This window comes from Pimephales promelas, chromosome 15, assembly GCF_988280905.1.
Source record: "Pimephales promelas chromosome 15, fPimPro1.hap1.1, whole genome shotgun sequence".
NCBI lineage: Eukaryota > Metazoa > Chordata > Actinopteri > Cypriniformes > Leuciscidae > Pimephales > Pimephales promelas.
In genome coordinates, this window is record NC_142783.1 from 9647306 (window position 1) to 9719394 (window position 72089).

The 72089-nt window shown below is 38.6% G+C and overlaps 1 protein-coding gene and 2 long non-coding RNA genes across 3 annotated transcripts; 1 reads left to right on the top strand and 2 right to left on the bottom strand.

Annotated features, from left to right (window-relative positions):
• Positions 1-15804: 15804 nt before the first annotated feature.
• LOC120485572 (uncharacterized) lies at positions 15805-18576 on the bottom strand. Its single transcript, XR_016146648.1, has 4 exons — positions 18002-18576; positions 17631-17748; positions 17162-17258; positions 15805-15889 (listed from the first exon to the last, which is right to left on the bottom strand). It is a non-coding gene; the product is annotated as an uncharacterized LOC120485572 (long non-coding RNA).
• Positions 18577-27897: 9321 nt separating this feature from the next.
• LOC120492946 (uncharacterized) lies at positions 27898-32902 on the top strand. The gene is made up of 4 exons (XR_016146593.1): positions 27898-27994; positions 29156-29225; positions 29363-29427; positions 32707-32902. It is a non-coding gene; the product is annotated as an uncharacterized LOC120492946 (long non-coding RNA).
• Positions 32903-38261: 5359 nt separating this feature from the next.
• Positions 38262-44692, bottom strand: LOC120488610 (uncharacterized). Its single transcript, XM_039685235.2, has 2 exons — positions 40896-44692; positions 38262-40730 (listed from the first exon to the last, which is right to left on the bottom strand). The coding sequence occupies exons 1-2, from the start codon at positions 42366-42368 to the stop codon at positions 40224-40226; spliced, it is 1980 nt and encodes a 659-aa protein (XP_039541169.2). The 5' UTR covers positions 42369-44692; the 3' UTR covers positions 38262-40223.
• Between the last annotated feature and the right edge of the window lie 27397 nt (positions 44693-72089).

The following is a 72089-nucleotide window of genomic DNA, read 5'->3' on the forward strand; positions in this document are numbered from 1 at the left end:
TGAGCGCACATAGCGACTGGCTACCCCCAGTGGGGGCAACTCTACTGGCTCGCAGTATCAATGAGCGAACACAACAGGAAAAGAAAGTTATAATCAACTATCTGCAGCTCTACTCCCCGGCGTTCTCACTAGAGGCTGACATTTTTTCGGGAATCCCACGGGTCCCGGGATTCCCGTGGGATTCCCGCAGGATGGGAGTCATCTTTGCAATTAATCACGGGATTTGGACGGTACAGGATAAATAGTTAACGGGAGCAGACGGGAGCGGGAATCAACGACCAAAAAACAAAGAAAAAAGTAAATGCACCATTTTTTAGTTTCGTTTTAATACGCCTAGAATGTAACGCAATTAAAAAATAACTACACGACCCAGCCGTTCCAGAAGCCATCAGTGCTTTTTGTCACGGCTTACCGCCGGAATTCAAAGAGCAGTGATGGAGGGAGCTAACAGCCGCGGAGAAGTCGATGTGGCAAAAAAAAAAAAAAAAAAGATTTAAAGCGCAAAGTCAGAAGTAATGACATGTCTATTAAGTTCACAGAACTGGTTGGAAAGTCTGAAATATTAATTAAGTTTATGAGAGAATGTGACGGTGATCGCACGATGTACGTCTTGTGTAAATGGAATCGTTTTGATAAATTAGATAGATATCCGATCTGAGAAAACGCATGAAGTGGCCAGGTGTAAACAGCCCCTTAGTCAAGTAAGCAAGCGATTCAGGGACGAGCGGTCTGAAGAGGCACACTTGCAAGGCAAATTTAGGAAAGAATTATGTTGCAGCCTACACAGCAACATATAACTAACATGGACTCATTATACAAGAGCATAATTGATGAAAATCGTTAACATGTAATAAAAAAAAACTATAAATGTAAACTATAAATGTATTGTTTACTCAACAATAAATTAGTAAAATGCAGCTTTATGTGCTGTTTGGGTTTATTAAACTATTGTAGACATGTGAACTATAGACTACTGTTTTTCTTTTATTTGCTGTCTTCCATTTCCTGGAAAATCTAGAAACAGGAGCTCAGCAGCTGGTCTAAAACAGGATGGCTTGGAGAGGATGCAGATTTAATCAAATTATATGTGTTAATTAAACACTAATTGAAGAAAAAAATATATAGGAGCGGTACAAGAGCGGAGTCAGTTTAAACAGGAGCGGGATGGGAGTGGGAGTCAATTTACCAGGAGTGGGATGGGATGGGAATATTTTTTAAACTTGGTCTGGGAGTGGGACGGGACAAGATTTCTTTCTATGGGAGTGGGACGGGACAGGAGTGAAAATCCACTCCCGTGTCATCCTCTAGTTCTCACCGCACTTTTCAACGAATCGCGCTGCCTTCACCGGATCATCAAATACTGTAGGCGGCCTCTCTCCGTGCTGGTGGATTTGCAGCCTTGCCGGGTACCGCAACGTAAACTTAATTCCTTTTTTGCGCAGGACTTGCATTACGTCTCGAAAGGCATTCCGTTGAGACATCACCTCGGCTGTGTAATCGGGAAAGATCAGCACCCTCCTACCCTTGTATTCCAGTGATTGCATCCTCCCACGGCGCAGAATCAGCTCCTTCTCTTGGAAATGGTGGATGCGCGCCAATATAGTACGCGGCTTCTCACCAGCTGCAGGTTTAGGTTGAAGAGAACGATGCGCACGATCCACTTTAACCGGGCAAGGGAAATGCTCTTCCCCGAGCAATCGAGGAATCAGCCTGGAGACAAATTCAGTGGGTTTACCCTCTTCCTCGCCCTCTTGTATCCCCACGATCTTGATATTATGCCTCCGAGACCGAGCCTCAAGATCCAAGACTTTAGCGCGGAGCTGACTGTTTTGTTTAGACAGCTCTGAATACTTAGTTTCCAACTCGGTTATTCGCGCCTCAAAGTCACTAGTAGCTAGTTCTTGATTAGCTATCCGGGCCTGCAGTTCAGCCTGAGACGTCACAATCTTCTGGAAATTGAGCTCAAAAGCGTCAAAGCGGGCATTTACTCCCTGCAAAATGGACTCGGACATCTCTTTACAGATCTCCTTACACATAGCATAAGCAGTGTCCGGTACTTTCTCCGATTTACAGGGCGAGTTGTTAGCTTTAGCAGTAGCTGCGGTGACTTGATCGTCAGAGTTTCTAGCTTTACTAGAGGCACTCGGTTTCGGCATTTTCGAGCCGTGACGCAGGTTAACTCTGAGAAAAATAAGTAGACGCACTGTAATAGCTCACAACAAAATAAACACGGCAAAATAATAGTTTTATCGAAGCCCTGGAGAGGAGCCCCGACTAAACGCGTCTATACCTCGAGCATGCGCACTAGCGCCCCCCCTCATTTGCATTATTAAAATGACCGTCCACAACATCCATAATATCGCATCAGATCTCGCGAGACAATAATGCATTCAGAAATAAGGGACAGAGGAGCTCTGTGTTTATTTTTTTTTTCCACTTTTCTTTTTTAGAAGGGCCTGATAAGACTATATAAGAGAGCGTGGGTATCCAAGGTAATACTAGGTTATGACTCCTTTAATAAAACATCAAGTAGTAGACTACCATGTCCAAAAAACATGTTGTTATGACTTTTTACATTTTTATTTTCATTTTCATTGATGATACCATGACCAATAAATTCCAGCTGTGTGCTTGACTAGTTTAAGGTTTAGTTTAAGTGCATGGGGGAAAGTGTCAATTCTGTACCTCTAACAAGTCCAGACAGGCATGTAGCCTATAACATCTCAAAACCAGTGGATGTCACAGAATATACAAGTTTTGACAGTTATTGTGTATTTTTGTGAAAAGCTTCATGAAAGACAGCAGTTTTCGGGTTTGTCCCTGAAGTGGTATAAGATGGGCAAAACTTTGCCTGAAGGTTGAGAAAAAATAAACAGCCTCTCACGGGCCATGTTTAACATGCTACCCAGAATTCCTCTGCTACCGCTCTGAGCCCGAATCTTCCATTCTGCTGGGTCGAGACAGCTTGGACTGTGATCCTGGTAAACGCTGGAATGATTTAGGGTGAGTGGCAGCTGTCACCCATGTCTGATGGGTGTTTGCCAGAGGCTGAGTCTCCATGGAAGGGTTGTCAGTGGTCTATGAAGTGTAACACATCTTCATGAAGTCTGGAGAAATTGGATGACCATGCATGTCACAAACTGATCCGACTCTGCAGATCTGCTTCTGGCCAACATGAACCTTGTGATCTCAAAAAAAAAAAAAAAAAAAAAAAAACAGAACAAAAACGCCTGGAGAACTTTCCAAACTTTTAGAATAATTAGTTGTTTAACAGACATTGTTTCAGAGGCATTGAATTATACTTTAATAATGCAGCCGCCTCTCAGAGCAGACAAATTGGGGTTTGGCTGGCTGTAAACAGATTCTGTTGTTTCACAGAGGATAATAATTAGCATCAATGTGCTTTCATTTAGGAGGCCTGTTACACTGTCCCTGCTTATCAGGAAAGCAATCATTTCAAAGCATCCTAAAGTTTTAATTTTTAATTCCCCGGCATATGAATAAAACAGGCTGCCTGGCTAGTTGTGATTAGTTTTGGCATTTCTGCATACATTTGCTTTTTTCCATCTCACTCTGATTGAATTACACAGTTTGACTGCAGAACCCCTACATGAATCACACTGAAGTTAAGAGAGTTGAGAATAAATAGCAGTAGAAATTAAGAAATAACAGTACTGACAAGGCAGTGTTTTAGGTTAGTTTAAATTCTAGGTTTTAGCTCTGTGTAAATGTTGCGTGAGTGCCGCTTGGCCATTGTCATGACATTCTCTGCATCTTGTTTCCTGTCAGCTGCACAGATGGATCAACACATTCCAGTTCACAGAGGCCATATGTTACATTTACACTCGCTGAAGTGAAGATGAAGGGTCTATAATTTTTATGGTATTTTTATTTTAACGGAAAGAGACAGAATATCAACCAAAAAATCCAGTTTTGTTGGAACATTATATTAACATGGTGAAGTCGTCCTGTACTCTTAGCAGAGAAACAGCCCCAGAGCATAATGTTTCCACCTTGACTGTAGGGATAGTGTTCTTGGTGTTCCTTAGTTTCCTTGGCAATATGTTTTCAGTCATTGTCATGCTAGAAGACCCATCCATAACCCATCTTCAGTGTTCTGGCTGAAGGAAGGAGGTCAGGGTTAGGGTTAGCCAGCTAGCCTGGTTAAAACCAGACCATTCTCAGTTGTAAACTGAGTTATGGTCTGGCAAAGTGTCATAGAAAAATCATTTCCAGAGGGGCGTCACCAACAGACGTAGCGGATAGACCTTAAACCAATCAGACCGATTAAGGAGATGATGAATGCAGAGCGGCGGAGAAACATCTCCGAGTGTTGTTCTTTGCTCGGTTTTTAACAAAAAGGAAACATTCAAATCGCTTAAATGAGATGCGATAGCTGATTCGAATATATCGACGGCGACATCCATTGTAATGTAGGCTACAAAATCTGCTTCAAAAGGCCAGCGCTGTCGTCATCATCGTGTAAAGCCCGCCCCAAAGTTTCTGATTGGTACCTCGATTTCGGCGGGTTGGAAATTGTCTTGAATGAGCTCTTTGCCAGACTAACTTTCAGAGCAAATTTAAATTTGCCGGAAGTTGTCTGGGTTTTCCCAAGCTATTAGCCAGCATTTCTCTTCCTACAAACACGATGAGTGAGTTGATGCATAAGAGATCAATTTTGGTCTCATCTGAACACAGCACTTTCTCCCAAGCCTTATCTGAATCTTTAGATGTTCATTGGCAAACTTCAGACTGGGCTGACTAGACTGGCTTCTATATATTCCATCTTGAGCGGGGGAACCTTGCAGGCACTGCAGGAATTCAATCATTGTGGCGTAGTGTTCCCTGTGGTCCCAACTGCCTTGAGACCATTAACAACTCCTTCTGTGTTTTTTCTGGGCTGATCCCTCACCTTTCTCATGCACCCTTACCCCATGAAGCAAGATCTTGTATGGATCTCCAGATTCAGATATACAGATTCAGAATACAGATTCTGTGGACAGGTTTCTTTTATACACATTATGAGCTTTACTTTCTTAAAGTGACAGGACTAATCTGTGTTCCACATGGACACATAACCAATCTGTGGGAGGCAGAATTCTTGCTGGTTGGTAGAGGATCAAATACTTATTTTACTCGACCAATTGCTAGTCAATTTACAACCTTTATTTGATGTGTTTTCTGGATTTTTTGGTTGATATTCTGTCTCTATCAGTTAAAATAAACCTACGATAAATATTATAGACCCTTCATTTATTTGTAAGTGGGCGAACTTACAAAATCCGCAGGGAATCAAATAATTATTTCCCCCACTGTAAAGGCCACTATACTCCATCACTAAATATAAAGGTTTTGTACATTATAAATAACAGGATTTATATTAATTTAATAGTAATATTAATTCAGTATGTTGCCAGTCAGTATGCAAATATCATGAAGATGCCATCACTGTTGGTTACATTTTGAATGCTAAACATTAAAACATTGTGAGTCACTGGGAGATTTTCTAACTTTATCACAGAATACATTTTTTTAGTTTGCTTGGAGTCTGCATTTTATGTTATTTAGAACATACCTTCACCAGAATGCTTGAGTAGTATCAATACAGCGCTCCCTTGAAAACACTAATGAGCTGTTTTTATATATTTACTAGTGTGCATGGAACTTACATAGATCTGATGTTAAACTGTGCTGAGGAAGGAGTCGAGACAGTGTCTCAGATCTTAATGAATCAATCAGTCTAGTTGCTGGTTTGGGTCAGGCAGATGATTCCCATGACGGCAGATGACTGTGACACTCCAGAACCTTTTTTTCCCTTTTTTGCTAAAGTGAACAAGTCAAAGCAAGTATTTCCACTTGGATGATAATGAGGGAGAACAGGTGCTTGAGCTGAATAATAGAGCTGAAATGAGCTCTGAATATTAAGTTTAAAGTTTCACCTTGACAGTCTCAGAGCACAATGCAATATAATCACTGCTGTCTTTCTCAAGATATTTACGGTCAAACACTTCGCAAAAAAAAAAATAAAAAAAAAATGGTGAGGCATTTCTTTTCAGACCAAAACAAAAGCTCAACTCACAAAAAATAAATGTGTTTCTCCTCATTCGTCCACTGTTTTGTCTGCAAGGTTTTTCAAACAAAAACTGACATGAATTATTTTTACATAATAATTTTCCATCATAAATATATATGTAGCCTATGTGAAAGGAGAATGTAAATGTGTGAGAGTAGAAATATATGTATGTGAAAGGAGAATGTAAGTGTGTAGGAGCTCCAGAATGATTTTTGGCTTGATTGGCCCCTCATAGATTTGAGAACCCCAATATATAATGTTCACTACATAGTGACTGTCACATAATTTATGAGGACCCATGTTTGTTAATAATATAATATTTATGTTTATAATATTGTGCACTTTGAATTAGACCTACACCATATTTAAAAAACAAAACAAAACATGTAATATTTGATCTGATGTATTCCTAAAAGTCAGATAATAGGATTTGATATATACTGGTTGTGGTTTATGTATACATAACATAACATGACATAACATATAAAATAACATAAAGCAATTGCTAGTTTTGGTGTATAACAACTGAAATAAAAATCCAAGACAACAAGGTAGAGTACCAAGAATGTAGGTCTGAAGAAAACATGTGTACGTGAGAAGAATGTATGTATGTTTGAGAGAGCGAATAGTGGAAACAGAAGGTGTATAATAGAAACGGAAGTCAGGTCCAGAGCGATCATGCTCAGCTTCTTAGCACCGCCGACTTGGTATATTTTTTCAGTGAAAATACAGGTTTGTGTGTCAGTCACAGAAAAATAATAGTCAAGTCACATTTATTTATATAGAACTTTTTACAATACGGGGGGGGGGGGGGGGGGTGATTGCGATTTCACTTTTTTTATTTTAAATAGTGTGTAATTTTGCTGTTGGTGCATGAACAGTATCTGCAAAGTTGCAGCGCGGAAAGTTCAGTGTAAGCAGATATATCGTCTTTTAAAAATCAGGAAGTATATTGCCTACAAAAACGACTCGAATGGGACTACAGCTGGATTTTAGACTCCAAAAAGGGCATGGCCATATTTCTGCGGCTCGTCGAGTGTGTTGTGTTAACTAGCTTGTCAGGTTTTCTATGTTCGGGCTTCCCACGGATGTTGTAGTTCGTCAACAATGTATACAATTTATGTTTGATTATGTTCCTGAAAATTACAATCATAATTTAGCTCTCTGTGCTGCACATTTTATGGAAGACAGCTTCCAGAATCTCCACGAATTCAATTCAACAAGAAACCAGAATCATCAAGATAACAAAATCATGATTTTGTTACCAAATCATGAAGCAGTTCCAACTTTAAAACCAGAGGCAGCAGTTGTTGGGCCACAACCTGTAAGTAGGCTAAGACAAAATGCAGTGTTGTAGTCGAGACCACCTCACTCGAGTCCGAGTCAACACCGAGACCAGAGAGAGTCGAGTCCGAGTCAAGACCGAGTCCATAGAGAGTCGAGTCCGAATCGAGTCCGAGACCACAGACGGTCGAGTCCGAGTCGAGACTGAGACCAGTGAGGGTTGAATACCTAATTTACTTTTATTTACTTAGAGAAATCCTTTTTTTTTTTAACTGAATTTACTTTTTTAGTAAAGTTTAAAAAATATGATCAGTTTAGGGTAAAAAGGCCACATAGTAGGTGGTGTTAAAAGTAATTTTATTACAATTTGTCATGCGCAGTTGCGCACTAGAAAATCACTAATCACTGGGCGTGTCAATCAATTTAAAGAAATATTTTATTAACATACATTAATAATCATGAAAAATATTTTTAATTGAACTCGAGTGGACTCGGGAATAATTCCGAGTCCTAAAAAAAAATGTTCGAGTACGAGTCAATTCCGAGTCCAAATGGACACGAGTCCATGACAAGACCAAGACCATTAAAATATGGTCTCGAGACCGAGTCCGAGACGAGTCCGAGTCTCGAGTACTACAACACTGACAAAATGACAAAACAAACGCGTACAAACATTTTGGAACTGAATTTGTATATGTACTAATTTTGTAAATGTATTTTTCATGTATATATACTTTATGACGTTATTTTACGATTTGGTCAAGAACGTAAACCAATGCCAAAGCTGTTTATGTATATAGTAGCCAGTTAGTTCGATGCTAAACAAACGTGTATAAAGCTAAAAAAAATTAGGCAAATTACCATTCAAAAACGTTTTGTAAGAGCCGTGTGTGGTGAGATTCTGCTTGCCTCTCTTCATCGCTGCTTTCTGGGTCTGATTCTGGCTCATACCAGAGACTGATACTGCAGTATTTATACCATTATGTAAATTTGACAGGAACACACATGCAACTTTCACCTGTAAAGGTAATGGGCGTTAAGTATCCAGATAATGTGCACTATTCGGTTTAGCCAATCACAACACACTGGCCCAAACTAACCAATTTGAGCCCACTGCCTGTTTCTGAGGGAGTGGTTTCATAGACTCAGGAAGTCAACCGGTCTTTCAAATGACAGAGGAGAACACGGCTTACAATAAAGGTGAAATTTATGAAAAATAAGACTTTAAAAAAACCACGGATACATGTTATATTGCACCCCATAAACACAATCATTCAAAAAAAAAAAAAAAGCAGTAAACCACCCCTTTAAAAGCTATTCACAATGCCTTTCAGACCTCTTAGTAAGGAAAAATGACAACTCCTAAACTAAGAGTGAGTCTTCGATGCTATGGATGAAGTCAATTGTCATTCACAAGCTTCCTTGCAATGATGATCACGTGATTGGTTGTTAGATGACAGGGCCATCATGCGGAACATAAATCATAACAAATCATGGAATGTCATCGAAATGCATACCATGTTTGTGCAGGCCCCAGTGAAGTAATTCTTAAAAAGGCAGAGAGAGAGAGAGAGAGAGAGAGAGAGAGAGAGAGAGAGAGAGAGAGAGAGAGAGAGAGAGAGAAATGTTGAATTCAATTAAATTAAATCACGGTAGCCTAATACCCCAATGAAAACTGGCACTTGCCTAATAATGAAAAATGACACTTGCATTAACACTTTGCATTAACACATTAATTGACATCCTATTAGCCTAAACAAGACTACTTAAAGCAAAGAAATGTTGGTCCTATTGAAGTAATGCAATAGTTGAATGATGGTGGATTATGAACTCGCCAAAACGGAAAAGAAAGCTCACCTGGACGCAGGATCAGTTACTGCCGCTGGCCCAGTTGGTGCTGAAAAAAAAATGATAAAAGGGAGATTCGGCACTGGGATATCAAGCAAAACTGAGTGAGACATGCGGATTTCTTTGCAGATCAATAAAGCATTCCCACTTTTGTCGCGAACCCTGGTGTGTGTGTGTGTGTGTGTGTGTGTGTGTGTGTGTGTGTGTGTATGTGTATGTATGTATTCATGTGCATTTTGAAAAGTATGCATTGAAAGCATCCATCCCTGAAGCATCAGACCTGTTATTGAGATGGTTTGTTCATCACCAGTGAAGGTGTGAGGTGAGGGTCTGTTGTGGGTTGTTCCAGGCTGCCGTATGCTAATGACTCAGCACCTGTGTGTGTAAATGATGGGCCGCTGGCAGCGTCTCTCAGGTTTGTTTCCTGTCTGATCAATGAGCCACCTCCAGCCAGCTGACCTCTTCCAGGCGGAGCAGCTCTGTAAAAAGCAGAAGAGTTATTGATCACGCTCCAAGACTGTAAACACATGCTGGCAGCTCTGCATGCCTATTAGACAGACTCTTGTTGTGGTCTATGTTGAGGGATTTTCCAATTCTGGTTTTAATCAACCGAAAGATGAAGGTTAGTGAACGCACAACAATACCAACCTGAATGAAGGGGAACAGAGAAGATTTTAAGAGGAGAAAAATAATCTGCTTTGCAAAAGTTGTGTTTCTACAAATGTATGCAGATGCATTTTTTTGTATTTAAAAAAACCAACAACATTTATTATTAATTATTATTAATTATTTATTATTATTAATTTGTAAGCAATTTCTGAGAAACACTGTTCAAAGTTTATTTTAACTTATTTAAACAACACCTAAACCAATATTTGCTAGATGTCTGTTTTGTGTGTGCTGACAAATATGTGTTTGTAAATATTTCTGGCTGTGTAAATAGGAGAAAATAATGTGGATCTCACCAATCCATAGAACACCCAGGCTTATAGACTGGTGATGTGGGAGGAGAGCGAGTGAACAAATAGAACATTTGCAGAAAGACTAGAAAATTAGATAGCTGAGATATTTCCAAATAGAAAATGGTCAGAGCGGAATATAATTGGAAAAAAGTTTACGATCGGACTCCTAGACCTAGACCTCTAAACTTTATTATAAACCTCTAGCTTTATTAGAAAAGCTTTAAGGGGTCATGAACTGGCTTTTAAAATTTTATTATATTGTTGTCTGAGGTCAACTTATGACATTCGCTTCATTTTTGCATTTAAAAACATCAAAATGAATAAATAATAGGCTATTTTGTACCCAAGTTTTGAGACTATCTGATAACACTCGGTTTTTTATGGGCGTCTCGCACTGAAGACTTGGAAGTAAACGCCCACTGCTGTGAGTGGAGAACAGTTTTGCACATTATAATGAGTTTCAACCAACTCACCTCGTTGGTGTAAAATGGCAACTGGAATGATTCGCCCATACATGTTCAAACCAGAGTCTGTGTGTTGCACCATTCCTGTCAGATCCAATATAGATGGCACAGCACCGTTCTTTACTCTTAATCGGTCTGCAAATCCAGTCTTGTTTGCAATCCTCAGTGAAATGAAGCGAACAGATAAGGATGTTTTACCTCATCAGCTGGAACGTCATTAAAAATAAAGTTTATCCATGCAGTATTGGAATCCAGAGGAAGCATATGCAGTGACTGTCTTTTTCCACAACCAGGCACTACACAATATTCTGTGTTGCTCAGTAGCTGGATCCGGTTTGTCATCACGAGGTAGGCTTATGTTATTTAGCTATGCGCAAGGGCGTAGATTACGCGGGGGACGCGGGGGACGTGTCCCCCCCACATTTTATAAAATGTAATTTGTCCCCCGCACTTTTTCATAGGGGAAGTGTTCACGAAATGTTGAGGTTTTCGCGAGCCAATGTGTATTTATAGATACAGATTTAAAATTCAAAGAGAAAAGATCGCCTATCTACTGTATCTACACGTGACTTTCACGTTGCCATGGTAATCAGTCACTCGCGCTCGTGCATCACCACACGCCCGTGCTCGCACCCGCACTGAATCCATCGTAGAAGGTCGAAAGGAATTCAAAACGGCAAAAAACACTTCACACTTTTTTCGCAAAAAAGTCAAGAACTGTAAGTTGTAATGTGGTATCCGAATTTTGTTGCTCATTTGTCATTGATGAATAACTTTGCCTAATTTTCTGCCATTATCAACTTATTTAAACGCGCAATATACCACCTTTTAACACATATGGAGCAAACACGCCATTTATGCGTCTGTTTTAAAACAGGGACGCACAGTTGTGCCTTCTTTGATCAGCTCCCGCTTTGATAAACGCCGACGAGGATCAGCTGTTTCAACCATGCTATGCATTTTACTTTTACTGTGTGGGGATATACATCTAAACCCCGGTCCTGTCGAAGAGGGTGGAGAAATACCGGGTGTAAATGGCTCCTTACTCATGTGTGGATCTGTTGTCAAGAGCACAGTAGGTGGGGATTTATATCCAAACCCCGGGCCTGGCGGCGTGGAAGAACCAGTGGGAGTAAATGGCGTTTTTCCCATGTGTGGACCGGAAGTCACGATCGCAGTGAGTTACTCTTACGAGCACACACAAATAAATGGGCAAAACTATATTCCGACAACATTGTCCCCAGATGGTATTGAGACATTGTGTAAAATAACTTGTCAGGTGCTTAGCACGGACACCGTGCACAGAAAAATCTTGTCTGGATTCTGGGGTAAACAAACAAAATGCCGCTGAGGAGAAAACTGTAGCGGCATGTGATTTGGGGTGTTCATCTCAACTATCCATGCAGTGTCACTCAAACTCTGACGCTAAACAACATAGATACAGACTATTTCAGACTGTTAATCACGCCAAAGTACTCAGGGACCCAAAGGTCAAACCCAAAGGTGTATTTGGGGGACACCTCAATATTTCGAAAGTCAAACAACTGGAACAATTGCTAATGCAGTCCAACCTTGACTTTTTGTGTCTTTCGGAGACTTGGCTGAAACCCACCACTTCAAATACTGTTGTTCATATTCCAGGCTATAACATTTACAGGCGTGATCATGGTCATGGCAAAGGGGGTGGAGTAATGATTTATGTCAAGGACAGTTATCAATGTGTACACTTGGAATCAGTGGGAGATGTTTTGGAATGTGGGGATAAAAATCAAGCTGTCTCCAGAAATGTCATTTGCTGTTCTTGCCTTGTAGGCCTCTTGCATCAAAATATTTATTTTTTAATCACCTAACAGACATTCTTAAAAAGTGCGATGTGAAAGAAATACTTCTTATGGGAGATTTTAACATTAATTGGCTCGATAAAAAGGGGAAAAAAATTAAGAGATTACTCAAATTTAATTTCACACAAATAATAAAAAAAGCAACTCGGATTACTAAAACATAAGACGCTTATTGATCTAGTTTTTACTAATAAAGCTGACCGTATTGGAAAAGTTTATAATTTAATAACAGGTCTTTCTGATCATAATTTAACATTAGTTGCAAGGAAATTGGCGTTACCGAAATTTAAATAAGGTTGATTCCATATTCCTCTCTAAAGAACTTTGGCAAGCTATGGATAAATTAACTGGATAGGCGCAAACTAAGAGCGGAATAATAGAGCTGAAAATAAATGATGAATTCCACAAGGATGGACAAACAGTTTCAAACCATTTTAATGATTATTTTATTGAATCAGTGAATGAAATTTTTCAGCATGCCTCTGGACTGCATCATCCTTGTTTACCTCAGCCACCTGTCAGCGATCATGAAGCTTTATGTTTTAAAAGCATTGATGGTTTTAAAACAGATAAAATACAATCCCTATCAAATTCAAAAGCTAAAGACTTTGGGGAATTGATAGCTCTTTCATTAAAAAACATAGGGAGATTTTAACACCAGTTTTTACACACAGTATATCGTGAATAAATCTATTGAAGAGAGAATCTTTCCCAGTGTATTTAAAACAGCAGTTATAACCCCAATATACAAATCTGGAGGTAAAAATTAAGCAACTACAGGAATGCCTGTAGTATCTAAAATACTCGAGAAAGCCATCTATAGAGCAGCTAACTGATCACCTCGACTGTAATAATTTGTTGCACCCCATGCAGTTCGGCTTTAGACGCAACCATTCCACCGATGCAGCCTGTTGCTATCTAACAAGGAATATAAAGGCCAGCTTGGACGGAGGGGGCACAGTGGGGGCTGTGTTTTTGGACTTACGAAAAGCATTTGACACGGTGAACCACAGTGTCCTCCTGTCTAAGCTTTCTAAGTATAATCTGTCTAGAGACATTAAACTGGATACAATCATATCTTACAAACAGGGGCCCGTTCTTCGAATGTCGCTAACTCAGTTAGCTGAATTTGATTGTTGGCGATTTGGCATGATCTTGTATTGTTTGGTTCTTCGACGCCTGGACTTGCTGTCATAGCAACAGGTGTGCTAGCTTGAACCTGCTCGCGAGGATTAGATCAGGATCAACAGGATTAGATCGCGGCTTTATGAGCGGAGGTGTAACGGAAGTCTTTTAGCGCAGTGCAATAGTGTACTTTTTGAGACATATAATTTTTCTCATGACTCGTGTGGATGGCGTTTACATCATTAATTTGTTGGAAACGCATAAATGTTCTACTCGGAGTCGGTCTTTAATAACAGTGCAGGTAAGTGATTATTGCGATTCTTATCCAGATTAATAAGATTATATCAAAAGGCAGTTGACTGACTAAAATCTCTTAGATGGCATGTGACTATGTTCCACAGACCTTATTCAGAGCAGTGCCATGACAGGTATGAAAGTGAGGCTATGAGGGATAAGCTTACCGTGTTTCCAATGGCATCCGCTGTAAAAAGCTGAATAAAAGCTCCTAGATAACTTACAATTTTCCACAGCTTACATTGTCGGGAGTTTTTTGTTAATTGAAATTTCTTGGAAAGATATTTTTCCAGTGTTTCATGAGCAGAACAATCCGAAAACACATTAAATAACAGTACAGCCCATAGAAGAGATGCATGTCTATCCCTCACGACCTTGCTTTCATTCTCATTAAAAATCAAAGATGGCGCTGCCTTGAATAAGGCGTACGTATATAACAAATATGGCCAGCATCTGTGCATGACTCAAGAATTTTCAGAGATTTATTCACATTATTGAACGTGGCAAGGAATATCACGCTCACTGTATTACATACATTTATGCTTATCCTAACAGAACTGAATTTTTCCATTATACACAGCAGGATCCTGCTTGGAGGCAGGTGTTTTATGACCGCATTCCCTGACCAGTTAAAATGCCGCTCTAGCCAGGACAAGGGCACACAATGAAGTGAACTTTAGCCAACTAAAGTGTCTGAAAAGTCTTGAGGGTTGCACCTGACAGGGCCTGTGACATTGCATGGGCCATATTACACATCATTGCACCATCAGAAAAAATATAAAACATTTCATTAATGTTTAATAAAAGACAAGACAAATATGCTTAGTTCTTTGAGTTTTATTTTAATTATTCTTTGTAAAGAAAAGCCAGTGATCAAGTCATCTTTTGCCTACAAATAATACATATTGTACTCTGAGTGAAATAATATATAAGCACTTACTCTGAAGTTCCTATGAAGCAACTCTATCTCTAGTGGGAGTTTTTTTTTTCTTTAAGTTGTCAAGTATTTTCAAAATACTCTGTTTTCTACACTGTTAAAAAAATCTCCGTTAAAAAACGAGCACTTTATTTTTAATTACCAGCACTTTTTCCGTTTTTGTACGGGCACTTCCGTAAACCTTAGAACGGATATTTCCGTAGATTTACATGAGTTTTTCTGTACCATTGACGGACATTTCCGTCAAACCTAAAATGGAAAATTCCGTATTTTCTGTACTATTCACGGATAATCCTTATACAGAAATTTCTATTTTTATAGCATATATTTTGGTAGCAAATAATTCAAGAACAATATATACATATTGAACATGTTTTATTTTTGTAAAAATTTCATGTAAACATTCTTAAAACGCATTCAATGGGTAAAGATTGATATACACAGACAGACACACACAATTTAACAATGTGCAAAGCACCATAAAAAAGTGCTTGTATTGTGGAAAAAGTTAAGAAATTAAACAAACATGGGAGAAATAAAAAAGAAAAAAAAGAAAAGAAAACATGAGCAGGTACTTGCACAATATTGGTGTTGTACCAAATAGCTCAGAAAATTATTTAAAAAAAAGAGAAAAAAAACCTTCATAAACTGTGAAGGTCAAGATTCAAAACATTTTCAAATGCAATACTAATAGAATGCGATACAATACAGAAAGAAACAAAATGCAATGAAGATAAGGCTTCTGCTTTTATCCTTAAAAATTGCTTTAGACTTCTAGTCAATTTCGAGTGAAATGTTTGGACACGTGCAGAATGGATGCAAATTGAATACCACACAAGTCCTCTGGAGGAAACGTCCAACCCAGTGTAGAATCCAGCGCACTGCACCCAAAAAAAGGATGGATTAAGCAGATCGAAGAAGATCTGAAGATCCAGCGGCTTGACCCACAGCATGCACGATTAGTCGCCACAGTTCAAGTGACAAGTGATCGAATGAGTTCGAAATCCTGCGTCACCCACAGCAGCATACTGGATGCGAGGTCATCCTCCCCAAGATGCCAGCTAGGGATTAAAGAAGAGTGAAATGTTAGTGTTGATGCCATTTTTCTGTAAGAGAACACAATATTACATAAAGCGTAAGCTCACCCCAAAATTTTAATTGTAATTACTCACACACACGTTGTTCCACACCTCACAAGAGTTACATTCATCTTTAGAACAAAAATGAAGATCTTTTTGAGGAACTCTGAGAGATTTCTGTCCTTCCATTGACAGCTTAGGCAACTACCACTTTCAAGTTTCAGAAAGGTATAGACACAAATGTAATCCATGTGACTCCAGTGGTTTAACCCCAAATTTATAAAGTGGCACAAATGTTTTGTTGCTAGAATCTTATCGCATCACATTTGGATAGGACTCTAACACTGTGTTACTTTTATTATGATCTTACTATCTTTCTGGAGCTTGAAAGTGGTAGGTGTAAGCAGAGGGAGAGCTGTCAACAGAGGGAGAGAACACTCTCAGATTTCATTAAAGGGATAGTTCACTTTGAAATTAATTTTTGATATCTTTTATCTTACTTCTAGGGCATCCAAGATGTAGGTGCCTTTTTTTTCTACAGTATTTTCAATTTTGATATTTATAGGTCAATGTTTATAATGCAGGTTTATGGGGTTCACCCTGGGTCCACCTGAAAAAGCATGCACAGAGAAGTCCAAATTAAACATGATTCAATGACTCCTAAATGCAAGTACACATTGATGGCCTAAGATACGAAACAAGCAGTTTGTGTGAGAAAACGAACAGTATTTATATTGTTTTTACCTCTTGTAATCACAGCCACGTCCAAGTGATCTGAAGGCACAGGTGCTTCGGTCTGCGCAAGTGCGCCGGAAGTGATCCTTCAGATCACTTGGACGTGGCTGTGATTACAAGAGGTAAAAACAATTTAAATACTGTTCATTTTCTCACACAAACCGCTCGTTTCGTGTTTAAGGCCATCAATGTGTCCTTACATTCACGAGTCATTAAATCATGTTTAATTTGGACTTCGCTGTGCATGCTCTTTAGGGGGACCCAGGGTGAACCCCATAAACCTCCATTATATGACTGACAGACAAGAACAGTTTGACCTAAAAATATCAAACTTGAAAATACTGTGGAAACAAAGACACCTACATTTTGGATGTCCTTGAGGTATAAAAGAAAGACAAAAATGTATTTCAAAGTGAACTATCCCTTTAAGATCTTAACAACTTGCATGAAAAACGTTCATTTTTCGGTATGTTCAATTAAAGTTCCATTTTGAGATTTGACAAAAGCTTGAAACTTTACCTGGTTTTTCGAAGTTGTTCATACAGGAACTTCGGCAGTTTTGGAGGAATGGGGACGTTTTCTTCATCTCAGCCTTTTCAACCTTCGTTCAGGATTTCTACACAGGAAAGTTGGAAATGAAAAAAAAAAGGATATGTTTTTAGCTACACAAGAAATTAAATGAAGGAAAATTAACTACAAAGTATCATGTAGACCAGGTTGAGGTTGAAAAACAAATGTACAGTATTTTACATTCACTAAATTATCAACTATAAACAAATTGTCAGCCATCCCTAATTCTCTCAAATTCAAACACTGTTTAAAAAAATGCTAAGACTTTTTTCTAGTGGACTCCAATTGCATGTCATGTCAGCTTGTCTGCATGCTCAACTATAGGCTACATTCTAATATGTTTAATTATTTTCAACTAAATAAACAGAATCACAATAACATGTTCTATAAATAATTTAATTAAAAATGTGTTGCTTACCTTTATATGAACTCCAGGATAAGTGCCATTTTCTTCAGGTATTTTGCATCTTACTGCCTCTATAGGGTAGATGTGGTCAATAACTTCTTGAATGACAGCAACCCTGAATGTCCACCACCTGAAACAGAAAAAGATATTACTAAATGAAAAACATAACACGATAACTTCAAAAAACCGCTTTAAACATAGTTGTTTAAATCTTCCCTATACAATTTGTATTTCTACCGACCATGTAAACATAAATATCTTTGAAGGGGGTATTCAGCAACCAACTTTTTCTATAAACAGACTTTATTCTTCAGACTTTAAATTCAAATGTGTTTTGCCAGTATTGAACATTCATAATAATGCTAATAAAACAAAATACAAACCCATAAGAAGCATGCAGGTGGTGCTTGGGATGTAAACTACAGCAGAAAAGTCCTGTTAATAGATAAGAAAACAACAGAAACATTATGAAATAAACAAATGAGGAGGGAAAGAATGACTAACATTACAGCCAGAAGTTTAGATAATAGCAGTCATGCTAAATGTAAATTAATCTTTCATTATTTGGGGTTTAAAGTCGTGTGTGTCATCTAAAACAAAAACATGAAGTCTAACGTAAACATAACGTTAACTTACCTCATTTTGCAGAAAAGGTGCTGGTGTTTTCCTTGATCCAGCTGTAACTGTTACCGGTTAAGTTACTGCATATTCACACACAGTCTCTTCACGTTGTGTCTTCATGCCTTTCAAATCAAGCAAGTCTTAATGGCGTTTACTTTTCTTGACGATTCCTCTGGTTGCTTTTGCTTGAGGGCATTAAATTGCTCTTAAAACACTAGCAGCTAGCTAACGTTAGAACTATCACAACTGGTTAACGGATTCGCTCGGCAAGAAATAAACCGCATCACGACAAATAAAAGTAAATAAGCCCATTACAACAAGGACACTACAATCGAGAACCTCCCTCCACGAGTTTTAACTAAATCTTTCAATGTGTGACGATATGCCTAAAATGATAAACGTGACGGCTCCGACATTCATTTGCCTAACAGTTAATGCCAGATGGTAACTAAAAATAATAACGTTACGTTAACAGCTTTTTTGACATCAAGCAAAACATAATTTTCGTTTTTAAGTTTAAGTTTTACCACATAAGTGTCAGAATGGCTTCCACACACCCGAAATCCGGCTCTTAAAAGCAACTTTGCCCGCGGTCATCTGCGTGTGTAATGGCGGATGCGTCTTAAACTTTTCGCGCTGCCGGGATCTTGTTCCCACAATGCAACGCGTAATTCAAAATAAGGGTAAAAGACCCGTAAAAGACAAATACGGAAAAGATCCTTCACATTTATATGGTACATTGTACCGTATTTTTACGGAAATTTTTTACAGTGTAGGGTAGGGGTGAACCTGTCAACACATGGCTTATGCATCAAAAATTAAAAGGAAAAGTACAACACTGCCCACCTCTGCATCACTGCTTTGTGCAGACCCTTCTGTAGATGTTAGATTTTGGTGATGCTGAGCAGTGGTTTCAGTGGCTCGAACTCTGCAACACTTTCTCCAGTCTTCTGCATACATGAGGTAATTCTAGCCCAATTAACCTCTGCAGGTTTCAGTTCAAACAAGAATGTTCGTACAGCTTCCCATCCAGCCTCAATGTTTTCTTGAGACTTGCCTACCTTGTTTTCGACACTTTCAGTTATCCTCTTTTGTTCCTTGTCCCTCAAGTTCACATTAACAATCATCACGCCATCTACTGGATGTAAATTGTAGATTTTCTGTAAGCGTTGAAGAAATTGCCATACTTTTCGTGGTTGTTTGTACACATATGGTAACTCCTTAGACCATTTGTCTACTTGCTCTGGTGAAGCTGGCTGGTATGTCTTATAGGGAACATATTTCTTAATAATTTTTGTTACGATGCGGGTTCTTCTTTCGCCTTCCTCCTCATTCTCCTCCTCATTGTCCTCCCAAGTCCTATAATTACACAGCTTCCTGATTTCTAGCACAATTAGAACGTTTAATTCAAAACTAAAATATTGGTTACTGAATTAGCACCCAGTCAAGAATTACCAATTCTTGCAGCAACTTTAGTCCCAAACATTTTAATCTTATATTGGCTACTGAATTAGCACCCAGTCAAGAATTACCAATTCTTGCAGCAACATCAGTTCCAACAGTTTCTACAGTCTACGCTTAAAACAGTTTCTACAATTTCTGGACGAATGGACTCAATTGTTGCTTTAACAATTCCTACTGACTCCAAAAAAGGACCAAACCTTTTACTATATTTCAATGGCTCCTACATTCTTATGAGAACAGACCAAACCTCTTCCTTAAATTATTCTTAGAGACTCAAGAGAACAGGGCCAAGCTATAAAACTTATTTCTATAGCTCCTACAGTTTCAAGAGAATTAACTAAATCATTTAAAAGGTTCCTACAGACTCATAAAAAAAGGCCCAAGCCTAAAATTCTCAACAATACACAGTATGTGACTACACTACAAATCTTTACTGGTCTACTATTATTCTTTTTTATATATATATATATATATATATATATATATATATATATATATATATTTTTTTTTAGAAGATGTTCTTTTAGAGAGCTGATAAGTTTCACTCACCAAATTAGGATATTTGCCTGTTGCAGCTGGTGAGTTCTTTGTTTACTCCTTGTTGCAGTTGGTGAGTTCTCTTCTTGTCAGTCTCTCCTGGCTGGCTCGCCAAATTGTTAGATTTTGGTGATGCCGAGCAGTGGTTTCAGTGGCTCACATAATACATAATACTCAATACATAAAATAAGTAAGCTTGACCAGAGTTCTTGTCTATAATCAGGCATTAAAGGTGCTTGACAGAAAAGCACAGCGCTATCATCAATTGCAACATTTTACGTTAATACAAAGTACTAAGTTTTGATTCCATAATTTTATTGACAAATTTAAGAGCTGTTTTTAAAATTGTTAATAACCTTGCTCCACCCTCAATTAAAAATTTCACAACTTTATTCGGAGTATCGTAACAAACAAACCGAACATCTCGATCAACGGTTCACAAAAATTTGGCTATCCCGCAAAGATCCTCTGCCTTTGCACAGACAGCTTATTCATTTAAAATTATAAAACAATGGAAACAACTCCCCAACAGTTTAAAGCTGTCTGTTGATGTGAACCATTTTTCTTACAACTTACATTTTCATTCAAATACATTCTTGAGAACCAGCTGTCTCAGCATCAGTGCATTTAATGTATATAATGGGTAAAGATGGTCTTTTCAATATGTTCTCTCATCTTGTACATCTGATTGTTTTTTGTATGATTTTTTATGATAATGATAAGGTCTCTTATCTGTTGCAGGCGGACTGAAGATGAACCAGGACGGTGAACTCGGAGCAGAAGAAGGATGGCTGTGGACTCGGATGACAGATGGGTATCTTCGCTGAACAGGTGAGTATCAAACAGGCAGGTATCTTATGGCAGGAGTCTGAACGTGTAGGTTTAGTCGACGAGAACAGACGGTGGACTGAGGAAACTGAACCAGTTTTAAAGGTGAAGTTGAGTGAAGGCGGATTGACATCAGGTGAGGAAGACAGGTGGCAGTGATTAGAATTCTGGTGATGATGAATGAGTGGGCGGAGTGAAGAGGTCTGGTGCTGACGATTGTGTATCCATGACAATTCCACTCCTCCTGCCACTTCTTTGCTTTGATTATGCTTTTAACTTTCACCTTACTATAACTTACAGCCATACCCAGCAGGCACACAACGTCATATGACGTTGATATTTGGTTTAATTTTGGTTGCGACGTCGGTGACCAAAATCCAACATCAACTCAACGTCTATGGCCAATGTTAAGTTGACGTCAAATAATGACGTCAGCTGACGTTGTTATTTTGTTGTTTTTAGGTTGTGTTGTTATGTTACCAAAATCCAACGTCTTTTTGACGTCATAATGGTAACGTCCACACAACGTCCAAATTCCAACATCATTAGACGTTGATATTTTGTTTGTTTTAGGTTGTGGTATTAACTAACCAAAATACAACGTCATGCCAACGTCTCCTGACAACGTCATATTTACGTCAAAAACTGACATTTAGTCGTGAGGTATGGTGACCAAAACCCAACATGTTCTTAACGTGATAATGCATCGTCCACACAACGTCAAATTCTAACATCATTAGACGTTGATATTTTGTTGGTTTCAGGTTGTGGTATTAATTTACCAAAATACAACGTCAAGCCAACGTCTCCTGAGAACGTCATATTTACGTCAAAAACTGACATTTAGTCGTGAGGTATGGTGACCAAAACCCAACATGTTCTTAACGTCATAATGGTAACGTCCACATAACGTCAAATTTTAACATCATTAGACGTTGATATTTTGTTGGTTTCAGGTTGTGGTATTAACTTACCAAAATACAACGTCATGCCAACGTCTCCTGACAACGTCATATTTACGTCAAAAACTGACATTTAGTCGTGAGGTATGGTGACCAAAACCCAACATGTTCTTAACGTGATAATGCATCGTCCACACAACGTCAAATTTTAACATCATTAGACGTTGATATTTTGTTGGTGTTAGGTTGTGGTATTAACTAACCAAAATACAACGTCAAGCCAACGTCTCCTGAGAACATCATATTTACGTCAAAAACTGACATTTAGTCGTGAGGTATGGTGACCAAAACCCAACATGTTCTTAACTTGATAATGCATCGTCCACACAACGTCAAATTTTAACATCATTAGACGTTGATATTTTGTTGGTTTCAGGTTGTGGTATTAACTTACCAAAATACAACGTCAAGCCAACGTCTCCTGAGAACGTCATATTTACGTCAAAAACTGACATTTAGTCGTGAGGTATGGTGACCAAAACCCAACATGTTCTTAACGTCATAATGGTAACGTCCACACAACGTCAAATTCTAACATCATTAGACGTTGATATTTTGTTGGTTTCAGGTTGTGGTATTAACTTACCAAAATACAACGTCAAGCCAACGTCTCCTGAGAACGTCATATTTACGTCAAAAACTGACATTTAGTCGTGACGTATGGTGACCAAAACCCAACATGTTCTTAACGTCATAATGGTAACGTCCACACAACGTCAAATTTTAACATCATTAGACGTTGATATTTTGTTGGTTTCAGGTTGTGGTATTAACTAACCAAAATACAATGTCATGCCAACGTCTCCTAACAAAGTCATATTTATGTCAAAAACTGACATTTAGTCGTGAGGTATGGTGACCAAAACCCAACATGTTCTTAACGTGATAATGCATCGTCCACACAACGTCAAATTCTAACATCATTAGACGTTGATATTTTGTTGGTTTCAGGTTGTGGTATTAACTAACCAAACTACAACGTCAAGCCAACGTCTCCTGAGAACGTCATATTTACGTCAAAAACTGACATTTAGTCGTGACGTATGGTGACCAAAACCCAACATGTTCTTAACGTCATAATGGTAACGTCCACACAACGTCAAATTTTAACATCATTAGACGTTGATATTTTGTTGGTTTCAGGCTGTGGTGTTAACTAACCAAAATACAATGTCATGCCAACGTCTCCTAACAAAGTCATATTTATGTCAAAAACTGACATTTAGTCGTGAGGTATGGTGACCAAAACCCAACATGTTCTTAACGTCATAATGGTAACGTCCACACAACGTCAAATTTTAACATCATTAGACGTTGATATTTTGTTGGTTTCAGGTTGTGGTATTAACTAACCAAAATACAATGTCATGCCAACGTCTCCTAACAAAGTCATATTTATGTCAAAAACTGACATTTAGTCGTGAGGTATGGTGACCAAAACCCAACATGTTCTTAACGTCATAATAGTAACGTCCACACAACGTCAAATTTTAACAGACGTTGATATTTTATTGGTTTCAGGTTGTGGTATTAACTAACCAAACTACAACGTCAAGCCAACGTCTCCTGAGAACGTCATATTTACGTCAAAAACTGACATTTAGTCGTGACGTATGGTGACCAAAACCCAACATGTTCTTAACGTCATAATGGTAACGTCCACACAACGTCAAATTTTAACATCATTAGACGTTGATATTTTGTTGGTTTCAGGCTGTGGTATTAACTAACCAAAATACAATGTCATGCCAACGTCTCCTAACAAAGTCATATTTATGTCAAAAACTGACATTTAGTCGTGAGGTATGGTGACCAAAACCCAACATGTTCTTAACGTCATAATGGTAACGTCCACACAACGTCAAATTTTAACATCATTAGACGTTGATATTTTGTTGGTTTCAGGTTGTGGTATTAACTAACCAAAATACAATGTCATGCCAACGTCTCCTAACAAAGTCATATTTATGTCAAAAACTGACATTTAGTCGTGAGGTATGGTGACCAAAACCCAACATGTTCTTAACGTCATAATAGTAACGTCCACACAACGTCAAATTTTAACAGACGTTGATATTTTATTGGTTTCAGGTTGTGGTATTAACTAACCAAACTACAACGTCAAGCCAACGTCTCCTGAGAACGTCATATTTACGTCAAAAACTGACATTTAGTCGTGACGTATGGTGACCAAAACCCAACATGTTCTTAACGTCATAATGGTAACGTCCACACAACGTCAAATTTTAACATCATTAGACGTTGATATTTTGTTGGTTTCAGGCTGTGGTATTAACTAACCAAAATACAATGTCATGCCAACGTCTCCTAACAAAGTCATATTTATGTCAAAAACTGACATTTAGTCGTGAGGTATGGTGACCAAAACCCAACATGTTCTTAACGTCATAATGGTAACGTCCACACAACGTCAAATTTTAACATCATTAGACGTTGATATTTTGTTGGTTTCAGGTTGTGGTATTAACTAACCAAAATACAATGTCATGCCAACGTCTCCTAACAAAGTCATATTTATGTCAAAAACTGACATTTAGTCGTGAGGTATGGTGACCAAAACCCAACATGTTCTTAACGTCATAATGGTAACGTCCACACAACGTCAAATTTTAACATCATTAGACGTTGATATTTTGTTGGTTTCAGGTTGTGGTATTAACTAACCAAAATACAATGTCATGCCAACGTCTCCTAACAAAGTCATATTTATGTCAAAAACTGACATTTAGTCGTGAGGTATGGTGACCAAAACCCAACATGTTCTTAACGTCATAATAGTAACGTCCACACAACGTCAAATTTTAACAGACGTTGATATTTTATTGGTTTCAGGTTGTGGTATTAACTAACCAAAATACAACGTTAAGCCAACGTCTCCTGAGAACGTCATATTTACGTCAAAAACTGACATTTAGTCGTGAGGTATGGTGACCAAAACCCAACATGTTCTTAACGTGATAATGCATCGTCCACACAACGTCAAATTCTAACATCATTAGACGTTGATATTTTGTTGGTTTCAGGTTGTGGTATTAACTAACCAAACTACAACGTCAAGCCAACGTCTCCTGAGAACGTCATATTTACGTCAAAAACTGACATTTAGTCGTGAGGTATGGTGACCAAAACCCAACATGTTCTTAACGTGATAATGCATCGTCCACACAACGTCAAATTCTAACATCATTAGACGTTGATATTTTGTTAGTTTCAGGTTGTGGTATTTACTAACCAAAATACAACATCAAGCCAACGTCTCAACACAACGTCCTATGACAAACATTTATTTGTGATGTGTGGTGACCAAACCCCAACATCATGTTGACGTCATAATGTTGATGTCCGCACAATGTCAAATTCTGAAAACATTAGATGTTGTTATTTTATTGGTTTTAGGTTGTGGTATTAACTAACCAAAATACAACGTCAAGCCAACATCTTGAGACAATGTCATATTTACGTCAAACATTGACATTTAATCGTTAGGTATGGTGACCTTAAAAATCTTAAAAATCTCCTTAACGTCATAATGATAACTTCAACACAATGTCAAATTCTAACATCATTAGACGTTGAACTTTTGTTATTTTTAGGTTGTGTTGTAAAGTAACTAAAATCCAACGTTGAGCCAATGTTTCAAACCAATATCACATTGACGTCAAATACTGACATTTAGTGGTGAGGTATGGTGACCAAAATCAAACGCCATCTTGATGTCATTATGGTAACGTCCATATAACGTCAATTCTAACATCATTAGACGTTAATATTTTGTTGGTTTTAGGTTGTGATTTAACTAACCAAAATACAATATCAAACCAACATCTCCAGACAATGTCATATTTAAGTCAAACATTGACATTTAGTCGTTATGTATGGTGACCACAACCTAACATCTCCTTAACGTCATAACATCCACACAATGTCAAATTCTAACATCATTAGACGTTGATCTTTTATTATTTTAAGGTTGTGTTGTAAAGTAACTAAAATCCAATGTTGAGCCAACGTCTCAAACCAACATCATATTGTTGTCAAATACTGACATTTAGTCATGAGGTATAGTGACCAAAAATCCACGTCTCTTCAACGTCATTATGGTAACGTCCATATAACGTTAAATTCTAACATCATTAGACGTTGTTCTTTTGTTATTTTTAGGTTGAGTTGTAAAGTAACTAAAATCCAACATTGAGCCAACGTTTCAAGCTAACGTCATAATGATGTCAAATACTATGTTTTGTTGGGTCACAATCTCACTTCTAAATTGTCATGAGGTACAGTATGGTGGTCTAAACCCAGCAATGTCACTATGTTAACATCTAGACAACACAACATTCCATTATTAGATGTTTTTGTTTTGTTGACTGCACATCATGGTTAGCCTACTAAACAAAACACAAATGTCAGCATGCTAATGTACATATACATCTTAAATAGGATACATCAACATTACACATATTTGGTATGATTTCAGTTGTGTTCTTGGGTAAGAGAAATTCAATGTCTAAAATACACTAACTTCATACTTATGAATAATTCAGACTGAAGTCTTTGTGACCTAAACGTCAAACTTACTGTAAGCATTGCTCTTTATTGGTGATAGTTTGGATTATCCATAGATTTTCTTGTTCATGCAAGTGTAATAGATCAAGTTGACCCAGTGTGTTCCCTGTCAGAAGAACAAGCTCTTCACCAGGAGTGTGCTGATCTAAAAATGAATGAAGTACTACCTGGAAGCATGCAACTGAAAGACTGAAGGTGTGCCCAACACACATTGGTTTGGGATTTATTAATGGTTTATTCTTATGTCTACAATAATGAATCATAAACCACCCTGTGTTATTTTGCATATTTACAAAAAAAATCAGCTGGGTTGATGCTCAAAATTATGTTGTTTGCAGGTGTATACAGTACACTTTATTCAATTTGGAGAAGCACATTCCCGGCAAGATTTACATTCTCACAAGAGGGAAAGACTTTATGGTTCAAAATTGGATGATCTACATTATGGAACAGCAAATAAGTTGTGCATTTGGGTAATCAAAATCTCGGTAACACTTTACAATAAGGTTCATTAGTAACTACATTAGTTAACATTAACTAAGAATAAAAAATACTTCTTCAGCATTTGTTAATCTTTGTTAATGTTAATTTCAACATTTACTAATATTTTATTAAAATCTTGTTAACATTAGTTAGTGCACTGTGAACTAACATGAACAAGCAATGAACAACTGGATTTAAATGTATTGCTCATGGTTAGTTCATGTTAGTTAATACATTAACTAATGTTTAATAAATGAACCTTATTGTAAAGTGTTTCCAAAATCTCCAAAGTCACAATACAGCAGTTTATTGGAGACTAATGAATTCAGAATTCAGGCAGTGACAGGGTAACAGTATGAGTAATCATCTGTATAGCATATGTCCAACAACCTGACAGTTTTATCTTTTTAATTAGGGCTACTTATCAGGTGAGTTGGACCTCATGGACCTGAAATTTTAGTTATAGCGTATATAACAAATATGGCCTTCATTTGGATTCCATGAGAAACAGACATTGCACCCAATTTCTTTATCAAGTTGTGCTTAACAGTGCAGCTGTCAGACAAACGCAGTAGTTATTTTTAATAATGATAATAATATGAATAACAATAATAATAAAATCAATTTAGCCTATTGAAGTGTGCAACAGTTTTTAGAATGTTGCAGGTAACCCAAGAAATTTTAAATGAATCCCTAACCAATCACAGTTAGGCATCAATTTGAAATTAATTCCTAACCAATCACAGTTAGGCATCAATTTCCTCCGCTCTACCCGATCTTGTGGGAAAGACGAAGACCTCTCACCCGTTCCACTCCACTCCAGCAGCCATTATACTGTCTGCGCGGGCACTGGCCTGCACAACTTTCAACATCTGGATATACCTGCTGTGGAAGGTGAGTGAACAGAGGTAACGAAAATATAAATAAATATTGGTGTTTATTAGTTTTATTTTATTATATGTGGACTGGGCTGCGCGAGAATTTCTACCTGGCCTACTATTTAACTACCAAAGTAACAGTTACCTAGTTGATGTAGTTAAAAGTGACTTTTATATAATAACTACTAGTACAAGTAGTGATATAGGAATGATCCCTCAGCGCACATTTGTCAGACTGAAATGCACGTGCGCCGGCTGTCCGGTTCGCTGGGGGTATGGCCGCTGTTGTTGGAGGAGTCGGGAAACGACTAGCATGTGAATGCATTAATTTATATTAATTTTACAGAGCCCTTCACATGACACGCAAAATATATAACTTACACAGTATATATTTTTTTACATAGTGGCTATAACGTTACTTGTCCTTATTTGTCGTGGATTCTAGATCACTATTGTAAAATGTGCTTGTGGGACGTCAATGTAAGTTATAAGGATTTTCGACAGCCAATTTTAAAATACAAAGAAATAAGCTTAATAATGATATGATTAAATGTTTATTTATCTAGATGAATTGGCAGTAGCCTTAAAAAATGTCATGTGGTCCGAATGTGATTTATTTTATTTTATTTCCTGCTTAACCATTTTATTTTTGGTAACACTTTACAATACGGGTGCACTTAAGCATTAATTCATACTACTTAACTAATGCACAGATAATCACGAGTCAATGTATGACACAATTATACTGCATCTGCAACTAATAACGTCTATATTAATATTTTAAGTAATATATTAATTAATTGATTAAATGTGCCATAATGTATTAATTCATGAATAATATATTTTATTAACAGTGTAAATAAATGTGTAAATTACCACAATGTGTCAAAGCTATGTACTTCAGTTGTTGGCTTTAATTAATCATTAGCTTATGATTTGCAAGGGTATCATTATTTAAATATTACTAATTGTTAAGTAATATGTCATAGTACAATAATGTGGAAGTCAAAACCAAAAGGACATAGCCTATTGCAATTAGTTAATAGTCAATACATTACATATGACATACATTAACTCATGATTATCTGTGCAATGTGCATTGTTACCACAGTTCTCCGAAATTAAAGATTGTAAAGAAGTTTTTGTAAATAATGATCTCATGTTTTTGTTTTATAAGGGCAGGCATCAACAGTTGAGGAAATGTCCTTGATAAATCTCTCAACTGCCTGGAGGAAAAGCAGATACCGGTAAGGACATACAGTCATATATAATGCAATTTTTATAATGTGCAGTGTTTCAATCCCCGTGCGACTTGCAACCGTCATGGGGATACACTGTTAACCTTTTTTGTGTTTAAACTAAAATACTGTTCCTCTAATTTCAGATTAATAGCTTGTCCAATGATGGAGAAATACATTTAAAGGACAATGGGAAAAGGATCATGGAGAAGTAAGTTTTTATATTAGCAGTTCTTGGCAGAATCATGTGTTATTTTATCTGGATGTTGTCACTGACAAGTTGATGAAGTTGACTATCCATCCGTCTGTCTGTTTAATTAGAGATGTGTGTGATGACAAATTTTAAAGTCATTTAAACAGAGGTTTAGTAATCGACTAGGCTTGCTACGATAGTCGGTGTTGAGGCAGGCATAGTTCGGACACTCGTAATGGAGGTCGTAAGATATTGCATTTCAGGAGTCAGTTATCTTGATAATCACGTCAAAACAGCCGGTACACGGCACGACTGTCCTGCACAAATCTTATTTAATATTAATTTCTGTCACTGCTGTGAACTGACCACTGCATAGAATATGAAAAATATGAATATCTTCGTGAATCAGCTGTCAACAACAGGCCTAAACCAGCCATGGTACCAGCACAAAAACACAATCATTAAAATATCGAGACATATTTTTGTCAATATTGCGCACCCCTAATGTAAGGTATTTTTTATTTTTTTTATTTCTTCAGGTCTTAACAATCCTTAAATTTGCCTTTTAAAAAAGTGTGCATAAACCCTACTGGTGAAAAACAGGCAGACTCCCCGAATTTTTTAAACATTTTTTTAAATTATCGGGAAGTGCTCGGCTTGGCTCGTAATTCCTCTCACACGTTGCGAACATGTGAGCACCATCGATATCCATGCGATCATCGGCGAGCGCGTAAATCTTGAGCCGAACAAGAGTCGACACACAGATCAGCAACATGAGTCAGTTTCTTTCATCACAAGAGTGAGGAGCTGACTGACAAGGTGACTGCGGAATAATGTGTCACAGCGAAATGTAAAAGCGCCTATTTAAGTGAATTTATCATTGCACTGTTTTGTTGTTGTGTAATTTAAAAATGAAACTAACATGTGCACGGCCACACGTGTCAACGTGCACGGACTGAGCAGAACAGAAATGTACAGAACTCCCTTTGACATGTGTGGCCGTGCATTTGTTTTCAAATTAGCACCAATTCACCTTTGGCTAAGCCCCGCCCCCCTAAGTTACTGTTGTTACATCTGTCAAACTTCATCTGCACTCTGCATGGCTTATGCTGTAACAGCTCTTCCTGCTGAAATGTTATCAAACTTTTATAAAGCAGCAAATAAAGTGTCCGATAAAAGTAGGCAAAAGGGGCTGCAATATGCGTTCGAAGGCTATATTCAAGACATACAGGTGAAACGCAAGAAACAACAAGGCATCCAAATACGTTTACGTTTGCCTTTAAATTAGCTTTTTAAAAGCCCCGCCAGTGATACCGGTATTGCCGGTGTTGTCCACACGTTGATTAGCCGGTGGGAAAATATCCTCGCCGTCTCATACCTATAACTGACTAGTCTAAAATTAACAAACCCCTGCAGTTAAAATAGGAACACTGTGTACATCTGATTCAATTAAAACACTCAATTTACCATTCCAATATGCAATATCCAAATGTGATATTAAATATTTAGATTTTTCTATATGTTTAAATCCTTCCTGACCCTTGGAATCAACACCAGGCCGACAGTGGAACCAGTGTGACATCTAGATATGACAAACTATATATATTGACGATCATGTGTCCCCAGTGAAGCTGACTTTTAATTTTACGGGCGGCCCTGAGCACACAGCGCTCCTATTCTTCGTCTTCATTAGTTTATGCTCTCTGTTTAACAGTTTTGTCTAATACGTTACTGGATATAACCTGTTGTTGGATAGAACAAAGAAATTAAACTGTATAAGAAAAAGTATTATAGTTTTTGCTTTTATATTATTAGTAACAAACAGGCAAACACTATTAATAGTTTCTCATATTCAGCAAATATACGCATTTATATAATTTAAACAAATCTTTGAATATTAAAAAAAAAACATTTAATTTCACAATCCTTGCAGACTTTGTCGAATCCAGCTGTCAGATATTCTGAAGTGTACATAGACGTTCAATCCCGGTCAGTCCGTGTGAATAAGTTCAGCTTCACTGGGGACACATGATCGACAAACTTTAAACCTTTGATTTCAAACTATGCTGGCGCTATATTCAGTTGCCCTCTGCCATATTAATGTCATTTACACTGTGTGCTAAATGTAAAATGAGTGTCACGTTGTCTTTATTTGAAAAAAAAAAAATGTGGTTCCTAGTGCGCACAAACTTACTGAGTGCCAGGTTGATTGCATTATCTTTTTATTCATATTTTTTTCAAACAATTTCTTTATATGTGAAAAATACTGTAATAGCATATAATTACAGAATCAAGAAGTTACAATCTAAAATAAGGATGTTAAGGATGTTTAATTTATAGATGTTTTTAATTCATTTGCAGATTATTTATTTAAATATCAATTCATATCAGACATGTATCGTTCGTTGCCAGTCTTAATTTTCTTGATAGTGCAAGTGCATCTCAAAATTGGTAAGATCACGATTATGATCATGTATCGTGATTGTTTCTTATAAGATTGTGATATGAAATTTTGGTAAGAATGCCCACACCTACTCTAACTGTTGTTTTTACATTCAATCTGATGTCTTTTAAATGTTCATTTAGCTTAAGATTAACATTTTTGCTTGGAATGTCTGATCGCCATTTGTGAACAGCATCAAAAGAAATATCTCTCTTTTGATGAGTACAGCATGTACATGCAAGAATGTTACATGTGTATGGCCCTTAAAGCTAGGGTAGAATTTTTTTTCCAAAAACTTGTTGAAAGTGTGTTCCTATCCTGGTAGCTACTGTATATACATATATAGGATGTCCTACCTGTTTGTCAATATATATATTTGCATACCTCTACGCAACTTGTTTGCAAAGTGAAACGTCATCAACGTGTTCAATATATGCATAGAAATTGAGAATAGAAGCCAAACATTAGCGATTTCTCTTGAACCAACATTTGAAAAGGGTTTTATTTAAAAAAAAAAAAATAATAATTATGAAATTGTATTTTTGCTAAATGTTTTTTTTTTAACCTTTTTTTTTCATTATTCACATTCATTATTATTGTAATGTCTCACCAGTGAATGAGACACGAGTTAATCTAAAAGCATTGCACTCTCTTCCACCAACTCTTTGGTTATTTGGCTTTTGAGATGCTCTGAATCATATCGATTGCTTTCCAAGCTAGCTTGCTATTGCTAGCCCCTCTGAAATGTCCTACCCTAGCTTTAAGAATGTTTGGAATTCAATGTTTTAATGCTTAATGTAGTGCATCATATCTTATATTCCCTATAAATTGTATTTTTCAAATATTTCTTACAGAGTGTCTAGAGGACTTCAAAGGAGACGGAGGCAAACATTGGAGCGGCTGTCGCCGTATGTTTAAAATATGCCCCAGACAGGCAGGGGCGGAGGTTGCAGGAAAAAAAAATTGTACGATTTTAGAATAAGGATAATAATGTTAAGTATAAATGGTTGAAAACCTTCTGTTAAAATAATGTAAAAAAAAAAAAAAGAATAAAATAAAAGGTTATTTTATAATCCATTTAATTTCTTTGTCATTTATCTAATAAACATCATTTGTGGATTACAGTTACTTTTCTGTTTGCTCTTGTCTTAAGCTAAATACTTTTGGGTTGTCTTGCATTGGATCTAGACCTCTGTTCGAACCTTGTTGTTACATGAAGTTTCTTTTGATGAAACTTCATGTAGTTTTATGTCATGCCAACAAAATTACCATATATTTCTTTAAAGTTGGAATTTGACAGCTTAATGTTGTGTTTTGACAGATATCTGACATCAAAAATTCATTGTCTGTCCACGGTTGGACGTCAGCCCAACATGTGAGTTTGATGTTTAGCTTAACATTGGGGTCTGACACTTAAAACTGATTCATTTTAAACCAAAAGGCAATGTCCAACGTTGGAGGTTTACCCAACACCGGGTTGACGTAACTCAACGTCAGACTGACGTTTATCTTCAATGTTGGACAGACGTTGCAATTTGGTTGAAAATGGAAATCGGGTTGATGTAAAAACCCAATGTCAGACTGACGTCAACATCCAATGTTGGACAGACGTTGCATTTTGGTTGAAAATGAAAATCGGGTTGACTTCATAACCCAACGTCAGTCTGTCGTCAATATCCAAAGTTGGACAGACGTTGCATTTTAATTGGATATGAAAATCGGGTTGACGTCATAACCCGACGTCAGTCTGTCGTCAACATCCAAAGTTGGACAGATGTTGCATTTTGGTTGGAAATGAAAATCAGGTTGACGTCATAACCCAACGTCAGTCTGTCGTCAATATCCAACGTTGGACAGACGTTGCATTTTAATTGGATATGAAAATCGGGTTGACGTCATAACCCGACGTCATAACCCAACGTCAGTCTGTCGTCAATATCCAACGTTGGACAGACGTTGCATTTTGATTGGATATGAAAATCGGGTTGACGTCATAACCCAACGTCATAACCCGACGTCAGTCTGTCGTCAACATCCAACGTTGGACAGATGTTGCATTTTGGTTGGAAATGAAAATCAGGTTGACGTCATAACCCAACGTCAGTCTGTCGTCAATATCCAACGTTGGACAGACGTTGCATTTTAATTGGATATGAAAATCGGGTTGACGTCATAACCCAACGTCATAACCCAACGTCAGTCTGTCGTCAATATCCAACGTTGGACAGACGTTGCATTTTGATTGGATATGAAAATCGGGTTGACGTCATAACCCAACGTCATAACCCAACGTCAGTCTGTCGTCAATATCCAACGTTGGACAGACGTTGCATTTTGATTGGATATGAAAATCGGGTTGACGTCATAACCCGACGTCATAACCCAACGTCAGTCTGTCGTCAATATCCAACGTTGGACAGACGTTGCATTTTGATTGGATATGAAAATCGGGTTGACGTCATAACCCAACGTCATAACCCAACGTCAGTCTGTCGTCAATATCCAACGTTGAACAGACGTTGCATTTTGATTGGATATGAAAATCGGGTTGACGTCATAACCCAACGTCAGTCTGTCGTCAATATCCAACGTTGGACAGACGTTGCATTTTAATTGGATATCAAAATCGGGTTGACGTCATAACCCAACGTCAGAGTAACGTTGGATTCTGACGTCAACCCGATTTTCATATCCAATCAAATTGCAACGTCTACCCAACGTTAGGGTCCAACGTCAATATAACGTCATATTGACGTCCAGTGCCTGCTGGGTATCTACCTTTTTTTTTTTTTGAGCATTTTTTTGCATATTTGTCTGCCAATTAATTTCCGACTATATGGGCTGGAATCCAGATAAATTTCACTATTACTCTGACTTTATTGATCCTGTAAACAGTTTGGGCTATTTCCAACATAATATCCTAATGTCTTGCTTCTGACTGCATGTTCTTGAAACTGGTTAGGGCACTAATCTGCCAGATCCTATTAACTCTTTGTTTTTTTGTTTTTTTGTTTTTTTTACGATTTTCAACCCAATCAAGCGCTAAAAGAATGGCCAACATTTATCCACTGACATGATTTCATTAACTCTTTTAGTTAACATAACATTTATTTCTGGTATAATGAGCAGAGCTCCAACTCTATTGTCATCTGTTTTCTAATGTATCAGTAAATATCTTAATAAATATTGAATAATTTTCAATGCGCTGTGATTGGCTGGTGTGAGAGCCTGACTGATCTGTAACAATAACGCCTTTCAAGGACCCAAGAACACTTTACAAAATAGACAGATAATACAGAAAATACAGAAGTTCAAGCAAAGTACAGCAATCAAGGCAAAAACAGTCAAACAGAAAACATAAAGCATGGCAGATAATAACTGAAAAAGTATTGCAACAGAAAGGGGAACCAATCTGTTGTAAAACAATGTGAACAAATTAGTTTTAAGTTCTGTCTTACAGGTCTTCTCTGGGACAGCTTATTCCAGAGCTTAGGGCCCATTATACTGAACGTCCTACCACCAACAGACAGTTTGAACCAGTGGCGGATGCAGAAAATGACAGATGGGTGGGCCTGGATTAAGTCGAGGTGGGCCAGAATCGCGGGTTTCTAGATTTTGTATTAGCTTGCCTTTACTATTAGATAGGCTATATTTATGAAGATGAGAAATAAAAACTGCACTGTACAGCTCAGCTGTTCTGTCGAGCTTTCAAAGTTGTTACGGAAAGGGCGAAGCTGATCGGTTGTTTTTTGTCACATGACCTGCGGTACGCTTGCGGCACTCTCTGAAAAGTTGAGATGTTTTCATGTCGCTGCGGCATATATGCGCGGCTGGACAATCGAGCACGCTGCAGCCTGCAACACATGCATATGGCAAGCTAAAATATTAATAAATGCTGGTCAGGCGTCTGATTGCACACTGTCCCGTCAAAAGCATGCGGGACGCGCGATTTGCCATAAAAACGCGTGTTCTTAACATGCACTATGTGGTCATGGAAAACGCGCGTCAGAAACTCGTGGTTTATGCATTTTTTTTAAATAAATAATGTATGAAACCTTATTGTAAAGTGTTACTTACTGTGTCTCGAACGAAGGGATTAGGGACTGTCCAAGGTGCTGAAAAAAAACAAAAAAAACAAACAAACAGTGAACGTGAAACCGAGAGTTGTTTTTCTTTTCTTGTTACAAAAACACTTCTGAGGCATAAAACACCTGCAGACAGAAACAATATTGTTTAAATAGCAGAGATAACACGTCGAGGACGCACGTTTTGATGCAAAACCGGGAGTTTCTCATGTGCGTTTTCCGTGCGTTTAAAAATTTAAATTGTTTTTATTAATCTGTTTGACTTGAAGCAGCACTGTACAGAGTACAAACAATTGGTGTATGACATCACAGTACTGATTCGAAAGCATACAGTACAGTGATCAACTTGAAGAAGCACTGTACAGAGTACAGACGATTGGTGTATGCAGAGGTGTAGTGGTAAAAAAAAGAGGTGGGTAAACTATAAATTCTGGTGGACCAAGACGTGGTCACCAGGTAAGGTGGGCCACTGCCTACCGGTGTATGTGTGTCTCCTGATGACATTGCTATATAGGGAGGGCTCGACATTAAGCCTCATACGCTAAGTAAATCTGCCATTCACTTGTCCGAGTAAAAAAAAAATGCTCGTCTGGATTTTTTTATTTTTTTATTCTGAAACAATATTCTCATGAGTGATCAATCAGCTTTGATATTTAAATCACCATATTGTAATTTCTGCACCTTTAAAGGGCATCCCCTCCCCCAATATTATATGCCAACGCATTCTCACCCCAAGGCGTCACCTTTGACCACGCTTCAATATTTGACGTTTTAGGCGCCCTTTAGCGTCACTTACATGACGCGATCCTACGGCGTCATCTAACTGACGCTAAAGGAAAGCGTCAGTTAGAGGACGCGGTTAGGTTTAGGTGTGGGGTGGGGGTAGGGTACATGCGATCCTAGGGCGTCGTCTAACTGATGCTAAAGGGCGCCTAAAGCGTCAGATATTGAAGCATGTCCAAATGCTTCCCAAGGCGTCAGTTAAGTGACGCCTTGGGGGTGAGAATGGGCTGTATATGCTTCATCTTTCATTTTAAATTCCTAAATTTGATCAATAAATTCAATTATTTAGAATAATAAGACACTATAGGTCTGTTACCCTAGGGGTTGATCAAATTAAATCATTTACACTGAAAAATTACAATTGCATGAAATAATGTTATGAAATTGATTTTAATTTACATATAAGAAATTTTGGAAAGAATGATACTACTGTTAAACATTTAACACTAAACTGCCAGTAGGTGGTGGCAGGCGACCATCTTAATGAGTGAGTCATTGATTAAGTCATTCAAACGATTCTTTCAAACGGCTGATTCATTCAAGAAAGAGACAGATGTTTATGAATGGGTCATTGAATCTTTGACTCAATTGATTCGTTCAAAATGCTGAATCATTCAGGAATTAAAACAGGTTGAGTGTTTCTGTGAGATGCGCCATGCTTCTGCTGTGATTTTTGTTTGGAACTATTTTCGCTGCTGAAACAGAACAAAAACAGCCAATATTACATCTAAAATATAAGTGATTTAATTTTAACTGTTTATTGAACTGTTGTAGGAAATCAATGTCACATTTTGTGATCAATGTCATTATTTTATTCAGGAAAATAAATGAGGTTGCTTAACATATGTTAAAAATATAAAACTCCACATTTAGATTTTTATTGGCAGTATGTATGTTGTTAACTGAGTGTGTGTGTGCTGCGCTCATTGTATAGATTTCTGCTCTGAGGCTGCGCGAGCGTCAACAGTGCAACCTTACCATCAGTAATACCGGTAGTCAACAACACTGACAGCGCAGCGCAATATGAAAGAGTTTGTCTTAGGTTTAACAACCTATGAATAATGAAGAATACTCTAAAACAACATAAGCTTAATTTAAAATGTCTTAGGAACTACAGGATATTTAGAGGTGGATAAACGCAATTGAGAGGTGGATCAACGCACTTTGGAGGTGGGTAAAAGCAATTCCCGAATATTGGGAGCCTCCCAATGGGAGGTGTGTGAACGTCATTTACATGCATTTAGCCTCCACTACTACATCCCTGGGTGTAGCTATGACATCACAGTACTGATTCGAAAGGATACAGCACAGTGATCGACTTGAAGCAGCACTGTACAGAGTACAGACGATTGGTGTATGACATCACAGTACTGATTCGAAAGCATACAGCATACACTGATCGACTTGAAGCAGCACTGTACAGAGTACAGACGATTGGTGTATGACATAACAGTACTGATTCGAAAGCAGCATACAGTGATCGACTTGAAGCAGCTCTGTTTTTTATGTAGAAAAAACAAATACAAATCAAGACATTAAATACACAATACAACAAAACAGAGGGTTACAATCCATAAACTTAAATAACATTAAACAAGCTTAAATGATCGGCAGTATTGCAGAGTCTTGCATGCAGCAGAGTTTTTAGATTTCTTCAATGAATTTAAATACATATCAATAACTTTCTTAAAAATAACAAAGAAGGATTTTCTTTGAAAATTTAAACTTGTGAATATAACATTTGGCAAGAAAAAGTAGCAAATTAAGGACAAATTTAAAATGAAAGGGGTCTAATTTCATAGTCACCAAACAACATAATTTTTTGGTTTATACAGAAGTCTAAAGAAAGATACCTTTTAATGAAATTTGAAAAGTCAATCCAAAAGATTTTTCAATAGATACATTCCCAAAACAAATGAATAATCGTTTCATCAAACCGATGACAAAAGAAGCACAAGAGGGAAATAGTTTTATTGAATTTAGCAAAATTATAATTAACTGGGTAATTGTGAATCATTTTAATTGAGACTTCAAACACTTTATTAGATAAGAATTGTTTTTGCCGAAAGAGCCAGAAAGCCTCCCACCCATATCATCAAATTTATTATTCCAAAAACTTGCACAGGCAGGTAAAGAAATCTGATTTCTGTTAAGAATTGAGCAAATTTTCTTATTTGACAATCTACTGAAAAGACATTGGTCAACAAAACCATAGGTGGAGAGGTTAAAGGTCCTTTAAGGCCAGAATTGACCAAAGGTTTCACACAATCAGGAATTGCACCAAAAACAATGGCATATTCTCTTGGGGGGACTGGAAAAGAGAATTATTGCATAAAATGTTCATAAGAGAGCAAAAAACCCCTTTCATCTAAAAGTTGACTCACTAAAACTATATATATTTTTATCGAACCAATTATTAAAGAAAATAGATTTATTTTTATATTTAAAATTTTGGTTATTCCAAATAAAATATATATGTGGAGAAAACCTATAATTATATATTAGGGACCAGCATATTAAAGCCTGTTTATGAAAACTAGAAAGAGTTAAAGGTATTTTAGACAGTGTTGGTCATCTTACTTTAAAAAAGTAATTAGTTACAGTTACAAATTACTTCTCCCAAAAAGTAATTAAGTTAGTAACTCAGTTACCACATTGTAAAAGTAATTAGTTGCTCAGCAAAGTAACTGATGTTATTTATGTTCTATAACGCTATTAAGTTCTATAACATATTTAACATTAAAGATGTTTATATTAACTGATTGAAGAATAAGAACACTATGTACAGTATTTTAGAACATTTGGTATTTATTTGAACTCAATAGATCGCAGCCTGCCATATGATATGCATTGAAATAAAAACATAAAAAATAAATATTGAAAGTAAAATTCAAGTGCAAAATTAAGAAACACAAATGTAAACTTGGGTAAAAAGAAACAAAGGAAAATCTGGCCATTAGGTAGTGCAAATCTCTGTAACTGTATACTAGGCCTACTGCACAATAAACATAACACTATCTAACTCTTAAATATTCAGTACACTAACAAAATTAAATGTTCACACACTTTTCATTCAAGTGCAAAACTAAGACACACACTGCTGCTTTGACAGCAGCCTTGAGTAATAAGAAACAAAGGAAAATCTGGCCTTTAATTAGTGCAATTATCTATATCTGTATAATACTACGGCACAATAAACAGAGCACTATCCAACTCTTAAATAGTTAGTGAAGTAATAAAAGTTAAATATTTAAAATAAATAATATTCAGTTATTCACACACTTTGCAATCAAATGCAAAACTAAGCACACAAATGTAAACTTGGGTAAAAAGAAACAAAGGAAGATCTGGCCATTAAGTAGTGCAAATCTCTGTACCTGTATATTATTGCACAATAAACAGATAGTTTAGTTCCAATAAACTATCCAACTCTCTAAGGAGATTAACATGTTGTTCGTTCTCAGTGAAAATTAACAACATTAATACTAAAATACTCCTCTCATCTAACAACTAAACCAGTGGTTGTAACGTAGGAGGAGAAGCTTTTCAAATCTTTTGTCTGACTGTCTGTTCCTCTTTGGAGAGAAGACAAGCTTGCCCAGGCTGAACAGTCTCTCAACAGGTGCACTAGATGGAGTAGCAGCATTGTAACGTAGTGAAATTTTCTTGATAAGAGAAAATCCACACAGAGAGTTGAAGTTTTGTACTGAAGATCTAATATAATCTGCCACCTGGTTTTCTGCTGAAGAGGAGGTGTCCTCCTCATCCTCCTCAAAGGAAAATAAATCGTTCTCTTTGGCTGAATCTGTGTGATGTGAGGATGTGCTGGTGGTACCTGGCTGTGGTGGTTCTTCGAAGATAATCTTACGGCACTCTGTCAGCAAACTTGCCTTAGCCTTATCCTTTAACTCCTGTGACCGCAGCCAGCGAAGTTTGAATTTTGGAAGAGTTACAGCAGCAAGTGTAGCCTCTTCATTTCCCAGGACATCAGCAAATCTGGTTTTGATAGCCTGAAATTATAAGAATAATCACATTAAATGTATCCAAAACACAAATCAGTGTTGTTATTATTATTATTATTATTATAATTAGTAGTAGTAGTAGTAGTAGTAGTAGTATGTATTATCATACAACGTCACTTAATAAAAAATAAAATATTCAATTCAAGTTCTTACTGTGACTATGGCGTCAGGAAGGTCCCTCAGTATTTGCAGGCCACTTTTAAGGGCTTCTGTCTTCAGCATTAATGTCTCAATCATTGGTAGGAATGTACCATAAAAACAGTTGTCTTCTCCCTGAAGTATATCTAGGGCAACTGTAAGGGGCTTCATCGCAGTGCAGTACTCCTTTAAAAACAGGTGTTCCCTTTCTGTTATCGCTGTCAGTCCTAATTTGGAGGAGATGGTGTTAAGGTCTACCATGGATATTTCACAAATTCGAGCCAGGGCATCATAGAAGCGTGTTGTACAAGGTACAAGCAGCTTTTTTGACACCACCTCATCAACTGTTTCAGTAGCCAAAGTTGATCGACTAGTCTTGTTCCATAGGGCAGAACATTTGGCAGTAGCACTTCTGTAAACAGCCTTTGTTGCAGGTTTTGACAGCAGCCACTTGTCAACATCTGTGCATGAAATCAGGTTAAGTGTGTGTGATGCACATCTCTTGTGAGGGGGCAAAGTGATCACAACATCACCATCATTATCATCAGTTGCTTGTAGAGCATCATTAATGTCTGTAAATGTCACCTCATCTTCATCATCTTCTTCAGAATCACTCTCCTCAAGTGGCTGGTACCTCTTAAATGCTTTAACAAAATTAGAGCCATTATCAGTCACTGTTGCTGTGATTTTATGTGTTATCCCATATGTTGAGTGTATATTATCAAGCTCAACTGCAATAGCGTCATGAGTATGATTCCCCTTAAACCGTCTGCAGGCAAGAGCTGCTTTCTCTCTTTCCATGTTATTTGGATTGATCCAATGTGCTGTCACACCCATGTAACTTTTATTGTGGGCAGTCCAGATGTCTGCTGTAGTTGAAATGTACTCGGGTTCCTCAAATGACTTTTTGAGCTCAATATTCATATTTTCATATTCACTGTCTATGAATTTAGCAAAAGTGTTTCGGCATGGGGCAACCCCCCTTCCTCCTCCTCGTATTGGTATTTTAGCAAGGATAGCTCTGAATGACTCAGACTCCACAGTGGACAGGGGTAGCATGTTTTCAACAACATACCTTGCAATCAATGTGTTCAGCTCTGGCTTGGTCATCTGTTGCTGACCCGAAAAATCGAGTGTTGCTTGCTTTAACAGAGTGGCTCCGTCTCCTTCGCTGCTGGAGCTCACGCTAGCTGCATTTGGGCTTGGGTTGGCAGCAGCAACAAGTGTCGTGTTAGCATGTATTGATGTGAGGTGCTTCATAAGATTTGAGTTGCTTGAGGCAGATGTGGATAAAGTCTTTTTTCCTGGGCATAGCGTGCATGTTACATAAACATTCTTGCATTTAATTTCAATGAGCGAGAAATAGTGCCGGTACTTCCAGTTCGAGAACGCTACCTTTGAATTTCCCTGGCTCGTCATCGCCATTGTCGCTGTCTTGTGTTTAGTGGTAGTCAGAGCGTGCAGTGAGACAGCATGTGAGTAGCGCATCCGCCCACCCAGCCAATCATCTTCGCATTTGCAACGGTGTCATCATCCCCCCACCCCTGCTCTCTCCAGGCAGCTGATGTGCATCACACACTGACATCTCACGCTTCATTCAACCAAATTGTAGTAACGCGCCACTTTACATTCTCAGTAACGATAACGGCGTTGCAAAAATGGGAAAAATAATTAATTCGATTACCCCGTTACTGAAAAAATAACGCCGTTAGTAACGCCGTTATACTCAAACGCCGTTACTCCCAACACTGATTTTAGAGATGTCATAGTTGCAGCGCAACAAAAAATGCAAACCCCCAACTGAGCTGAAAATATAATATTCCAAAAAGATTTAGGGTTGTTCAAAAAAGATTTTATCAACTTAATCTTGAAAGAATTATTAAGAGTGGAAAAGTCCAATAAGTCAAACCCACCCACTGTCCGATCAGCTATCATAACACTCTTTTTAATTAAATGAACTTTAGATTTCCAAACAAAGTTTACCATCATTTTGTCCAGCTGCAGCATTCTACAAATCTCCACAGAAACATCCAGAGCCATTGCAGGATAGATAACCCGAGATAACCCATCTGCTTTGGAAAGCAAGACTCTACCTGTTACAGACAGATCACGCTGTAACCAAGAATTTCATTTGCGTTGGATAGACTGAATAAGAGGTTCAAAGTTCAGTTTTGATCTTTTTATCTGATCTTTACATATGATTATCCCCACCCTAGTGAAAAAAGTATACTTTATTGTATTTGAAATATATTCCCTTTTTCAATAGTACATTGCAAATACTGTAGGAAGTGAAATGTAAGGGTTATGTTCTATGACTTTAAATAGGATTTGGGATAATATCGCGAGAACGGAGCCCCGCGAGTTAGAGCGCGGGAGAAAAACAGTTGTAGTGGGGTTCAGAGAGAGGAACAGACGAGATGCACTGTGTAATCGGCTGCGGCCATTTCACGATGTTGTGATGTTCAATAAACAAGTGTTGTAGTCACCGGAGCTCTTTGTCAGTGCCCTCCTTATTGTGGTGATAACAGAGCGAGGCCAAGAACCCACAGAACAGCGCTGGGTAAGAACTATAAGCAGAGGATAACTCACGCGCGTTACACTGGTGGCAGCGTTGGTTGGCTTGCTTTCTGTTGGGACGCTTGTTTTTTCCCGTATTGAACGACGTGAATATCGCCGCTTTAATCTGCAGAGCCGTTTAAAGACTGTTTAATTTTTTCATGTGTTTCTTTTGCAAGATCGGATTACGTGCATTTTTTTTCTTCTTTCTTCCTCTCGCTTAAAATGGCGGACGATGAGAATGACGCAGTTCCTATGCAGAGAGACAGATACGCAGCAGAGGACGCAAGCTCACATCTACCATTTAAAATTGACCTCCCTGCTCATTTTTCCGGAGATGGTAAAGAGCCATTTAGTGCATGGATTCAGAGATTTGAGGTAGCACTAAATGTCTCAGCTGTACCACTGGATAAGGCCAAACTTCTCCCAGTAAAGCTTACTGGTTCAGCATTTGCATACTGGCAGTCTCTCTCCCCTGCGGTGAAAGCTGACTATGAGTTGACTAAAGCTAGTTTGAGCAATGTTTTTGGACGTACAACTTTTTTGGCCACATTTCAGACATTTTTGAATGCTCGTCCACGTAAACCACAAGAACCCCTTGGAGTCTATGCTGCTGAGCTCACAAATCTAGTGACTGAAGCATTTCCTCATTACGATACAGCAGCACGAAATTGTGAAATTTTTCGCAGATTTGTTACCGGCTTAGACCCATCACTTCAACTGAAAATCCATGAGCACGGTGCTACGACTTTAGACAATGCCTTGAAAGTGGCCACACAGTGTGAACGTGCTCAGTTGGCCATTAGTGTTGCCAACCCTGCAGCTGTTATGCCTGTCACAGTAAATTCACCACCATCGGCCAACTCAGTGACTGCGACTCACATCACTGAATTAGCAGCAGCCATTGCTGAACTCCGAACAGACATGCATGACTTACGTCAATCTCACCTGCGACGAACTGATGAACGCATGGACCAGCTCTCGAGGCGGATTTCCAGCCTTCAGGGCGAGGTGACGTCTTCCACACACTCTCCCCATCAGGCCTGCGCAGCCGTGGACTACGACATCACAGCACGCCATCGCCAGCCTGATCGGTATGATCATCACTACTGCCAGGATTGCTGCTGTTCTTCACAACGCACACAGCGAGGTCGACAACGACACTTTGAGGATGACTGTTGTCCCCCACGACGCTACCAGGGCCATGCAGAAACTGATCGAGCACTTCCAAAGGATGACTTCTCTGGGCAAAGACATTCAAGCTACTCCCCTCCCTCCCGAGGTTGTGAGTCACAACTTCCTCACACCACACAATATGACGAATACACCCCCCATAGACATCATTATGGTAGCTCTAGCCAATCGCCTACACGAGACCGCCGGTCTGACTTTGAATATGAATGCAGAGCCCGTTATGTTCGTTCCCCCTCACCAAACCCACAGTACAGAACTTCCACTTACCACAGAAACCGCTCTCCATCGCTACCCCCCCATTCCCAAAGTTCACCAAGATCACCCACACGACATGTACATTTCTCCCCATCCCACAAGGCCCCTTCCTCACCACAGCGGGGAAACGAGTAGAAGCTGTCATTGGGGACCAAATGCCAGCTTCATCCCCTATAGTGGTCCATTCTAGTACAGTCAGTCTTAAATCTTCCCCACCTACACCGTTCATTCAGATTGGACTGGCGGGTACAGACCTCCATGCTTTGGTTGATACTGGGTCAGGTCTGTCCCTCATTACAGATGACTGTCGTAGGTCGATTCCAGCTTTGTTTACCCAGTCTATCAGCAAGTCATTTGTGTTAGCATCATCGGTAACGGGACAGTTATTGGACATAATTGGCTCTGTGATAGCGCCCATACATATTGGAGATGTAACATTTTCTCATGTTTTCCATGTGGTACGCACAGCCACTCATCCTGTCCTAATACGATGGGATTTCTTGATTGAACACACCGTCACTGTTGACATACCAAATGCACGTTTACACCTGTACAACACGTCAGTGCCTCTTTCACCACCCCAGTCCCTGATTCCGGTTCAAAGTTCTGCTATCAGTGTCGCCCAGGTAACTGTTCCACCTATGTCGGAGATGGCAATCCCAATTTCTGTCAAAGATAATTGTAACCTTAACTTGCACCCAAAGACAAGTTCACATCAAATTCACTAATGGACCAATGATTTAGAAGATTCAGATTCGCTCAAGGAGAGAGATGATGCAGCAGCAGTGAATACTCAGACCAATAGGTAAGTTAACAAATAATAATTTTATGTAAACCAATTCACCCAGATTCAAGTGAAATAAAATAAACAGAACAAAACACAAGATTTTCACTTCACATAAACACTTCAAATTTCCCAGAATCAAATTTCTCTGCAATAAACCCGATCAGTTCATTAATTCAGTTCAACAGTTCAAACAGTTTGTGAACTGTTCAGTTCAGTTCTGGAATCATCTTCCTGATGAAACGACCAGAAAATGCACAGTTCTGTCCTACCATTCAAAGGTCAAGTCAAGTCAAGTCACATTTATTTATATAGCGCTTTTCACAATACAGATTGTATCAAAGCAGCTTCACAGTGATAACATGTAAGTAGCACAACACAGATCAACAACATTGCTAAACACTAAATAAATAACCCCAACTGAGCAAGCTCAAAGCAAGCCAAAAGCAAGGCGACAGTGGCAAGGAACCAAACTCCATCAGATTGGATGGAGAAAAAACCTTGGGAGAACCCAGGCTCAGTCGGGGGCCAGTTCTCCTCTGGCTTACATTCATATTGTTTAAATATAAATATTAAATATAAATATTGTTTATGAATCAAACGGTGCCATAACATATCGCAGGCGTTGAGTCGTCTCATCACAGGCGTTGAGTCGTCTCATCACAGGCGTTGGGGCATCCGAAATCCCCGTGAGAGGCTGGACACAAAACTGGACCTGACGAACGCCATTTTTCTCGGGACAAGCGTCCCGAGATAACAGCAGAAAGGCAGATGGGAAATAATTAGCATAGCTGATGTTCATAATAATTTCCGTTATAACTCACAAACTCTCCGTAACCCGAACTCTCCGCAACCCAACCATACGCGCCGACCCGTTTGTCTAAAAGGCTGTCGAGCCCCACTGGTGCGTTAAGCAGTTTCAGTGGCAAACGGTTCCGTATGGCATAACAGAGGACTAGAAGGTAAGCATTATGTGAATGCTTGACTAAAGAGATGCGTCTTTAATCTAGTTTTGAACTGTGTCAGCGAGTCAGAGGCTCGGACCGTATCGGGAAGGCCATTCCAGAGTTTTGGAGCTAAATGCGAGAACGCCCTCCCTCCTTTACTGGACTTCGATATCCTAGGAATGACCAGAAGCCTTGAATTTAGTGATCTTAAGGAACGCGGTGGATTGTAGGGCGAAAGAAGGTCCGTTAAGTACATAGGTGCTAAACCATTTAGGGCTTTATAGGTCAGTAGTAGTATTTTGTAGTTGATGCGGAACTTAATAGGTAACCAGTGTAGAGATGATAAAATCGGTGTAATATGATCATATTTTCTTGACCTAGTAAGAACTCTAGCAGCTGCATTTTGTACTAACTGTAGCTTGTTTATTGAGGATGCAGGACAACCGGCTAATAAAGCATTACAGTAATCTAGTCTCGAGGTCATGAATGCGTGAACTAATTTTTCTGCATCAGAAATAGATAGCATGTTACGTAGCTTAGCAATGTTTCTAAGGTGGAAAAAGGCTGTTCTTGTAACATATGAAATATGATTTTCGAACGACAAGTTGCGGTCTAGTATAACACCCAGGTCTTTTACTGTAGTGGATAAAGTAACAGGACATCCGTCTATATTAAAGTTGTATTGTGAGAGGTTTTGTGAGTAGTTTTTTGGACCAATAAGTAATACCTCCGTTTTATCTGAATTTAATAGCAGGAAATTACGCGTCATCCAGCATTTTATATCTTTGAGACACTCTGTCATTTTAGATGAGTTAGTGTTTTCATCTGGTCGTGATGAAATATATAATTGAGTGTCGTCAGCGTAACAGTGGAAATTAATTCCATGTTTTCTTATAATATTACCAAGTGGCAGCATATATATTGAGAATAGCAGAGGGCCTAAAACTGATCCTTGCGGTACTCCATAGTCTACTGACGTTATCTTTGATTTTTTCCCATTTAAACAGACAAAATGAGAACGGTCCGATAAGTACGATCTAAACCAGCTTAATGCCTGTCCCTGGACACCGGTGAAGTTTTGTAGTCGATCCAAGAGTATTATATGATCTATAGTGTCGAACGCAGCGCTAAGATCAAGTAGGACTAGTATTGAGATACAGCCTTGGTCAGAAGCTAAAAGTAAATCATTTGTAATTTTAACTAGCGCAGTTTCTGTACTATGATGCGGTCTGAATCCTGACTGGAATTTTTCATAGATATCATTTTCTTGCAAAAAAGAGCACAATTGAGCGGACACTACTTTTTCAAGTATTTTGGACATAAATGGAAGATTTGAAATGGGTCTGTAATTTGCCAAGTTATTTGGATCTAATTGCGGTTTCTTAATGAGCGGTTTTATTACAGCCAGCTTGTATATTTTTGGGACATGACCTAAAGATAAAGACGAGTTAATAATATTGAGGAGAGGCTCTTCCACTACAGGTAATAGTTCTTTCAGTAGTTTAGTGGGTATTGGATCTAATAAACAAGTTGTTGGTTTAGATGCAATGATAAGTTTATTTAGCTCCTCCTGTCCTATCGTTGTAAAGCGGTTTAGTTGTTCTAGAGGGTCGATAATTGAAGCTGAATCATAAGACACCATAGCGGATTGTACATTTATAATTTTGTTTCGGATGCTTTCTATTTTCGCATTGAAGTAATTCATAAAATCATTACTACTAAACTGTAAAGGTATATTTTGCTCTGGTGATGTCTGTTTATTTGTTAGTCTAGCCACGGTGTTAAATAAAAACCTTGGATTATTTTGGTTATTTTCGATTAGTTTGCGGAGATGCTCAGCCCTGGCTGTTTTTAGTGTCTTTTTATAACGTGACATACTGTCTTTCCACGCGATTCTAAAGACCTCTAAATTAGTTTGTTTCCATTTACGCTCTAAGTTGCGAGTTTCTCTCTTGATAGCATGCGTAGCACTGTTGTACCACGGTGCTTTAATTTTCTCTCGAACCTTTTTTAATCTAATTGGCGCAACAATATCTAATGTACTAGTAAGAATGGTGCTTAAACTGCTAGTCATTTCCTCTAATTCATCTGTTTTTTTGGGTTCACTTAGCAGCTTAGATAGATCAGGTAAGCTATTTGAAAATCCATCTATAGTGGTTGGAAGGATTGTTCTGCCTGGTCTATAACGTGGCGCAACATGACATATTTCAGCAGTACGTATTATGCAAGTCACCATGTAATGATCAGAGACATCATCGCTTTGCGGTATAATATCTATATCAGTTGGATCGGTTCCATATGATATAATTAAATCTAGTGTATGATTTAGACGATGAGTGGGACCACTGACGTTTTGTTTGACCCCAAAGGAGTTTAATAAATCTGTAAACGCAGCCCCTAAAGCATCATTTGTATTATCTACGTGTATGTTAAAATCTTCAGCAATTATTGCTTTATCGACATTTACCAATAGATCCGAGAGAAAGTCTGCGAACTCTTTTAGGAATTCAGCATATGGCCCTGGAGGTCTATATACAGTAGCCAGGGCTAGAGATAATATAGATTTCCTTCTTACATCTAAGAGCGTAACATTTAGCACAAGTACTTCAAATGAATTAAACCTGTGACCTGTTTTCTGAGTAATATTAAAAATATCTTTATAGATTGTTGCAACACCGCCGCCACGACCGATCAGACGAGGCTCATGTTTATAACAGTATCCTGGCGGAGTAGATTCGTTTAGACCGAAATACTCATTTGGTTTAAGCCAGGTTTCAGTAAGGCACAGAACATCGAAGTTATTGTCTGTGACCATTTCATTTACGATAACCGCCTTAGGTGTGAGCGATCTAATGTTTAGGAGACCTAGCTTTAGAAATTGTTTTTGTTGACTGATATTTAGATTTTCTGGTTTAATTACAATAAGATTTTTGCTAGATCCTACACTAGATTTATTGTTTGGCTTCACTAAACGAGGAATAGACACAGTTTCTATATAATGTTCCACACTATGCTTATTAGTTAAGTTTGGACCGCAAAGGCTGTAATTTGGACTTTGACTCATTAGTCATCTGGTGCGTAATGTCTTGGAAATGTTGTCCGACAGCACAGCCGCTCCGATTCGGCTGGGATGGAGACCATCTGTGCTGTACAGTCTCGGTCTTTCCCAAAACAGATGCCAGTTATTTACAAAGTGCAGCCTCTGTTCATTACACAATGACATTAACCATTCATTTAATGCAAAAAGTCTACTGAACCTTTCCTGTCCTTGTCTGTACGTGGGAAGCGGTCCAGACACGATGATCGCTGCTTTAGGCGCTGTGCTGCGTACCGTCTCGATCAGGCTCCTGTAGTCCTTCTTCACAACCTCCGTCTGCCGCAGCCTAATGTCGTTCGCTCCCGCGTGCAGCACAACAGCTCCGACGCGCTCGTCCCCGTTCAGGATCTCGGGAACCTGTGCAGCAACATCAAGAACACGTGAACAATTCAGTTTGGTTTCTCTTTCACAGGATACCAGATTTCTTTCATGGGCGGCTTGCCAGTCCAACTCCACGGTAGAAAATCCAAAGAGGAGTTGAGACAGTTCAAAATCCAGGATTTACTCGCAGTTCACTCGAATACCATAGGATGGATCGCACTCAGACGAATGTTCCAGCATTCACATGGAAATAAACACAAAGAAATCCAAAACAAAAAAAAACCTGGCCTTGAAACACAAGGCCAAAATATCAATTAGCATCTCGTTTCATTAGAATCACTTCCAATTGTACACAACCTTTAAACATATCAACAATGTTCATTTATGAAACTCCAATAAATACATTTCTTGCATACTTGTTGTTTGTTATATGACATGACATGTCACCACAGTGGGGAAATCTTCAGACATCTTCAGGGACTGATCACTGATGGACGTGGATTCCTCCAAGGAAGTGGTAAATGCAGAACTCAACCCTTGCATTAATGACTGAATAACTAGGGTCAAGGGATTCCCTAACTTATGATACTGCAGCTTGTTAGGGGGCCCACAATGCCTTTTCGAACGTCTAGGGTCAGTAGCTCTTAAGTTCTCATCGGGCTCAGGGTAGTCACTCGCAACATCTTGAACAGATGAACTCATGTCGTTGAGCTGTGTTCCTTCAGTTACAGTGTCCAATAGATCTGAAGTCTCCAACACATTCTCACTAATTATAAGTACAAGTAAGTACAATAGTAAGTACAAGTTCTTGAAGATCTTCAGGTAAAGCCAGTTGGTTCAGCACTTTGTCTCCATCCATCCTCTTCCGATATAACAACCCATTCTTCAGCTCAAGCTTGTTCCATTGTCTCATCCACAAGGTTACTTCAGGTGAGTGTAATTTCATGTTTGAAGGCTTGTTGTTGGACTCCAAGTAATCCATTACCTCTTTAATTTTAGGGTCAGCTTGCTGCTTCCTGATCAGATCCTCTTCAGATAGGAAAGGTATCTCTGGGAGACCATGACCTTCCTCTTTCTGGATTTCTGGAGGCAAGGCATTTGCATTCATGCTCAGGGATTCTACCAATGTCAACGGAAAAGACTGAAAATCATGGGACTGATTGATTTGGTGTTTCCCACAGATAGCCTCCACTACTTCAGGTAAGATTGTCTTAGTGTTGCCTTCAAGATCCTCAAGATGATGTAGAGTAAACTGTCTGATTCGTTCTTGCTCCTTTTTAGATTCCCAATCGTTTGATGGTTCACCATGGGGACGACGGGACAATCCATCCGCATCTTGATTTTGTGCTCCAGCTCTGTATTGGATCTTAAAGTTGTATGTTGAGAGGCTGGATAACCATCTGTAACTGGTAGCATCCAGTTTAGCTGATGATAGCACAAGCATCTGTATGTAACAGGTAGGGCAGACAAGGATTTGCATATCCCAACACAGGAGCTGTCCTCGAGACCTTCAAATGCCTGTTGACATTCAGTTGTCCATCTGTCACCCAGAGAGTCTTTTGGATTAAAGTAAGTATGATTTTTATCTTCCTTTTTCCCCTTTCGCACCGGAGGATAGCCAGCTGTAAGGTTGTTAAGCGGCTTTGCAATCTTGGAGAAATCTTTAACAAACCTCCGGTAATATCCTGTAAATCCTAAGAAGGATTTTAGTTCTCGAAGGTTCGGGGGCCTTGGCCAGGTTTTAATAGCCTCAATCTTTGATGGATCAGTTTCGACACCGTTCTGAGAAACAATGTGGCCTAAATAGTGTACGGATGTCTGGAAGAATTTGCATTTCTCGGGTGAGAGCTTCAATCCGTACTCTTTCAGGCGATTCAAGACTTGTGTCAGTCGACGTTCATGGTCCTCAAAGGTTTCAGAGAAAACGATGAGATCGTCGATGAAAACTAAGACTTCTCGTCTGTTCAAGTCACCCATACAATGCTCCATGAGCCGCTGAAAGGTGCTGGGCGCGTTCGTGATTCCTTGCGGCATACGGTTGAATTCCCAGAACCCCAGAGAACATACAAACGCGGTCTTCTGCTTGTCTGCTTCATCCATCTCAATCTGGTAGTACCCAGACTTGAGATCTAGAACAGAGAACCACTTGGAACCGGTTAGCATGGTGAACACTTCCTCCAGGTTTGGGAGGGCGTATGCATCTCGTATGGTTTGGGCGTTTAGCTTCCTAAAGTCAATACATAGCCGCACTGAGTTGTCTTTTTTTTGGACGACTACGATGGGGGATGCAAATGGAGACTCAGACTCTCGTATAATACCCGCTGCTAATAACTCCTGCAGATGTTTCCTGACAGCTTCAATGTCTTGTGGGTGAATGGGACGAGGTCTATGTTTGAAAGGGGTTTCGTCACTCAATTTAATGCGGTGCTTCACTTTATCAGTGTGCCCATAATCCATGTCTGTCAAAGCAAACACCTCTGGCATAGAGTTCAGCAAGGCGGATATCCGTTCTTTCCACTCGGGAGGCAATGGAGAGTTTCCAAAATCAAAAGTTATCTGAGAGCTTTCAGGCCTTTCTCTCGTTTCACCATTGTCACTGGTTAACGGTTTGTTCACTACTTGCTGGACAGCATGCATTTCCGCAATTACTGACCTGGGAGGGATTACTATGTCAGTCTGGGCTTCATTCTTGACTACCACAGGCAAAGAGAAGAACCGTTTACCAGGTAAGGTGTGCAACACACTAGCGACTAATAAACCACCAGGCAGCGACGATATTGTGGGAGGACTTTCTCTGACGGAAGATAACTAAGGTAAACTGCACCATCAAGAACGGCAGTGCTTCCTGCAGACACAGTTTCAGGGACAGTCCCTTTCAACGTCACACATCCCAGGGTCTCGGCACATGACTGTTGATGCCTTATATCAAGTGTCTTCAATACAGCTGCATACCCGTTGGAAGTTGCATTGGGGCTGACAGTCTCTTCCTGCACATAGCTGGAGTAAAGTGCATCCAGGGTGTTTGTACCGACGAGAACTTGTGGTACGTTTACCAAATCCGGAACCACCAGTGCTAGCGTGGTAACCTCTGCGTCTGTTCTGGTCTGCGTCTGGTCTGCGACTCTTTGGGAAACACTAAAGTTAGCTCCACGTACCCAAGGTACGGCACTGATTGCCCGTTGGCTCCTTCCACTTCCAGCAAAGATTCCAGAGGTTTCAAGGGGTGATGCGACAAGTTATCGTTGTAAAACGACAATGGGATTGTAGTCACCTGGGAACCCGTGTCTAAAAGGCAGTTCACTTCGATTTTGTCGACATAGATTCGTGCTGTACATTTCATTCCAATTAGTCCTCTCGGCAGTTTGGTTTTAGGGCAATGATGCTTCGTCTCAGTCTCCATATGCCCTGCTACAGAGACTGTCTGGTGTTTAACTGAGCAGTGGTAGCTTGGTTCTTTAAGTCCCACTGAAGTTGTTTGTCTCTCAACTGGCGCTTCTTCTCATCCACCTTAGACGGGTTTGGATCATTTCCACAATTGATGGCGAGGTGTCCATCCTCCCCACAGTATCCAGGACGAGTGACTGTCACTGAACCACTTCTGAATTGGCTGTTCTCATCTCTCCCAGTTTGCCTATACTGAAACCTTGCTGTCATCCCCGACCGATGTTGTTGTGTTTCAGGAGTTGACAACTGAGCCTTTAACTCTGCCACTTGCTTCCTCAGTCCTGCTATTTCCTTAGCTGCTGGGGTTTCCTTTGTCATTTTACAAGAGATGGATGTTCTCATAGCCTCTACTTCTGCTTGCAGTTCTGCTAGTTCTTTCTTCAGCTGGATCAACTCAGGATTTTTGGAATGGTCAGGCTGGCACTTCTGGTAATTGGAGGTTTGCATAGCGGCAGCCTGAGCATTGACTTCAGACATCTGAGACTGCATAGTGTCCATTCCTTAAACTGTTTCACCAACTGCATGAGGAGTGCGGGAGTATGTTGTCATTTGATGAGTGGCAGTTCTCATTTTGGGGGCATTACCAGCTTTGTTAAATCCAAAATAGTTCCTCATTCGGTCTTCCTTTGAGGCTTGACGGTCCTCTTCTGTGCGAATTTGTACTACCATTTCTGCGAAGGAAGGTGGGTTGATCTTATTCTTCTCTAGCTGTAAACTGGAGATTAACTCGTTATCCCAGCATCCACGGCAGAATTGTTTTATCAGACAGCGATTTTGCTCACTCTCCGCAATGCCGCCTCTCCTTACAGTGGTGCTCAACATAACCTGCAACCGGTGCAGATAACTGGGAGGCTTTTCCCCTTGGTTCTGTAGCATGGTCATGAATTTTGCTAACAGCTCGTCGCCATCCTCCACAGATCCGTAAACGGACTCTAGCAACTCCAAGTAAACTGAAGGTAAAGACTGGGGACTCACATGTTTAATGACATCAGCTGCAGGAGGAAGCAGACTGTCAAGTATCCTCCTTGTGCGAGACAAATCCGAAATGGAAGGATCGTCTAAAAGGAATTGAACACTTGCCCGCCACGTGTCGAAATCTGGTTTGTTTGCTGGCCTTGGAACTTTTCCAGAAAATGACCTGAGACAGAAAAAGGCAGGTTGCAATGTAGCATTGTCGTTAGTTCTGACAATGTGTTCAACTACCACCTTTTGCACGCTGGGTGGATCAATCATGTCCATGGTAAGTACTGCAGGAGGTACAACTGTAGGAGCAGTATAGCTAGTTCTATGGCTGGATCTTTCCTTGGACAGGTTTTGTGATGTTTCAGATTCAATTGAGGGAGGGGCTACTAGTTCGATTGTCACTTTCTGTAATTTGGCTGGGGACGACTGTCCATCCAGTGAACCGGTGGCGCTACTGTCACGAGTTTGGGAGTCTGCAACATGTGGATGCTCCACTCTTTCATCTGGAGCAGTTATGGGCTCAGCCACTGGACAGCCAGCTTTCATCCTCTGTAACTCCATCTGGAGCACCTCTTCAATTGACTTCCCACTAGCGCAAGCAAAAGTTCGTAGCTCCTCTAGATACAGGTTAGTGGCACTGTCACTGGCTACCTGGGGGTACACACAGCCTAAGGCACGCACTAAGTAAGTGGTATCAGGGTTGGAGGTGCTAACAATTGTTACAGGCAGTAGGGGCATTAGCGTTCTCATAGCAGAGCTATAAGTGAATTCCATAATGGCATGCTGATGAAATTCGGAGTTTGGGTCGTCGATAAGAAGGTTGCGACTAATGCTACCATATCTCAGCAACCATGTTTCTAAGTCCTGATCTGTTTCAGTAAATGTTAAACCGCTGACTATCACGGCGTTTGAAACATCTACGTTCTCTCTCTTTACAATATCCATCTCGTCAAAGTTCTATTAGAGTGCAAGTATAAAATATATACGTATTGTTATATTGTCTCTTTCCAGTTTTTTTTTTTAGTTTTGACTCAAAACCGAATCACTATTGCTGCAATCAATCTTCTCTCCTGGCTGGCTACGCCAAATTATGTAACCTTAACTTGCACCCAAAGACAAGTTCACTACATCAAATTCACTAATGGACCAATGATTTAGAAGATTCAGATTCGCTCAAGGAGAGAGATGATGCAGCAGCAGTGAATACTCAGACCAATAGGTAAGTTAACAAATAATAATTTTATGTAAACCAATTCACCCAGATTCAAGTGAAATAAAATAAACAGAACAAAACACAAGATTTTCACTTCACATAAACACTTCAAATTTCCCAGAATCAAATTTCTCTGCAATAAACCCGATCAGTTCATTAATTCAGTTCAACAGTTCAAACAGTTTGTGAACTGTTCAGTTCAGTTCTGGAATCATCTTCCTGATGAAACGACCAGAAAATGCACAGTTCTGTCCTACCATTCAAAGGTGAACAATTCAGTTTGGTTTCTCTTTCACAGGATACCAGATTTCTTTCATGGGCGGCTCGCCAGTCCAACTCCACGGTAGAACATCCAAAGAGGAGTTGAGACAGTTCAAAATCCAGGATTTACTCGCAGTTCACTCGAATACCATAGGATGGATCGCACTCAGACGAATGTTCCAGCATTCACATGGAAATAAACACAAAGAAATCCAAAACAAAAAAAAACCTGGCCTTGAAACACAAGGCCAAAACATCAATTAGCATCTCGTTTCATTAGAATCACTTCCAATTGTACACAACCTTTAAACATATCAACAATGTTCATTTATGAAACTCCAATAAATACATTTCTTGCATACTTGTTGTTTGTTATATGTTATTTAACAAAATCATTCAATTGAATTTCACCAAAATGACCTACTCAGTTTTCAATTTACACTCAACTGTGTATTTTACAAACACTGCATTAAACAATCAATGCTTTAATGTAACACATTTAATATGATTTTGAATAGACCGTATAAACCCACATGGAACAGAAAATTACATGCACTATGTTGACTCACCAAGGAACTCACACACAAATGTGCATCTGGAGAACAGGAAAATTCCAGATGAAAATGTTCCAAATGTCAGTCTCACATACACGGCATCTCGCTGAATCCTTAGTTACAAATATATACAGGCACATGGAATATTAGCATTAAGCTAACGCACCATTATTCCATCATTAACGCAGTCGAACACACAATGACCAATATCACATCTCTTCCTACATTTAACAGTCACTTAACTCTATATTATCGTCATATAACAGATTTATAGACAAATTAAACAACTCACGTCAGTTTTCGCGGGATTTAGACCTTAAAGTCTCCCGGAGCAGCAACAACCATCTGCTCTCGTCAGAGTCACGGAGGAAAAGGAAAATCTAGTACGCACTACTTTCCAAAGTCCCGCAATGGCGGAAGCTCGCGTGACGTCACTCAATGCGCGATCTAATTGGACGACTTTCAAAAGAAAGTAATATTTATCAAACAGTTTATATTATTCATATTTATGTTTTTTTTCACTTTTATATCATTAATAATCCTTTTAAAACTTATGTGCTGCATCAAAATCCTTCATCTAACTTGAAGTTTATTCTGTCCCTGCCAACACTTATTGGTAACCTGGGTTACATAATGGTGTAGCGAATCCTTTCACAGACACGTATGTGGGTATACTGGAACCTCAGCCCCCTCCAGTCGTGACATTAGGCATCGCTCGAACACTGACATCAGTTCAAAAGGGGAGGGCATTATTAGAGTTGTTAACCCGACTAATGAAACCGTCTCTCTTGAGGCTGGATGCCCACTAGGTCAGATTTTCTCTTTTACTGGCAATACACTTGATGAGTATGCGTTAGTCTCAGCTGTTACTACTTCCACAGAAGCTGTCCATCCAGTGCCTGATGTGCATTTGGAGGATACACACTTAAACGCTGAAGAACAGGCACAGCTCAAAACCCTGCTGACTGAGTTCTCTAACATTTTTAGCTCCCATCCTCATGATTATGGGAAAACTAACCTAATTACACACAGTATCAACACGGGTGACGCTGCTCCAATAAAACTGCGCCCTTATAGAACGTCACCAGCTACTCAGGCTGTATTACAAAAAGAGGTGTAGAGGCTTTTGGACCAGAACATCATCGAGTACTTTTACAGTCCGTGGTCAGCTCCGGTTGTGCTTGTCCGGAAAAAGGATGGCACACACCGGTTCTGTGTAGATTACAGACGTCTGAATGATGTCACAATCAAAGATTCACACCCTCTTCCTCGGGTGGATGATACCCTCGATAGACTTTCTGGGGCCAGAGTGTTCAGCACAATTGACTTAACTGCTGGTTACTGGCAAATACCACTCAATCCAGAGGACAAAGAGAAAACGGCTTTCTCCACTGGTACCGGCCTATACCAATTCTGTATGATGCCAATGGGGATCTCGAATGCTCCTCCCAGTTTCCAGCGCTTAATGGAGCTTGTGCTTTGGGGTCTGCACTGGAGTATTTGTTTAATCTACTTAGACGATATTATTGTCTACAGTGATAATTTTCCACAACACCTCCAGCATCTGCGCGAAGTTTTCAGCGATTTCGTACGGCTGGACTCAAACTTAAGCCGTCCAAGTGCCATCTGGCATGCTCTTCGGTGACTTTCCTGGGCCATCGTTTTTCGAGTGCCGGGGTTGAGCCAGACCCCTCTAACATTGACAAAGTCAGGACATGGCCAATTCCGACATCAGCCACGCAAGTCAGGGCTTTTCTGGGTCTGTGCTCATACTATCGCCGATTTATTAGACACTTTGCACGCACAGCTGAACCCTTGTACCATCTCACACACAAAGGAGTATCATTTTCTTGGTCAGCTGAAGCAAATGAAGCTTTCAGTGTATTGAAGCAGGAATTGACGTCACAACCAGTTATGGCATTTCCAAGTTTTTCGATTCCTTTTATCCTTTACACTGATGCTTCCCTTCATTCGCTGGGCTCTGTTCTTTCACAACAAGTGGACGGAAAAGAGCATGTCATCGCATATGCCAGCCACGTGCTGTCTACTGCTGATAGAAAATGGTCTACGTTTGACCGGGAATTGTATGCCATTGTGTGGTCGGTCCGTCATTTTCGACACTACCTTGCATGCCATCCGTTCACCATCATTACTGATCATAAGCCTCTGGTCGGTCTCAAGAAACTTCCGTTGGACCGTGACCCTACAGGTAGAAGGGCACTTTGGGCCATAGAACTGGACCTTTATGACTGGCATGTCATTCACCGTAATGGCGCTAAACACCTTAATGCAGACGCCATGTCCAGATGGCCAGAGACCGTTCCTCAGGAACCAGATGGGAGTCTTCGGAGCGACGCATCTACTGTCCCTGTAGCAACTCAGACTACATCAATAGCTTTGCAGGCTGAACCGATGTCAGCACACTCCCAAACACTGTCTAGGGACGTAAATGCCCCTTTGCCCGTGATTGTTCCAAACCACACATCATCAAATCTTGTGCAATTCCAAAGTGAGTGGAATGTCATGGGACAACAAAGGTCAGACCCAGATTTAGCCGTTGTGCTCTCGTGGATGGAAACAGGACGTAGACCACCCTTATGGAAGCTACGTAACGCTTCATCATACCTCAGGAAACTGTGGGCACAGTTTAGTCACCTAGTTGTTCATAATGTAGTGTTATGCAGACATTCACACAGATCTTTTGGGGATAATGCCTTGCAAGTTGTCATTCCTACCTTGTTGATTCCTGATGTTCTCAATCACGTTCATGGACACCCTTCAGTGGGTCACTATGGCCTGGCCAAGACTTTGGACAGAGCAATGCAGTCCTTCTACTGGCCTTACATGTTGTCAGACGTTGCCAAACATTGCTCCCAGTGTGCTGCTTGTCAGTCAAGGCGTTCTCCGGTGCCCCGACCTCAGGCACCACTCATTCCTATCTCTCCTGACCGTCCATTTCAAATAGTGGCTGCAGACATAACAGAGTTGCCCATTTCTACCAAGGGCAACCGTTATGTTCTAGTAATAATGGGCCTGTACACTAAGTTTGTCAATCTCTACCCATTGAAGGATCAAACTGCTGTCTCAGTAGCAGGCTGCATCTTTGACCACTATATTCCACAACATGGTGTCCCTGAGGCCCTACATTCTGACCAGGGCAGACAGTTTGAATCCGACCTCATACAGCACCTTTGTAACTTGCTATCAATCAAGAAGCTTTGTACCTCTCCTTATCACGCTCAATGTGACGGGGCTGTTGAGCACTTTAATCGTACTCTTAAGGATGAACTTTCCAAACATCTTTTTGCATCGGGCACAGAGTGGGATGAGCACCTCCCGTTGGTTGCATTGGCTTATAACACCACCAAACACACTAGTACGGGATTGACACCCTTCTTTCTGGCTCATGGCCGTGAGGCGCGCATTTCCCTGGACACCATACTCCAGGATAGTACTGCTGTCAGTCCAGCGACAGTGGGCATGCCAGCAGCATATGCTAACAAGCTGCGGAAAAGATTGACCTCTGCTTACCGTTTTGCAACCGCTCACAGAGACAGGGCACAAGACCAGCAACGCCTGAACTATGTTCGTCACTGAAAGTACACTCCGTATAGCCAGGGTGACTTAGTGTTAGTGGATGACCCTGCCCGCCGCCACAATAAACTGTGTCCACGTTGGGTGGGTCCCTATGAGGTTTTGCAACCAATATGCCCCTCGGGTATTTCCACCCCGGTTAATTTTGAAGTTCGTGATGTATCCAGAACGGGTGCAAAAGCGAAAATCATTCATTACAATCGCATGAAACCCTACATCACAGACTCAAGGAACTCACTTGCTTCCACCCCCCCTTCCTCCATTATTAAACCAAATTCCCTGACGACATTGTCAGGACTCCTCCCACCCCTCACTACACCGGTGCCTCCGGGACTTCCTCCTGCACCCCAGGTTCCATTGGAGCCCATTCCATTGTCCCAGTTGCAACCTCATGTCCAACATGGCACTCCACAACCCTCCAGCAATACGCAAAAGACAGCCTGGTTACTCTGCACTCTGAACTGGTTCCTCTGTGCATACCGGAAGCTAGACCATCAACAGGTGTTTCTGAGTTTTCTGATACTCCAGTGTCCACTCGGAATGTGCCCCCCAGGACACGTCGGTTGCCGCACCATTTGAAAGACTTTGCACTTTACTAATTTGCTAAATGTTCATGGTTCTGTGTTCTCTATTTGATGTGCAAAGTGGAATCAATGGGAGTATGATCATTTATTAAAGTTTAGGGATCTCTCTTTCATTTATTATATGTTTCAGTATTGCTAAACATGTTTTGTTGATTGCAACTTTTTGATACAGATGTTCTGAAACATTTTATCTACTTTATTTTTTGTTTGTTTTTTTGTGTCTTAAGGACAGTGTTATAGAAATGAGGAAATTTCTTGTTGGGTAAGGGAGTATTATGTAGGAAGTGAAATGTAAGGGTTATGTTCTATGACTTTAAATAGGATTTGGGATAATATCGCGAGAACGGAGCCCCGCGAGTTAGAGCGTGGGAGAAAAACAGTTGTAGTGGGGTTCAGAGAGAGGAACAGACGAGATGCACTGTGTGTAATCGGCTGCGGCCATTTCACGATGGTGTGATGTTCAATAAACAAGTGTTGTAGTCACCGGAGCTCTTTGTCAGTGCCCTCCTTATTGTGGTAATAACAGAGCGAGGCCAAGAACCCACGGAACAGCGCTGGGTAAGAACTATAAGCAGAGGATAACTCACGCGCGTTACAATACTAACAAAAAATGTACTATATTTAAATACATTAAAATTATATTAGCATCATGCTTTTTACCTATTTTCACAATACAACTTTAAACACACTTAAAAATAATTGTACTTTAGTATATTTTCTAAAAATATTAATATATAAAAATAAAATATTATTTTCTATAATAAAAATATATATTTTCTATATTTTCTTTAGTATATTGAAAACAAGCATGCTTTTAACATTTTTCTAAAAAGTGCAGTATAAGTACATTGGTTCCAAATATATGCTTTGTTACACTTTTAAGAAATATGCTCAACACAAGTATGCTTTTAACATATTTCTAGCAAATGCACTAGAAGTACATTGGTAATAAATACATGCTTAATTATATTTTTAGGAAATATGCTAAACACAAGCATAATTTTAGTGAAATTTTAGTGCATTTAACACGTTTATGTAGGCCTATAGCCACATTTTTATTTATATAATTAGGCCCATTGATTCGTTTAATTTTACAGTTGTTGTTTTTTTTTTTGTGTGTGTGTAAATGATATAGGTCTAAGCCAAAAATGGTCTAATAATTAATTAGCCTACTTTTAATCATTTATGTATATATACTGTGTATATATATATATATATATATATACATTTTTGTTTATATAATTTTAGTTATATTATTAGGCCCATTTATTCGTTTAATTTTACAGCAATTTGTGTGTAGCCTACAATGGTTATAAGCCGATTTAAATTTTTATCGTGCTCGTTGAGCAAAAGTTCAGTTATCAAAATTCTGCCCTAGTTAATTTACTTTAAAAACGTATGTATAGCCTATTTTTGTTTATATAAATTTTACTCGTATTATTAGGCCCATTTATTCGTTTAATTTTACAGAACTTTTTGTGTAGGCTATGCAACATTCCTGTTCTTACATAGGCTAGTCCTAATTTGTAATTTGAAATGAAACATTTGTTTGGAAAATGTTGTTGTTGGTCTTTAGTTCTTTGTAAGGTAAGGCTGTGGTCTAACATAAAAGTGAAATACAAATACATGCAGATTTTTTTACTTTTTTGGAGCGAGCAGGGGGGCGATTTGAGTGGAGTGCGAAGCAAACTGCGTTGAACGCTGAACAGGGAGCGCTTTATGAACATTCTGTGACGCGCGAGCGTTACTCGGTCCGATCCGTTACTCTGACAAGTGAATGGCAGATTTACTTAGCGTATGAAAAGGCTTAATGTCGAGCCCTCCCTATATAGCAATGTCATCAGGAGACACACATACACCGGTAGGCAGTGGCCCACCTTACCTGGTGACCACGTCTTGGTCCACTAGAATTTATAGTTTACCCACCTCTTTTTTTACCACTACACCTCTGCACACACCAATCGTCTGTACTCTGTAGAGTGCTGAATTCAAGTCGATCACTGCTGTATGCTTTCGAATCAGTAGTACTGTGATGTCATACACCAATCATCTGTATCTGTAAAGTGCTTCTTCAAGTTGATCACTGCTGTATGCTTTCGAATAAGTACTGTGATGTCATACACCCAGGGATGTAGTGGAGGCTAAATGCACGTAAATGCTGTACGCACCTCCCGATATTTTTAAAAGGAAGGAGCGTCGCCCCAAGGGCGTAGGAATGTCTTTGACATTGGGTGGGACATACTGTATTGGCAACTATGAATCAACGTCGGTCTATCCCACCACCATAATAGTAACATAGCTACAGTTTGGTGATGTGGTACATGCTGTGGCGGTCTGAGCCTTTTGGGGGCCCTAAGCTGAATTGGATTTGGGGCCCCCTCCCACTACATGAAGTCACCTTTGCTTGACCATTATTGACACAAATGTCACGCAATGATGATACATTTTATGTGAATACAGTGTTAATAAAAAATACATACTTTATTAAAAAAAATAGATGCCTACTTAAATAAAACAGTTTTAACTTTTACTTTTTTACTAACTCTTTGAAACTTCTTAAATCAAACCGTCTCAAAATATATAAAAAATAAATTATTTGCTAAAATAATGACAAAACTGAGAAATCAGAAACAAAATAAGAGTAAGGGTTCAATAATGACATTTATTGTTGAAAACTGTAAAAATATTATTATTTCTTATTATTATTATATGAGGAGAGCCTCATCATTGATATATCAGCTTTGATATTTAAATCACCATATTGTAATTTCTGCACCTTTAAAGGGCACCCCCTCCCCCAATATTATTAAATGTATGCTTCATATTTCATTTTAAATTCCTAAATTTGATCAGTACGCCTTATTTACGGTAGCGCCATCTTTGATTTTTAATGAGAATGATAGCGAGGCTGTGAGGGATAGACTTGCATCTCTTCAATGGGCTTAACTGTTATTTAATGTGTTTTCGCATTGTTCTGCTCATGAAACACTGGAAAAATATCTTTCCAAGAAATGTCAGTTGACAAAAAACTCCCGACAATGTAAGCTGTGGAAAATTGTAAACAATCTAGCCGCTTTATTCAGCTTTTTACAGCGGATGCCATTGGAAACACGGTAATCTATCCCTCACCGCCTCACTTTCATACCCGTCATGGCGCTGCTCTGAATAAGGTCTATAAATTCAATTATTTCTAAGACACCATAGGGCTGTTACCCTAGGGGTTGATCAAATTAAATCATTTACACTGAAAAATTACAATTGCATGAAATAATGTTATGAAATTGATTTTAATTTACATATAAGAAAGAATGATGCTACTCTTAAACATTTAACACTAAACCGCCAGTAGGTGGTGGCAGGCGACCGTCTTAATGAGTGAAAAAGTTCGCCTTAGGTTTAACAACCTATACTAAATTAACTAAATTAAAGAAACTAAATTAACGACATAAGCTTAATTTAAAATGTCTTAGGAACTAGGATATTTAGAGGTGGATAAACGCAATTTAAAGGTGGATAAACGCACTTTGGAGGTGGGTAAACGCAATTCCCGAATATTGGGAGGTGCGTAAACGGCATTTGTGCATTTAGCCTCCACTACATCCCTGGGTGTATGACATCACAGTACTGATTCGAAAGCATGCAGTGTACTTTGATCACCTTGACGAAGCACTGGGGAGACCGGGGGCAATTGTAACAGGGGGCAATTGTACCACACTCAATTCCTCCAATCAGAAACAAGCTAGAGTGATGACACTTAATCTGTACATGCCCAATAGGATTCTCTCTCTATCTGTGGAAAAGAAGCGTGACATTTTCAACTTTAGCAGAAGTTATTAACGACAAACTGATTTTGAGGTGTGAAAGTTATTTTTTGGATGTACAGTATTTTTCTTCTGCTGTCTAAAGTTTAGATGTCTGTCAATTTAAACTTGTATACATTTTATCCCTAGGTTATTGATTAAAAACGAACATGAACAACACTGTAACACTGTGTTACAGTTGCCCCCGAGCCACAAGGCCCATTGTAATAAGCTTGTTTGTGTGTGTTGACATACTTTTCTGTTAAAAAAATGAACATATTTCACTAAATTCTATTGTAAAACTTCATTTTAAAAGGGTGTATTAAAATAAATGTTTGTTCCAGTATTAACAAATCATCAATTAACATTTTTTATATAAAATAATGTGTGTTTTATATGTGCTTGACAAAGTGGGAATATTATATAAACTCTTAAAATTAACAGCAGTAAAGTGATTACTTTGAGGTAGGCTTTTATTTGAGATAAAGTGGGTTAATAGGAGTTATTTCTCAGTGTTACAATTGCCCCCACACTGCATTTTATTGAATATTTTAGTCTTGTTCTCATAAGTAAAAATATATAAATTGTATTATTAATTAGTGCACATATATATGTTTCTTGTATCAAAAGATGACTAGTCTATCTCAAGTAGTTTGTGAGTTATTAAGGAACATGTAAAATACGTTACAATTGCCCCGGGTCTCCCCTATACGATTGGTTTATGACATCACAGTCCTGATTCGAAAGCATACAGTATGATCTTGAAGCAGCACTGTACAGAGTACAGACGATTGGTGTATGACATCACAGTACTGATTCGAAAGCAAACAGTGTGATCTTGAAGCAGCACTGTACAGAGTACAGACGATTGGTGTATGACATCACAGAACTGATTCGAAAGCAAACAGTATGATCTTGAAGCAGCACTGTACAGACATACGATTGGTGTATGACATCACAGTACTGATTTGAAAGCATACAGTATGATCTTGAAGCAGCACTGTACAGAGTACAGACGATTGGTGTATGACATCACAGTACTGTTTCGAAAGCATGTATGATCTTGAAGCAGCCGAACAACCAATACTTATAAAAGTAATTGGATCAAACATAAAAAATTAAGTATTCTTAACTTTTCAACGTTTACTTAACATATGCGTGTAACAAAAAAAAATATAAGATACTAGGTGCACTTAAATGTATGCATGAATAAAATAATAAAAAAAAAACATAATGCATGTCAACTATACAATAATTGCATCAAAATTAAGTAAATCGATTATATCAGTTTAAGTAACTGTATGAGCCACGTGATATAGGCTATGCAATTTCCCGTGATGCCTATCCAGACAAAAAAAATATGAAACACATGTGAAGACGTTGAGAAGCGGTAAGCTTATTTTTTGTACTTAGGCCTACACATGATCATTTATTGCATTTTTGGTCAAGAAATTTACTTTTAACTGAATTTCAGAATTGCTACAAATTTTGCATCAACAATTAGAAACGTTTCTTACGAATGCAAACATTTGTAGTCTACATGTTAACGAATGAAATAAGTGTTTTGCACGCGAGTAGCTATATATTGTGTTTTTTCAAAATAATGACCATGATGTTGGCTCGTATATGCATTAATGGTGTGTTCACACCGAACGCGAATTTAATTGCGATAGCAGAGTACATTCATAGTCAATGCAAAGACGCGAAGACGCATCATTCGCGCCGGGCGTCGCGAATTGGGTGACTCGTTTGCCGCGAACGTCTTTCTCAGTAGAAAATTTTGAACTTGAGCGGGCTGCAGAAGATTCAAGCGTCTAACTAGACTTGACGTGTTTGACGCGTTCGGTGTGACCAATTCGGACTGCGCTCTCTCTCCCCCACGGATAGATTATAGGCCTACTTTATTAGCGAGTTGTTTTTGGATAAAACTAATGTACTTTGCATACTTACAAATTCCCATGTTCTCTATCTCTATTGTCTATAGGCCTACATGGATCGCGGGAAAGGGGGCCTTGGGCGCGGGTTAGCCTACTTTTGGTAACATTAACATACAAATATTAAATTCGAAAGCACATTGCCTACAGCTCCGTGTGTGCACGATTTATCATTAAATAATGGCAATCTTGATTCTAGCACAATATTATTCCTAAATGACAGCGTTAATTCAGTAAATTAAACCTTCAAAATTATTATCAAAATAAGTAAATACCCTTTAAACAAAACTTTAGCTTCAAATAAAGATTGTAGATCTTTACTGTTTTCCAGTAGTTACTGCTAAAATGTTTTTGAAGAGATTCGTTCATAACAGGGCCGGCCCGAGGCATAAGCGAACTAAGCGGCTGCTTGGGGCCCCCTGGCCACCAGGGGGCCCCCTAATCGAGGTTATTTTTTATTTTTATTTTTTTAGATGACTTAAACAAGTGACATAAATCAATGAATGAATGAATATGACTGAATGAATAGTTCAAGACAACAAAATTCTGATTTAATGGTCAATATACCTGCCTACAAGTTACAACTGCTGCTCTGTCTGCCAGCGTTTAAGTCATACGCATAATCTTCTAGACACCTCGCGCGTGCATAGACAATTCGTGCGCAACTGCGCCTAGTCACGGTATCGGTTTAAGTTGGAGAAAATAGCCCGCAGGAGAACTTATCCTTCAGAGTGTAAGGGTAGCAGTTTGAATAAATAATAAACATAGCAGTTTGAACTCTTCTCCACTTTATCCCACACATCAGATCTCCAAACACCCGCGACACTCCAGTAGCCTAGCAAGTGCGCACGACCCATCTACGGCAAGCCCCGAGGGGAAAAATACATTGCATACACACATACAACGAGCGCCAGAACATCATAACCGGTATTATAGTAACAGACTGTGTTGATTATGTCATGTACTATATAACAAAGTCTGTTACAATAATAATAATAACAATAATAAAGATTTTGAGGATAGTTACTCTGTATTGAGACAGTTGAGAAATAGGCTAGTAATATTTTTAGTTTTCAACAATAGCTGAGACCCAGAAAGTTTTTTTTTTTTTAATTTAGTTTTTTTTCATGTCATCACATTGTTTAGAGCATAATAAACAAATGGTAAAAAAACCTTTTTGAAAAATTATATTTTATTCATATGTAATACTTTGTCCTCTGTAGTGGACACCAGGACTCAGTTGTTAAAATTAAATGACATACAATGTGTAGGCAAAAACAATGGGATTTTTTTTCCAATCACCAATACATTTTGGAGTTTCAGGATTTTTTTTGAACTAAAATTTGTATAAAGATGATTATCAACTATGTTATGAAAGATATAATGGAATTAATTGATACACCAATTTACTTTATGCAATATATGGGTAAAATTGGCATAAATTAATATTCCCATTCAATGCAAAGTATCTATACACTGTATCTAATTTGCACATTAATGTGTTCTTGGAGCAACATTTAATGAGGAAAGAAGTGTAAGCATTGGAGTAATAATAAGCAACATTTTAATAATAATATCTAATATGTCATAAGAATATTGACGTATAATTTATTTACATATTCACTTGTTATGTCTCCCAGAATGCCTGATAAACATGATTTATGTCCTGATGTTCTCTACAGTGGACATGAATGAAATCAATGCCCTGTAACGGAAAGTCATTTTTTTCATTTGAAACCCCATAACATTTTCATGAGATGTTGGTTGATGAAATACAATTTGAAAAGTAGTTAGATTTAAATTATAATTACAATATATTACCATATTTCAATAAGAGTGCTACATTTGATCACTAAATTAATGTTAGACATTTTTAAAGACCAAGGAGAAGTTGTTTTCATGGTGAAACCTCCAAACATTTGGTATCTCTGTATTGCCCTGAATGTGCTCTTTACAGGACATCCAGAAAAAAAATGTGACATGCATGGTGTCAGAGAAATACACTAAAATATAATGTCCACTACAGTGGACAAAAGTCTATTCCTGGGTCCCAGGAGGATAGGCCAAAGTATCATTGCTCTTACGTTTCTAATTTCTCAGTTTTGTCATAATTTTAGCAAATAATTTATTGTATATGTTTTGAGACAGTTTTAAGACTGTTTTCAAACTTATTTATTTAAGTAGGCATCTATTTTTTTATTAATACATAACCTCAGTGTATTCATTTATAATGTATCATTTTTGCGTGACATTTATGTCAATAATCGTCAAACACAGGTGACTCCGCGTCGTGGGAGGGGCCCCCAAATCAAATTCTGCTTAGGGCCCCCAAAAGGCTTGGGCCGGCGCTGGTTCATAACCTCTGGAGGAAAGTCATTAATTAACTTCTGTTTTGTTTAAATTAATAGATATTATTTAATAGACTATTTTTTTATATTTATAGGTATTTAATAATGGACTAATTTGTTGCATTTAATTGTTTTTTTATTGTTTTTTGAAAAAAATAATATATATATATATATATATATATATATATATATATATATATATTATATATATAGACACACACACACACACACACACACACACTAAGATTGTTTAATATTTTAAAAGAAGTCTCTTCTGCCCACCAAGCCTTCATTTCTTTGATCCAAGAAAAACTGTAATATTGTGACTATATTATTATTATTATTATTTTAACAACTATTTTCTATTTGAATATATTTTAAGATGCAATTTAAATAAATAATAAAGTGAAATGCTTTATTGTGTGTGATTTGCATGTTATTTATTTTAAGACATGTAAGCTGAAGATCTAAACTAAGTTAAAATGGTTGGTTCAACTGATTTAATTGTCTTATTTTATATATATAAATGAGCTTAAATTTTAAGTTAACAGAACTAAGATTTATTTTGATCTCACATGGCCTGCACTGTGTTGGATTTACTTAAAAGATATGTGCACATTTTTTGATACAAAAATGGTGCATATATATTTTAAGTAAATCCAACTCATCATTTTTTAGAGTGTGGACAATATGAAACTAAAACGACATAAGCTTAATTTAAAATTTCTTAGGAACTACTGGATATTTAGAGGTGGATAAACGTAATTGAAAGGTGGATAAACGCACTTTGGAGGTGCAAACGCAATTCCCGAATATTGTGAGGTGGGTAAATGGCATTTACGTGCATTTAGCCTCCACTACATCCCTGGGTATGACATCACAGTACTGATTCGAAAATATACAGTGATCAACTAGAAGCAGCACTACAGAGTACAGACGATTGGTGTATGACATCACAGTACTGATTCGAAAGCATACAGCAGACAGTGATCGACAGCACTGTACAGAGTACAGACGATTGGTGTATGCAGAGGTGTAGTTGAAGAGGTGGGTAAACTATAAATTCTGGTGGACCAAGACATGGTCACCAGGTGGTGGGCCACTGCCTACCGGTGTATGTGTGTCTCCTGATGACATTGCTATATAGGGAGGGCTCGACATTAAGCCTTTTCATACGCTAAGTAAATCTGCCTTTCACTTGTCCGAGTAAAAAAGTTGCTTGTTCAGATTTTTTAAAAATTTGACTTATTCTTAAAAAATATTCTCATCATTGATATATCAGCTTTGATATTTAAATCACCATATTGTAATTTCTGCACCTTTAAAGGGCACCCCTCCCCCAATATTATTAAATGTATGCTTCATATTTCATTTTAAATTCCTAAATTTGATCAGTACGCCTTATTCACGGTAGCGCCATCTTTGATTTTTAATGAGAATGATAGCGAGGCTGTGAGGGATAGACTTGCATCGCATCAATGGGCTTAACTGTTATTTAATGTGTTTTCGCATTGTTCTGCTCATGAAACACTGGAAAAATATCTTTCCAAGAAATGTCAGTTGACAAAAAACTCCCGACAATGTAAGCTGTGGAAAATTGTAAACAATCTAGCCGCTTTATTCAGCTTTTTACAGCGGATGCCATTGGAAACACGGTAATCTATCCCTCACCGCCTCACTTTCATACCCGTCATGGCGCTGCTCTGAATAAGGTCTATAAATTCAATTATTTCTAAGACACCATAGGGCTGTTACCCTAGGGGTTGATCAAATTAAATCATTTACACTGAAAAATTACAATTGCATGAAATAATGTTATGAAATTGATTTTAATTTACATATAAGAAAGAATGATGCTACTCTTAAACATTTAACACTAAACCGCCAGTAGGTGGTGGCAGGCGACCGTCTTAATGAGTGAAAAAGTTCGCCTTAGGTTTAACAACCTATACTAAATTAACTAAATTAAAGAAACTAAATTAACGACATAAGCTTAATTTAAAATGTCTTAGGAACTAGGATATTTAGAGGTGGATAAACGCAATTTAAAGGTGGATAAACGCACTTTGGAGGTGGGTAAACGCAATTCCCGAATATTGGGAGGTGCGTAAACGGCATTTGTGCATTTAGCCTCCACTACATCCCTGGGTGTATGACATCACAGTACTGATTCGAAAGCATGCAGTGTACTTTGATCACCTTGACGAAGCACTGGGGAGACCGGGGGCAATTGTAACAGGGGGCAATTGTACCACACTCAATTCCTCCAATCAGAAACAAGCTAGAGTGATGACACTTAATCTGTACATGCCCAATAGGATTCTCTCTCTATCTGTGGAAAAGAAGCGTGACATTTTCAACTTTAGCAGAAGTTATTAACGACAAACTGATTTTGAGGTGTGAAAGTTATTTTTTGGATGTACAGTATTTTTCTTCTGCTGTCTAAAGTTTAGATGTCTGTCAATTTAAACTTGTATACATTTTATCCCTAGGTTATTGATTAAAAACGAACATGAACAACACTGTAACACTGTGTTACAGTTGCCCCCGAGCCACAAGGCCCATTGTAATAAGCTTGTTTGTGTGTGTTGACATACTTTTCTGTTAAAAAAATGAACATATTTCACTAAATTCTATTGTAAAACTTCATTTTAAAAGGGTGTATTAAAATAAATGTTTGTTCCAGTATTAACAAATCATCAATTAACATTTTTTATATAAAATAATGTGTGTTTTATATGTGCTTGACAAAGTGGGAATATTATATAAACTCTTAAAATTAACAGCAGTAAAGTGATTACTTTGATGTAGGCTTTTATTTGAGATAAAGTGGGTTAATAGGAGTTATTTCTCAGTGTTACAATTGCCCCCACACTGCATTTTATTGAATATTTTAGTCTTGTTCTCATAAGTAAAAATATATAAATTGTATTTTTAATTAGTGCACATATATATGTTTCTTGTATCAAAAGATGACTAGTCTATCTCAAGTAGTTTGTGAGTTATTAAGGAACATGTAAAATACGTTACAATTGCCCCGGGTCTCCCCTACAGACGATTGGTTTATGACATCACAGTCCAGATTCGAAAGCATACAGTATGATCTTGAAGCAGCACTGTACAGAGTACAGACGATTGGTGTATGACATCACAGTACTGATTCGAAAGCAAACAGTGTGATCTTGAAGCAGCACTGTACAGAGTACAGACGATTGGTGTATGACATCACAGAACTGATTCGAAAGCAAACAGTATGATCTTGAAGCAGCACTGTACAGAGTACATACGATTGGTGTATGACATCACAGTACTGATTTGAAAGCATACAGTATGATCTTGAAGCAGCACTGTACAGAGTAC

Excerpts from the sequence above, each read along its gene's own strand:
- LOC120488610 (XM_039685235.2), bottom strand. The coding sequence starts at position 42,368 with ATGCGCTACTCACATGCTGTCTCACTGCACGCTCTGACTACCACTAAA. Across the intron at positions 40,731-40,895 it reads TTCCTGACGCCATAGTCACA|GCTATCAAAACCAGATTTGC; the intron begins GTAAGAACTTGA and ends TTATAATTTCAG.